At 49.1% G+C, this 72,089-nt stretch overlaps 1 long non-coding RNA gene across 2 annotated transcripts; it reads left to right on the forward strand.

The window, feature by feature from the left end:
* The first annotated feature begins 28,605 nt into the window (after positions 1–28,605).
* On the forward strand, positions 28,606–33,311 carry LOC140455088 (uncharacterized). Of its 2 annotated transcripts, none has more exons than XR_011952768.1 (3): positions 28,606–28,657; positions 30,038–31,011; positions 31,296–33,311. It is a non-coding gene; the product is annotated as an uncharacterized lncRNA (long non-coding RNA). The 2 variants fall into 2 exon arrangements; XR_011952767.1 differs by lacking the exon at positions 28,606–28,657 and adding an exon at positions 29,482–29,809.
* The last annotated feature ends 38,778 nt before the right edge of the window (positions 33,312–72,089 follow it).

Consider the following 72,089-nt stretch of genomic DNA (forward strand, 5'->3'; position numbering starts at 1 on the left):
AGGCATTTTAAATGAAAGTAGGTTTGAGGGCTGAATGGTCTCCTTTCTGTTCACCCATTCCTGTGTAAATGATTATTGGAGGGTTTGTGTAGGGTTGCATTTGGGGCCGCTTTGTACTCAGGGTTCATGCTACCACAGGTACAGACTTGGCTGTCAACACTGTACATTCTGTCTCACATTCTCACGTTCCGATCACTGAATCTGCACTAGCAGCACCTTTTTACCCACCAACATGGCAGCACAGTGGTTAGCACTGCTACCTCACAGCAGAGACCCAGGTTCGATTCCGCCCTTGGGTGACTGTCTGTGTGAAGTTTGCACATTCTCCCCGTGTCTGTGTGGGCTTCCTCTGGGTGCTCCGGTTACCTCCCACAGTGTAAGGTCGTGCAGGTTAAGTGGATTGGCCGTGGGAAATGCGGGGTGATGGCTCTGGTGGGGGTGCTCTTCAGGGTAGCGACGCGTTGGGCCAAAAGGCCTGTCTCCACACTGTGGGGATTCGATTCACCCAGCCCCCCCAACTATTGCACAAATGCTATCCCCTCCACCCTTCACGTCAGCCCTGATGAAGAGCCATCTAGACTCGAAATGTTAGCATGCTGTCTGTCCATCGATGCTGTCTGTCCATCGATGCTGCCTGTCCGTGGATATTGCCTGCCTGTGGATGCTGCCTGTCCATCGATGCTGCCTGTCCGTGGATGCTGCCTGTCCGTGGATGCTGCCTGTCCATCGATGCTGACTGTCCGTGGATGCTGCCTGTCCGTGGATACTGCCTGTCCATCGATGCTGCCTGTCCATCGATGCTGCCTGTCCATCGATGCTGCCTGTCCTTGGATGCTGCCTGTCCGTGGATGCTGCCTGTCCGTGGATGCTGCCTGTCCATCAATGCTGCCTGTCCATCGATGCTGCCTGTCCATCGATGCTGCCTGTCCATGGATGTTGCCTGTCCGTGGATGTTGCCTGTCTGTGGATGCTGTCTGTCCATCGATGCTGACTGTCCGTGGATGCTGCCTGTCCATCGATGCTGCCTGTCCATCGATGCTGCCTGTCCGTGGATACTGCCTGTCTGTGGATACTGCCTGTCCGTGGATACTGCCTGTCCGTGGATACTGCCTGTCCGTGGATGCTGCCTGTCCGTGGATACTGCCTGTCCGTGGATGCTGCCTGTCCGTGGATGCTGCCTGTCCATCGATGCCGCCTGTCCGTGGATACTGCCTGTCCATCGATGCTGCCAGTCCGTGGGTACTGCCTGTCCGTGGATGCTGCCTGTCCGTGGGTACTGCCTGTCCGTGGATGCTGCCTGTCTGTGGATGCTGCCTGTTCATCGATGCTGCCTGTCCATCGATGCCGCCTGTCCATCGATGCTGCCTGTCCATCGATGCCGCCTGTTCATCGATGCTGCCTGTCCATCGATGCCGCCTGTCCATCGATGCTGCCTGTCTGTGGATACTGCCTGTCCGTGGATACTGCCTGTCCGTGGATACTGCCTGTCTGTGGATACTGCCTGTCTGTGGATACTGCCTGTCTGTGGATGCTTCCTGATGCAGCATGTTTTCGATTTCAGTCCAGATTCCAGCATCTGCAGCAGTTTGCTCCAATCAGGCTGAATCTAGATTTAGTGTCCAACGCTGGGTCAGTTGGAATGACACGTCTGCAACAGCGACCTGGCCAAGACTTCCAGTGAAAACTCGGCAGCTGTTTTTCTGACTCATTTCCTCAACAGCACTTGGAACCACTGCACAATGATGAACAAGGAAGAGTCTTTACTCACTGTACTGGGTCTCCAATCTGAACTGTGCTAGTCATAGTTGGAGTCAGTGTGTGGGATGGCCTTGCTGCTTACTGGAGCTTTGTATGCAGCACATCCCCACATATACAATATCGGGCCTGATGGAGAGTTCACACACTGTACACTACAGAAGGAAGACACTCAACTCTTTCTGCCTGTGCTGCTCCTTTGAGGGAACCAGTCAATTTATTTGACTCTATGCAGGGACAGGGACAGAAATAAAAACCAAAACTGCTGGAAAAGTTCCACAGATCTGGCAGCATCTGTCCAGAGAAATCAGTGTTAATGTTTTGGATCCAGGCACCCTTCCTCAGAACGTCACCGAACACAGGCTCCAGCCCTGCTTCTGCCTAAAGCCCTAAACCTCTGCCCATAGCCCCTGCCTCGGAGCTGAGCAAGGCAGACCCTGTGGGCCACAGTGTGCAGTCATTGAGCCTTGGTGTGTTTCCCCCATTGACCCCACTCCTCACCCCACTTTCTCCCTTCCCATAACTCTGTGAGTTTCACTTCTCACATAGTCATCCAGTTCCCTTCCCTTAAATGTACAACTCAATCTGCTCGCATCACCGTTTCAGGGTGCATTCGAGATGACACAACTTTTTAATCTCTCCCCCTCAAATACACACAGACATACAGAGAGGCACACACACACAGACACAGACACACTCACACAGACATACTCACACACAGACACACTCACACAGACACACACATACAGACACACACATACAGACACACACACACACACACACACAAAGACACACACACACAGACACAGACCAACAGAATCACACGCACAGACAGATACACAGGCACACACAGACACAGAGACAGACAGACAGACACACACACACATAAAGACATACCCACAGCGACAGACAGATACACATACAGAGACAGACAGACACACACTTACACACAGGCACACACTCACAGACACACATACACACAGACAGATACACATACACTCATACACAGACAAACACAAACACAGATACACGCAGTCACACACACACAAGCACACATGCACACGCACTCACAGACACACATACACATACAGACACACTGACAGACACACACACATACACACACTCACACACTCACACAGACACGCACGTGCACACACACACACACACACACACACACCCCCCCCCCCCATGTATTGTTGATTTCTGTATCTCTGTGACTCCATCGGTTACCTTCCTCCATCAATGGTAATTGCTCCTCTGTCTTCGCTCAGTATAAGCTCCTGGAGCAATCTCTCCTTCAGGATGTCTGTTCAAAGGTGGATGACTCCAACCTCTCCAGTCCCTGCACATAACTGATGTCCCTCACCTCTGACACTATTGCAAGTCCAACACTTGTCCCATCTCCAAGGACCCAAGCTGGAGAACCACCCCTGGAGACAGAGCATTCTAGAAGCATTTGCCCCCACTCTATCTGCCTCATGTCTTTACCCTCAGTCCACACCTTCTGGGGCTCACTTCCCACTCATTCTCATTCACACACCGGACCTACATTTCTATAGCACTTTCCAAAGCCGTGAGACATCACAGAGCTCTCTGCAGCCAATGAAGTGTAACCACGCTGGAAACGCACGGTCAAACATGTGGGCAGTAAGATCCCACAAAAAGCAATGCAGAAACTAACAAACTATTCTGCGTCAGCGGTGTTGGTTGGTGGGTAAGTACTGGCAAGGATGCTAAGAGAACTCCCTGTGGATAGATGACCCTGGGGTGCCTGCCGTTCCCCAACAAGGGCAGACAGAGCCTTGGGTTAACATATCACCTGAAAGGCAGCACTAGCTCCCTGCAATTGCCCGTGAGTCTGAAGCTGTCCAGTGGGGCCCGAAGCTGTGACCCTCTGAAACCAGGCAGCTAACCACTGAGCCACAGCTGGTGAGAGCTGGCATTATCCTGGCTTCCTCACAGCGCCAGGGATCTGGGTTCAATTCCAGCCTCGGGCAACTGTCTGTGTGGAGTTTCCACATTCTCCCTGTGTCTGCGTGGGTTTCCTCCGGGTGCTCCAGTTTCCTCCCACAGTCCAAAGATGTGCAGGTCAGGTGAATTGGCCATGCTAAATTGCCCATAGTCAGGGCTAAATATAGGGTAGGGGAATGGATCTGGGTGGATTACTCTTCGGAGGGTCGGTGTGGACTTGTTGGGCCGAAGGGCCTGTTTCCATACTGTAGGAAATCTAATCTAATCTAATCTAATCTTTAGCCCTCAGTGACAAGAGTGTTTCTTTATTTCAGAGAAAGGTTGGTATCTCACTTGACAACCGCTTCCTTTCCCTAAGCTAAGTGTGCATTCATTTTGATATGTGCAGTAATACGAAGGCTGAAAGGTATTAACATCAGAGAGGTGATAGCCTAGTCCAATTATCACTGGATTGTTAATCCTGGGGGCCCAGGTTCAAATCCTGCCATGGCAACTGTTGGAATTTGAATTCAATCAAAATCTGGAATGAAGAGCCACATGGTGACCAGGAAACCACTGTCGATTGTTGGAAAAACCCATCTGGTTCACTAATGCCCTTTAGGGAAGAAAGGTGTTGTGCTCACCTGGTCTGGTCTCCATGTGACTCCAGACCCACTAGGATGGGCGATGCCCTCATCCTGTGAGTGAATAATTAATTTAAGAGTATCCCCCACTTTGGGATACAGGTAGACACCATCTCAGGAGTATGTGGATCCCATCATGGTGAGAAAGGCATTTATTTTAGTAAGAGGTTTCTTCCCAGTGACCAGGCCAGTATGGATCCCTCAACCACAATCTCAAAATCAGATTGCCAATTTACCCTTGCGTTGACTTTTTGTGGGGGCTCACTGTGTGCGAATTGGCTTCTGCGTTTCCTGTATTACAAGCCCATTGGGAGGTACCTTGGAAAACTTCTGAGCACGTAAAAGGCACCAGAGAAATGGGAGTGTTTATTGTCTACTTTCAGCTGAGTCACTGAACGCGCAACACAACGCCAGATCAATAAAACAAACAGAGCAAGAGATTACTGAGCTCAGGTTTCCATGGCTACAGCACTCTCCCAACACTCCCAGCTCAACAATAAATGTGTATGCAGCCAACTCTTGCTCTGATACTAGAATGGAATCTATTCCCCAACACCCAGCTTAGAACAACCATGTTTTGTCACAGCCAATTGACACCATGGATGCTGGAAATCGGGAGCACAAGCAGAAAATCCTGGAAACATGCAGCACCTGTGGGAAGAGAAATACAGCTAGCTTACCAGGTCAAGGAGTTTTCATGAGCACTGGCTGTTACAGATCTACCAATCTGTACAGGGGCACAGAGAGGTCACAGGAGAAAAGACCTAAAGAGAAAGTCCAGGATGGTTAGAAAGATTGGAGAGATTAAAGCGCCCACAAAATATAGATGATGTTAATAGAGGCTGGCACAGTGACAAGGAAAGGAACAGGACATGGGATCAAATGTACAGAAGGCCATTCCACCCATCAAGCTTGTTCCAATTTTCAATCAGATCATTGTTAAAGATCTGTGTCTTTACTCCAGAAAGGGAGATATCGGAGGAATGTTTATGGATAGGATATCCAAGAGGGGCTATTGGAGAGATGGATATAGGAGGAGGATATTGAAGAAGATATTTAAAGACGCTTTAACAGTGAGACTATAGACAGGCTATCAGAGAATGTATTATAGGTAAGATTGAAGTGGATATATCAGAGGAAGATGTTGGAGGAGATTATTGGAGGGGAGATATTATTGGGGGAATATTAGAGGGGAGATATTGGGCAGGGATATCAGAGGCAGATATCACAGTGGAGATATTGGAATGGGATGGCAGAAGGGAAGCTTGGATAACAGTTTTTGGAGGGATATTGACTGGGTTTATTGTTGGGTACTTTGAAGGGATTATTAGAAGAATGATATTAGAGGGACGGTTTTGGAAAAGGCTATTAGAGGGGAAGCACTGGAGGGAAAATCAGAAAGGGGTAGGGAATTTCAAAAGAGTATCAGAAGTGTATATGGAAGGATGGTTATAGGCTGGATATAGGGGAGGGATATCAGAGGGGAGATATTAGAGGGGGATATGGGAGCTTTGAGAAAATCCTGTGTGCTTTTGAAATCTGACGCCTGTAAAATTCTGGGCATAATGTGGGTTATGTTTGATTCTGCCTAGGAATAATGACTGGGATTTTTGTAGATTTTTTTCATAGATTATTCAGATAAGTTCAAAGATTAGTGGACAGTAGTCCATAGGGTTAGTCAGTAAGTTAGTCAAGAACATGGGCAGGGTCTCCCTGCAGTTAAATACGCCTAATAACTGTGTCTCATTGAGGAAGGCCTGGCACACGTTGTAGTTCAGTGGAGTTGTTGGGAAGTTGGTCAGAGAGAAAGCCAAAGAAGATGGCACCATCAGCTAAAGCGCTGTCATTAGGAACTGGTGGGTCAGTGAAGGAGTTAATTGGTAGCTAAGGGTTGGCTTCAAACACACTTAGGGAGGATATTTGCTTGAAGAAATTGAGAAAGATTGAACAAACAGGAATGTAGGTGTGACGCAGTAGCTGTTTGGTAAAAAACTGAAATCGTGCCTGTCTTTAGGTAAATGTGAACAGTCTCAGGAACGCTGGGAACTGAATCTCGGAAAAAGAGATTGAACTGACAGGATGCCAGTGCTTCCCCTCTAAGTCCACATCAGAACAGCTGTAACTGAGTCTCTTTGGGAATGAAGAGTTGAAATCCCTTGTGAAGGGAACAAACTTTTAACTAGATTTGGTGATGTCACTAATGCCTGAGTGAGTCGATGAAAATCTGGGTTCAGTCTTGACTGTTTTATCTGCTGTTTAATGTGCTCTGAAGAGTGTTTGACTATAGTTCGTCTACTAATATATATCCTAACCTCATCCTTCTACGTATAGTGAGTATTTCTTACATTTGTACAGTCGATTGTCCTACTTCTCTAACTTTATATAATAAAGCTTATTTTATTTGTTCAAAATCATGGAACCCTGTGGTTTTATTCCCTTAAGAAGGAGCTGGGATCCTAAATTTGTCTCCTTCAAAATGAAACAAATTACTAGTCCCAAACCAGAATGTATCTTAAATTGGAGATGGAGTTAAATGTTGTGACATTTGTCAAGTTCCACATTCTGATATGTTCATGGAATGATTGATCTGCTCCCCGCACAGCACCCCACCCCACCCCAATTTTGGTCTGTCTACCCCCTACATTGTATCAGTATCTTTTCAGTCCCATTCTTGATATTGGGGTGTTGGGTTTGAAGGCAGGCTATGGATGGGTGAATCTTTGGAGGATATTGGAGATGGCATGTGGATATTGGCAGAATATTGTAGTTGGGTTATAGGAGGGTGGATATTGGGTGATATCGGAGATGGGGTGCAGGTATGGGAGAATATTGTAGATGGGCTATGGGAGGGTGGATATTGGGTGATATTGGAGATGGGGTGTGGATATGGGAGAATATTGTAGATGGGCTATGGGAGGGTGGATATTGGGTGATATCTGAGATGGGGTGTAGATATTGGAATATTGTGGATGGGCTATAGGAGGGTGGATATTGGGTGATATCTGAGATGGGGGTGTAGGTATTGGGGGAATATTGTGGATGGGCTATGGGAGGGTGGATATTGGGTGATATCTGAGATGGGGGTGTAGGTATTGGGGGAATATTGTGGATGGGCTATGGGAGGGTGGATATTGGGTGATATCTGAGATGGGGGTGTAGATACTGGGGGAATATTGTGCATGGGCTATGGAAGGGTGGACATTGGCGGTCATTTTGAAGGTATGCTTTGAAGTTGTGTATTGGAGGGATATGTTTGGATGTGGGAAGGTGGATATTGGCGGGAATAAGGTGGGATGTGGGAGGGTGGATATCTGAGGGGACGAGTCGGGTATTGGAGGGTGAATATTGTGGGGATATAGTTGGGTGTGGGAGGATAGATATTGGGGGATATTGAAGGTGAGTGGATACTGGAGGGGGCATCACAATGGTGACCATACTAGGGGCATGCAGGAGCAGCTGGGTGACATTTACTGGATGATAGGCAGCCTGGGAATACTCCGTATGTATCAGCCTATGTTGTGTGCTCATGCCTCTGCCCCACTCAAAGTGATGAGAAAGGGCAGAAGAAGGAAAGAGAGGGATATGGAAAGAAAGAACGAGAGATAGCAAGTAGATTATTGCGTTCATTTATCATCTTTCACAACTGGATGTGAGCTATAATGCCTGCCAGGCAATGAAGTGCTTTGTTTCAAAGTAGTGTCACTGTGTACTGTAGGAAATGTGGCAGCCAGTGTGACCACACATTAGACAATAGACAGTAGGTGCAGGAGAAGGCCATTCGGCCCTTCAAGCCAGCACCACCATTCATTATGATCATGGCTGATCATCCTCAATCAGTATCCTGTTCCTGCCTTATCCCCATAACCCTTGATTCCACTATCTTTAAGAGCTCTATCCATCTCTTTCTTGAAAGTATCCAGAGACTTGGCATCCACTGCCTTCTGGGGCAGAGCATTCCATATGTCTATCGTTCTCTGGGTGAAGAAGTTTCACAGTAAGATCCCACAAACAGTAATGGATATACGTACTTGTTTCTCAGTGTTGATTGTAGGAATAAGGGACCGATGGACCCCAGGAATAGCTCAATTTGCATTGGAAAATCCAGATGGATCTTTTACACAGAGCTTGGTGGGTAAAGTGGGTGGTGGAACGGAGGGGGATTGGGGGGGGGGGTGGTGGTGTGTGGTGAGGGGTTCTGGAGGGGCACCATCCTGGTGAATTGGCACTATTTGCTCTCTGAGGCTCTAATGTCCCTTTGTAACAGAGGAGCCCAGGACTGTGCAACTGCCTAAACACTGTGATGGAAAATCGTCCCTGTCTGTCTTTGTTTTACTGAGCAGTTATGACTTTTCTGTATCACAATTCCAAAACCTTTCTTTCTGGCTTTGGAAAATCAGCAAGCATCTTTCAACAGCAGTTTCCAAACCCACAACCACTTCTATCTAGAAGGAAGTAACAAAGAGGATTGAGGGCAGAGTGGTAGATGTGATCTATATGGACTTCAGTAAGGCGTTCGACAAGGTTCCCCATGGGAGACTGATTAGCAAGGTTAGATCTCACGGAATACAGGGAGAACTAGCCATTTGGATACAGAACTGGCTCAAAGGTAGAAGACAGAGGGTGGTGGTGGAGGGTTGTTTTACAGACTGGAGGCCTGTGACCAGTGGAGAACCACAAGGATTGGTGCTGGGTCCTCTACTTTTCGTCATTTATATAAATGATTTGGAAATAAACTTACGAGGTATGGTTCATAAGTTTGTAGATGACACCAAAATTGGAGGTGTAGTGGACAGCGAAGAGGGTTACCTCAGATTACAACAGGATCTGGACCAGATGGGCCAATGGGCTGAGAAGTGGCAGATGGAGTTTAATTCAGATAAATGCGAGCTGCTGCATTTCGGGAAAGCAAATCTGAGCAGGACTTATATACTTAATGGTAAGGTCCTAGGGAGTGTTGCTGAACAAAAAGACCTTGGAGTGCAGGTTCATAGCTCCTTGAAAGTGGACTTGCAGGTAGATAGGATAGTGAACGTGGTGTTTGGTATGCTTTCCTTTATTGGTCAGAGTATTGAGTACAGGAGTTGGGAGGTCATGTTGCGGCTGTACAGGACATTGGTTAGGCCACTGTTGGAATATTGTGTGCAATTCTGGTGTCCTACCTATTGGAAAGATGTTGTGAAACTTGAAAGGGTTCAGTAAAGATTTAGAAGGATGTTGCCAGGTTTGGAGGATTTGAGCTACAGGGAGAGGCTGAACAGACTGGGGCTGTTTTCCCTGGAGCGTCGGAGGCTGAGGGGAGACCTTATAGAGGTTTATAAAATTATGAGAGGCTTGGATAGGATAAATAGGTAAAGTCTTTTCCCTGGGTGGGGGAGTCCATAACTAGAGGGCATAGGTTTAGGGTGAGAGGGGAAAGATATAAAAGAGACCTAAGGGGCAAATCTTTCACGCAGAGGGTGGTACGTATATGGAATGAGCTGCCAGAGGAAGTGGTGGAGGCTGGTGCAATTGCAACATTTAAGAGGCATTTGGACGGGTATATGAATAGGAAGAGTTTGTAGGGATATGGGCCGGGTGCTGGCAGGTGGGACTAGATTGGGTTGGGATATCTGGTTGGCATGGATGGGTTGGACTGAAGAGTCTGTTTCCATGCTGTACATCTCTATGACTCTATATGACAATGGCATCAGGTTCATGGGAACATGTAAGTTCCCCTCCAAGCCACTCACCATCCTTACCTGGAAATACATTGCCATTCCATCAATGTCACTGGGTCAAGTTCCTCGAATTCCCCCCAGAACGGCTTTGTGGGTCTACCCACCACATGTGGGCAGCAGTGGTTCAAGAAGGCAGCTCACCACCACCCTCTCAAGGGCAGCTAGGGATGGGCAATACATTTTGGCCCAGCCAGCGATGCCCACATCCCATGAGCAAATAAGAGAAAAGGATTTTGCCCCGTCCAGTTTGCACCCACATCGCCCCATGTATTCACCAATCCAGCTCCATTGTGCAACCTGAAGTCACAGACTGAGATTTCACCTCCATAAACTGCCTTCAATTTCCATGAATTTATTTACAACAAAGTCTATTTTCTCTCAATTCCATTCAATATTTCTCTGGAGTGTTCATGCACCCCATCACCATGGTAACACCTATTCAGAGAAGAATAACTGCATCTAGTCAAACAGAACAACGTGAACGCTGGGGAGAAACAGCAGGGATGCAGCCAAGAAAGACCGAGCCCTGGAAAGAGGGGCAGCTATGTTGTGAATGCGAGTCTCACACCAGCAGAATTCTTCAGAGATAACTGAGATTAGCAGATCTCAAAAAGTGCAACCTTGTAGGTGGGACAAATAAACCGTTGCAAATAGTGGGGGTGAAAACTCCATTCAAGTCTTTGTTTAATCTAGATTCGACCAGGCCAACGATCACCCACTCTAAACTTGAACTGCCCCCACGTTCTAATTCACAACAAGTTCTATTCCCCCCCCCAAACCCACTTGCTCACTGCCCTATATTGGGTCTGAATCCCCAATGGCCTCATCTATGCCTATTTCCATAACCTCCAGCAGCTCCATGGCCCTCTGGGATATCTGTGCTCTTCCAGTTTCCATCCCTTACACATCCCCATTTTAATCACTCCATCACCAGTGGCAGTGCCTTCAGCTGCTTAGGCCCTAGCTCTGGAATTCCCTCCTTACCCTTCTCAGCCCTTCTATCTCTCTTTCAAACTTTAAGACACTCCTTAAGGCCCCCCTTTTGGAACAACCCTTGTTCATATGACCCAACATACGCAGTTCAGGGTCAGATTTTGTCCAATAAACTCCAATGAAGAACCTCGGAACATTATGGGTACTATATAAACACCATTGTTGCCATGGACACCACAGAGATGGGTTTAATTGTTGAGATGATTGAAATCCATGACTTGAATCTGATGGTATTTTTTGGCTAAGTGTAAGCCACAGGTGTCTGATGGAGTGATCCTCCCCAACCACCAGTTTTCCAAACAAATCTTGCCAAAATCAATATCTGACCGGCTGCCACTGCTGGTGACTCTGAAGTGAGGCAGGAACCTCACCCGTGGTCAAGTCAGGATGGGTAAATTGCCAGGCTCAGTCAGCCATGGATCAGCTGACCAACACAAACCAGTTGACAGTGGAACCTGTTGGCTGGTAATGGAGTGTAAAGGGTTAACTCTATCTGCCCTCTGAACGCAACCTCAGAGCATGTGCACAAGGAGGTGTATCATGGTGATGGATCTGGGAGATGGGTGTGCAGGGTTCCAGAGATATTATCCCCATCATCTCCAGCACACAGTATCATCTCCTTTTTATAAAGGCCAGTCACACTCACTGACATGACCTGCTGACCACGTTCCACTAACGTTCTTACTTCAGTCTTCCCTCTAGCACAGCTACCTCATGGACACCTCAGCATTGCGGATATTGGAGAACATCAGAGATCTAGCCCAGCAGGTCTTTGGGATGAGGTGAGATACTGCAGCATTGAGACGATTTTAAAAGCTGTAAGCAGAGACGTCTTCAGTGGACAGTGAAGAAGGTTATCTAAGATTGCAAAGAGATCTTGATCAATTGGGTCAATGGGCTGAGGAGTGGCAGGTAGAGTTTAATTTGGATGAATGTATGGCATTGTATTTTGGTAAAACAAATAAAGGCAGGACTTACACAGTTAATAGTCAGGCCCTGGGTAGTGTTGTAGAACAGAGACCTAGGGGTTCGGGTACATAATTCTTTGAAGTATGTATCACATGTAGACAGGGTGGTTAACAAGGTGTTTAGCAAGCTTGCCTTCATTGTTCTGCATAGGAGTTGGGAAGTTATGTTGACATTGTACAGGGTGTAAGTGAGGCCTCTTCTGGAGTACTATGTCTGGTCGCCCTGTTATAGCAAGGATATTATTAAACTGGAAAGGGCTCAGAAAACATTGACCAGGCTGTTGCTGGGAATGGAAGATTTGAGTCATAAGGAGAGGCCGGATAGACTGAGAGTTAGGAGGCCGAGGGATGACTTTATCGAGGTTTATAAAATCATGAGGAGTGTAGATAAGGAGAATGGCAAATGTATATTCCCTAGGGTGGGAGGGCCTCAAAATTAGGGGACATATTTTTAAAGTGAAAGGAGAAAGATTCAAAAAAGACATGGGAGCAACTGTTTTACACAGAGCGGTTCGTGTATGGTGTGAACTTCCAGAGGAAGTGGTGGATGCAGGTACGGTTACAGCATTTAAAAGACATTTGGATAAGTATAGGAATAGGGAAGGTTTGGAGGGATATGGGCCAAACGCAGGCAGGTGGCACTAGTTTAGTTTGGGAACGTGGTCGGCATGGTTAGACTGAAGGTCTGTTTCTGTGCTGTATGACTGCATGACTATGAAACAAAGGGAGCCAGAGAGAATTAGGGAGGGAATGGCAAAGTTCAGTGCAGGAGGCAAGGCCACCAGTGGTGACGAGAACAAATCCAGGAAAGTGCAGGAGACTGGAACCGGAAAAAGACACAGATTTCAGAGAAATATTGGGAGCAGTGAGGCCTTCAAGGGGTTTGAAAACATGGACGAGAATTTTAAAATCAAGGCATTGCTTAATGGGAATGAATTATGTCAGCGATTAGAGAGGTGATGGGGTTTGAAGTGAGTTAGAATCTGGCATGTTTGTGGGATAGGTGAGAGACCAGCAAGGTGTGCATTGGAATACTTAATGCATGAGGAAATGAAGGCTGAATGAAGCTTTTGGCAATAGACACGGGTGTTACTGATTGATTCGGTAAAAACAATGACTGCAGATGCTGGAAACCAGGTTCTGGATTAGTGGTACTGGAAGAGCACAGCAGTTCAGGCAGCATCCAAGTAGCTTCGAAATCGACGTTTCGGGCAAAAGCCCTTCATCAGTTACTGATTGATGTTACAGAGGTAGAAAGGAATGTTCTTCGTGGTGACATGATTGTGAGATTGACAGCCATCTCAGCAGCACATGGTGCTTACATTCAGAGGGATCCACTCCTCTCAGTCCTGGCCTCACTGAGGAGAGGGCAGAGGGAAGAGGGGGGTGGGGGGGTGGGGGGGTGGGGGGGAGGTGGATGCACGTGTTTCTGCACCCAGGACGGGGTGAATAAGAGCCGGGGTTTCACACAAATCGACCAAAAAATATGAAGGTGGCAGATGTCAGATGGTTCGTTGGACATGTATAACCAGGGATGAAGTGGAAAAACAAGGAAGGTAATGTCAGTGTAGAGCCCTGGTTAAACCTCAGTTGGAGTATGTGTCCATCTCTGTGTACATCCACACTCTCAAAACAAGGCCTTGTAATAGGAGTTGCAGTTATTTACTCCAATCCTCGCAGGAATGAGGGGCTGTAGTCACATGGATAGAACCACATAACAGCAATAACATAAGCATCAAGAACAGGCAACTCAGCCTTCAAGGGTGCCCCACCATTCATTATGATCATGGTTTATCTACCTCAGCCCCACTTATCTGTCCTATCCTCATATTCCTCCATTTCCTAGCACCCAAAATTCTGTCGACCTCAATAACTGAGATACCACAGCCTGCTGGGCTGGAGAATTCCAAAGATACACAACTCTCTGAGTGAAGAAATTCCTCCTTTTCTCAGGCCTACGTGGTCTTATTTTAGAACTATGACTCTAAGGGAAGAGTCCTGAGCTGAGGGAAGCATGTTCTCAGAACCAGGCCTGTCATACTGGAAGGAGTTCATGTGTTTTAGTAAGATCACCTCTCGAGTACTATGGGTTTGCCGCATACTTACCTGGCAGGGGAGATACCATGATCACCAAGGTGGTTCTCCCAGGATGAGGCTAGGATCAAGTGTCTGTTCTTATCAGGACAGGTGTCGAGTTGCGAGTCATCAGAGCTAGTGCGGAGATCATCACTGGATCGTGATTGGACGTTGGAGGATCATTTGGTAGTGCTGACCTGCTCTTGGTGGATCTTCATGCTGGCTTCGGCCTAACGCCAATTCAGGGACCAGCCAATCTCGGAGCTATGGCCTCAACAGCTGCCCGCAGCCCTGGGCAGGGGGTTCGGAACACAGTCAGGGTGAAGAAGATTGAGGATCATACACCACTCGACCGCACCCTATTTATTAAGAAGGTCCTGTTGGGATGCTGTGGGTTTGCTGCAGCGGACGTGTACTGCCTGCAGGATTTCCCTGGGGCAGGCTACTTTGATGTGACCTTCAGAAGCGTGAAGAGGAGTGGATACCTGTTAAAAACAGGAAGAGGAAATCCTGCCAGGCTCCCAAAGCCTCCCAGCAAAGGGGGAAAAGACAGCTGCACGAGGGAGGGACGGCCAGCTCTTCGGAGGGGGAAGATGGACGCACAGAAAGTCATCACCACCAGAAGAAGAGACAGAGCGCCGTCGGTAAAGAGGAGGGCATTTCCTCCCAACCAGGAAACAACGGACCCCCCGAAGTCCACCCTCCACCCAGTGAGAACCAGGGGGTACCCACTGCCCCACAACTACAGGCAACCGAGAGCTGTGATCCTCTGACAGTCCCATTGTCAGACACAGAACTGGACAGGGAGGACCCTTGCCTTGGCTCAATGACACCAGAGCGGGCAAATGACCCCAGTGAGGAGCTGGATAGCTACCTCAGCCCAGCGAAGGTCCAGCAGTTTGTGCTTACCATGGGGATGTAGACAAGCTACCCCAGAGACAGGACAGTCAAATGGACAACGGTAACCCCATAAACTGGGGGTTAAAGAAGGTTCCTTTGCTTTCATATAACAGGGCACCCACTCAGTAGGTGGGTTCCGCTGAAGCCACAGCCAAATACCAAGAGACTGGACGGTTAATAAAGGTAACTGTTAATAGGATAACTGTGAATTCGGTTAATTCAATTTGTTCTTTGTAATGTTAAGACATGCAATGTATATAACTATGAACGACATGGAAAATTGTACAAGTACCAAAGATTTATTTACATGAATAAAGTATATTTTGAAATAAAAAAAACCCTCTCCTTCTAAACCCCAAGGATGTAGACCTAATGTCCTGAATTGTAAGTCATTGGACAAGTCCCTTATGTCTGAAATAAGTCCTACTGAAGCTTTGTTGCATATATGTTCTAAGGAGAGCAAAATTGCACACAGTAGTCCAGGTGTGACCTGTATAATGATAGTAAAACATCTGTATTCTTCCATTCAAACCCCTTTGTAACAAAAGCCTTCCTAGTTGCTTGCTGAACCTGCATTTGAACTTCCTATTTTGTTTATTCATTCACAGGATAAAGGCTACACCAACCCATCCCTCAGAGCCCAGGGGCCAGTTCGGAATCAGCACACTGCTATCGGTCTGCCTGGCCGGGTAAAGATTGCGGTGTGTCCTTCCTTAAAGGATGTTACTGAGTTAAAAAGGATTTTCCTGACAATGGATTCATGGATATCATTAGACTCTTAATTCCAGATTTTTAATTGAACTCCAATGCCACTATCTATCTGCCACGGTGAGATTCTAACCCAGGTCTGGAGAATATTGGCTGGGTCCCTGGAATCATGGATCTCCTGAAGGGCTTTTGCCCGAAATGTCGATTTTCCTGCTTCTCCAATGCTGCCTGACCTGCTGTGCTTTTCCAGCACCGTTTTAATCTTGTCCCTGGAATAACAGTCTCGTGACAATGCCATGAGGCCTTCAGCTCATCACACAAGGGCAGCCAGCTGTTTCTGAATGTATAACATTGCCCAATCTCTCACCATTCGAACCAGATCTGGTCTATTTTTATTTTTTATCACTCCGCCAAAAGATGGATCTCCACACCTCACCACTCTGCCACCTTTCACAGCCGCCATGTCCTTGGCCCCACTGAGTTCCCAGACAAAAGAAGTAATCAGTTAAACCGCGGAGTGAGACGGACAGGTCCAGCACATTGTGTACATCTCAACCAGAGCTTCACTGTCACCAGTCCATTCGTTTTGAAGCCTTACTGTTTTCTTTCCTGTCTTTTCCTTTCCCTCTGGAATTATTCTGGCCTGGGAAACAATACCCGAAAGAGGCACCGGAAGAAGATTGAATAGGAACTTCGGAAAGGGAATGGGAGAAAGGGACGATTTGTGGGGAAAGAGGGGAGGTCAACCGTGCGTTTAATTGAGCAGCTCTTTCAAAAGGTAGCGCAGGATTGAGGGGCGGAATGGCCTCTTCCTGGGCAAGCATAAGGTAGAGAAACTTGTTTTTATTTGGGTGGGGAAAATCTGGCGCAGGGTCTCTTATTGGAGTCAGAGAGGTCTCTTTGTGCACGGGCTGTGCTATGGACACCAGCAGCTCTCTGAGACAGAAGGCAGTCTGTCATACAGAGCCTTCCCTCAGCAAGGTCCGTCTCTGTCAATCACTCTCTAACACGGCTGCCACATGACTGCTCGCCCCTTTTCTGCTGCTGCAGCTGAATTGAAGCTGTGTACAGGCCCCTCTTTGCACAAAGGCCATGTTGTTGGAAATCGACAGGTGGAACAAAATCTCCAGGGTCAAGTTCCCTCTGTGTGCCAGCTATGGAATGGAAGTGAGCAGCAATGAGCTGTTTGAGTGAAGTCAATGAATCCCTCTCTTCTACTTACAGCCAGCCCATCACTATTTATGAAGCATCAAATAGCCAGTGAAGCAATCCATTTTGATCTGCCATGTTATGTTGTGAGGGGGGGGGTGGGGGTGGAGAGAGAGAGAGAGAGAGAGAGAGAGAGAGAGAAAGGGAGAGAGAGTGAGAGGGGAGGAGAGAGAGAGGGAGCAACAGAGAAAGAGAGGGAGGAGGGGAAAGAGAGAGAGGGAGCAACAGAGAGAGAGAGGGAGGAGGGGAAAGAGAGAGAAGGAGCAACGGAGAGAGGGAGGAGGGGAAAGAGAGAGAGCAACAGAGAAAGAGAGGGAGGAGGGGAAAGAGAGAGAGGGAGCAACAAAGAGAGAGAGGGAGGAGGGGAAAGAGAGAGAGGGAGCAACAGAGAGAGGGAGGAGGGGAAAGAGAGAGAGGGAGCAACAGAGAGAGAGAGGGAGGAGGGGAAAGAGAGAGAGGGAGCAACAGAGAGAGAGAGGGAGGAGGGGAAAGAGAGAGAGGGAGCAACAGAGAGAGAGAGGGAGGAGGGGAAAGAGAGAGAGGGAGGAGGGGAAAGAGAGAGAGGGAGCAACAGAGAGAGAGAGGGAGGAGGGGAAAGAGAGAGAGGGAGCAACAGAGAGAGAGAGGGAGGAGGGGAAAGAGAGAGGGAGCAACAGAGAGAGAGATGGGAGGAGGGGAAAGAGAGAGAGGGAGCAACAGAGAGAGAGAGGGAGGAGGGGAAAGAGAGAGAGGGAGCAACAGAGAGAGGGAGGGAGGAGGGGAAAGAGAGAGAGGGAGCAACAGAGAGAGAGAGGGAGGAGGGGAAAGAGAGAGAGGGAGCAACAGAGAGAGAGGGAGGAGGGGAAAGAGAGAGGGAGCAACAGAGAGAGAGGGGGTGGAGGGGAAAGAGAGAGAGGGAGCAACAGGGAGAGAGAGGGTGGAGGGGAAAGAGAGAGGGAGCAACAGAGAGAGAGAGGGAGGAGGGGAAAGAGAGAGAGGGAGCAACAGAGAGAGAGAGGGAGGAGGGGAAAGAGAGAGAGGGAGCAACAGGGAGAGAGAGGGTGGAGGGGAAAGAGAGAGAGGGAGCAACAGAGAGAGAGAGGGAGGAGGGGAAAGAGAGAGAGGGAGAGAGAAATAAATGGGTCATTTTCTAAATTCACTGGCAGTGTACCACATATACCACCCGAGTCCATGCCTGGCAATCGAAGCAGGGTACTCATCAAATTTTCACAATCACCCCTTCGCTCTCATCCTTGTTGCACACTGTACAGATTAAACTGACTTACTCAAAGGAGGAAATCTTACCAATTTCTCCCCCATTCTTTGTGCTTTGCCTTTTAAGATGGTGGACACTGAATGTAGCTCAAGCGATTGCCGAAACCACTCAAAGTCTCAAACAACGAATAGCTCCTTCAGTGGGCCTGAAGGAAGTGACGTCCCCCCACTCTTTGTGTCAGTGTCTTTCACATCCTCATCACTCTCTGGATCAAACTGACCTTCTCACTGGATTCTCACCTGCCGAGTGGAAACACCTCCTACAATCTCAAACCCTTGCATAATCTCAAACACCTCCATCAAGTCGCCCAACACCCAGCACTTTTTTTGGAAGAGAAAAGCACAGCCCATTTCACTTCTGATATTCCGGTTCCCCTTCAACAGTTCACAGCCCAGAGCAGATATTTACTCCATACGGAAATTGCCACCTCTGAAAAGAACTTGCCGCGTTGCATCTGATCTCTCCACTTCCTAACTCTGATACCCAAGCTGAAGGGAGAGTTGGGTAGTGCCAGCCGCGCCCATGATACCCAGCGTGGTAACCAAATTCATTTTTAAGCTGCTTTGTATCTATCACTATAGCATGGTGTTAGTAGGAGTTGGGGGGTCAGAGGGGAAGGGGGGAATGCCATCTCAGCTCCATTGCGCATTGAGGAAAGACTGCAGCCCATTTCGATGGAGCTGGGTGAGTTCCTGTCTCTCCTTTCTGTCACTGAGCCCAATTCCCACTCCAGAGATTTCAAAACAAAAGTTGAGTTGACACTCCAGTGCAAATGAGATATTAGAGTGAGGCCCATCTGCCTTCTCGGAAGGATGTGAGAAAAGCCCGTGGCACGATTTTTGTGGGGAGTATCTCTGGCCTCCTGACCAAATGCATCCCTCAACAAGCACCTAAAAGTGACAGATTAGTTGTCATCTATCCCATTGCTGATTGTGGGATCGCGCTGTGTAATTTTGACAGCTCTGTTCCCTACGACACAGCAACGATTACATTTTTTTTGTGCTGGTTGTAAGATCTCTGGGTAGTCCTGAGGACCATCAAGGCTGATTCTCTTCATCGGCGGTTTGATCCCTAATAAATTGAGACTGTTCGAAAGAAAAGGTTTATGTGAAACCACCAGCCTGGCAGATTAAAAATAAGGCCTACATCAGTGTGTCGAAGGAGATTAGCCTTGTCAGAAGATGGGCGCTCAGGAGATTGAACTGATGCAATGCTGGTCTCTAAGGGTTAGTACAGTGGACTGTGAATGACTTAAATGAATGAAATGCCATCTCCATTTAGGTTGAGTGAGTTAAATCGTAAAAGGGTCAATGTCGAGCAGACTGACTGGAAACCTCCAGCCCGTTCCCATTGCCTCTCAATCCCTGACACTGTAATGTCAACAGCCAGTTAATTCATGTTTACACATGAATGTTGGGGTCTGTGCACAAAATTAATGGCTGCCTTTAACTAATCTGGGATACCGACCTGTGTTACTAACTTGGGATTCCAACCTCGATATTAAACTTAAAAACTAATCCATAATACGAAGTAATCAAACAACACACTAACCTGCTATGTTAACCCCTGGGTTGTGAGCTTGGGAAACTAATCCTAATTACTCAATTGAGTTAAAAACTTCAGATTCTAACCTGGGAAAATTTTACAACACTCGGGCAGTAACCTGGATGACTAAAGTACTGGTCTAGGCCAAATATCAGCATACTAACTCCGAATGTTGAACTTTGTGCTGAAATAACATATTAGCACCACCCCCCCCCCCCCCCCCCCCAACCCCGAAGTATTAATCTCAGTAGCTTGATCTTAACATCAGGGCCCCATCAAAGCTGAGTGTAATATCAGGGAACCCAAGCCAAGCTGCAATCAACAGGAACCAGGGGAAATCTCTCCACTGTTTGGAGTCATGCCTGGCACAAAGGAAAATGCCTGTGATTGTTGGAGGCCATGCTATAAGGTGTAAGCTATATGCATGTTACTACAATTTATTTTCAACTTTGGATTTTGAATAAGTGGCATGTGGGTTTGGATCTGTGTATATGAGGGGTTTTGATAAGCAACTTCTCAGTATTTCTGGAAACCATGATTTTTAAAGCAGTAGACATTATAGGAAAGCTCATGGGATTTTTTTTTTGTATTGTGAGAGTTTGTGGGCGGCACGGTGGCACAGTGGTTAGCACTGCTGCCTCACAGCGCCAGAGATCCGGGTTCAATTCCCGCCTCAGGCGACTAACTGTGTGGAGTTTGCACATTCTCCCCGTGTCTGCGTGGGTTTCCTCCGGGTGCTCCGGTTTCCTCCCACAGTCCAAAAAGATGTGCAGGTCAGGTGAATTGGCCATGCTAAATTGCCCGTAGTGTTAGGTAAAGGGTAAATGTAGTGGTATGGGTGGGTTGCGCTTCGGCGGGGCGGTGTGGACTTGTTGGGCCGAAGGGCCTGTTTCCACACTGTAAGTAATCTAATCTAAAAAGTTCTGAATAAAGGTCACAAGACTTTGCTTTCTCTCCACAGACCTGCTGAGTTTTTCCAGCAATTTTTATTTTTGTTTCAGATTTCCAGTATCTGCAGGCTTTTATTTTGCTTTTTTGTATTGAAAGACATTAGCTTGCTTTTTGTTTTAAATATCCAGGAATGATTTTCTTTTTTGCTTCGAGGAAAAACCCATAGATTGGAAAGTTTTTAGATTCAGTTCACGGAAAAACTGGCTGTTTAGATGTTTGAACAGTTTTTCCTAGAAAAAAATAGTTAATTCAGAACAGTTAGGAAATAGGTTATCCTACAGTAACAATTTTAGTTTGAAAGTTCCAGACCATAAATATTTGGTTAGAGCCATGAATAAGTTTTTTGAAGCTAAGAAAGTTTAAGCTCAATTGTGTGATTTTTTTTTGAAAAGCTATCAATCTCACAAGACTGGGAATCAAAATAAACAGTAAGTCAGAAAGAAAAAGGGAATTCTTTCTGTTATTTGAATACTGTAACATGATGGTGTTGGAAATAAATCAGATTGTACTTTGTTGCATGGTTTAAAACCTTTAAAATAATGTTTTACATTCCACACTTGGTTTGTTTACTTTATCTTCATTTATGTTGAATAATAAATGTTTGTTTTATTTTGCAATTTGCAGCATATTGTATTTGTGTTTCAGTGAAAGACCATCTCATTAAATGAACAAAAATCACAAAATAAGATTTATCGAGTCAGATTTGACTCTGGTACCTGACATGTCCAGTAATAATATCAACTGGTTTCATAACAGCGGCAGTCAGCTCAGCTCCAGGACACCTCTGCAGGAGTTCCTCAGGGTAGTGTCCTCAGTCCCACCATCTTCAGCTGCTTCTTCAGTGGCCTTCCCTCCACAAAGGTCAGAACTGGGCATGTTTGCTGATGATGGCACAATGTTCAGCACCATTCCTGACTCCTCAGATACGGAAGCAGTTCATGTCCAAATGCAGCAAAACCAATATCTTGGTTTGGGCTGATTCGTGAAAAGTTCCATTCACACCCCGCAGTGAAAGCCACTGAGCATCTCTACTATGAGATAATCTAGCCATGACCCTTGATGTTCAAAGCATTACCCACCACCAAATCCCCACTATCAACAGATTGGGAGCATACCAATGACCAGCTCCCACAGCAACATCCAGGACAAAGCAGCCCCCACATCCCTGACAGCCCAACGCCAACCTTAAATAATAACTCTCTTCGCTACCGATATCCAGTGGCATCACCTACAAGATGCAAAGCAGTAACTCTTCAAGGTTCCTTCCAAAACCTACAATGTCCTCAAAGGGAGCAGATACACGGGACCATCACCACCCGCAAATTCCCCTCCAAGCCGCTCATCATCTTCACTTGTCAATATATCATCATTCCTTCAATGTCACTGGGTCAAAATCCTGGAATTCCCTCCCTCAGGGCTTTGCACATATGCCTTTACCACGAGAATGCACTATTTCATGAAGACTGGGAGAATTGGGAATGGACAATAAATGTTGGTCTTTTGTGTGGCACACCAATTCCAAGAACAAACTTGGTTAAAAAAAAAATCCAGATTGCTAACCACAGGTAACAATCTGGGAGTGAAAATCCAAGGATATTGATAAGGAGGAGATAAAGGAAAGGCTTAAAATGGCTGAGACACCGGAACTGGATGAAATGCATTCACGAAACTGAAGGAAGTGAGAAGGGAAATTGTGGAGACACTGGACATGATTTCCCGGTCTTCCTGAGACTGAAAGTTCCAGAGGATTGGAGAACTGTAAATGCTGCACCCTTATTCAAAAATGATAACGATAAATCCAGCAACTACAGGCCAGTCAGTTTTACCTCAGGGGTGTAGAAGGTTCGAGAAATAATAATTCAGAACCCAATTAATAGTCACTTGGATAAATGCAAATTAACTGAGGAAAACCATTATGGATTTTCTAGGGACAAATCATGTTTCAAATAACTTGCTCAAATTCTTTGAAGAAGGAACGGAGTGAGTTAATGAGTGTGATGTTTCTGCTTTGGTGTTACATGGTCTTCCAAAAGGAATTTGATACAGTACCACACAACAGAACAGGTTGGAACCATAGAATAAAAGGGACAATAACAATACGGGGACAACATTGACTACCTGCAAACAAGAAACGTTGCTATTGGATATTGTATCGATTGGAGGAGGGTTTGTAGAGGAACTGCCCAGAGTCAGGGTTAGCATCCTTCCTGATACATGTTAATGATGTTAACTTTGGTGTAAATGGCACAATTTCAAACTTTACAGATGAAAGTAAACCAGTGGGCAGTGGGAGGAGGGAGGGGGGGTGGGGGGGGGAGGGGCGAGTGTGAAGCTCAAACAGATGTAGAGAGGCTGGTGGAATTGGTGGATGGTGGCAGGTCAAAATTAATGCAGAGATGTGGGCGGCACGGTGGCACAGTGGTTAGCACTGCTGCCTCACAGCGCCAGAGATCCGGGTTCAATTCCCGCCTCAGGCGACTGACCGTGTGGAGTTTGCACGTTCTCCCAGTGTCTGCGTGGGTTTCCTCCGGGTGCTCCGGTTTCCTCCCACAGTCCAAAAATGTGCAGGTTAGGTGAATTGGCCATGCTAAATTGCCCATAGTGTTAGGTAAAAAGGGGTAAATGTAGGGGTATGGATGAGTTGCGCTTCGGCGGGTCGGTGTGGACTTGTTGGGCCGAAGGGCCTGTTTCCACACTGTAAGTAATCTAATCTAATCTAATCACATGTACGTATGAAGAGATTCATTTCAGCAGGAAGAATATAAAGTGACAATATAAAAGCAAGGGCACAATTTCAAACAAGGTGCACAAATCATGAGAGCAGGGACAAGTTGAGTGAATAAAGCATACAGTATCACAGGCTTTTATGAATAGGGACATGGTAGACAAGAGCAAGGAGGGTATGTTAAAACTCCTGTAAAACACTAGTCATCCTCAACCAGAACTTTATGCCTAAGTCTGGGCACCACACGTTTGGAAGGAATTGGAGAGGATGCAGAAAAAAATCACATGAGTGATTATAGCAATGAGACCCTTCAGCCATGTAGAAAGATTGGAGAATTTAGGCAGTTGGAATTGTTTTACTTTAAGAAGAGAACGTTGAAAGATATTTGCAATAAGTGTTTGAAATTATGAGGGGTCTGGACAGAGTAGTTAGAAAAAGGCTGCTTCCACAGTGATGAACAAGAAGAATAATGACACACCATTGTCTGTAAAATGATGATTGCTCTTACCTCCAACTGTTGATCCAGTGGACTCAGGACTTATTACAATTTTTTCTTTTATGCCTTCTTGATTTTCTTGATGGAAGGAGAGACAGAGAGAGAGAGAGTGAGGGAGAGAGCACTGTTTTCAGTTGACAGGTTCTGGATGTCTCTGGCTGCCTTTCCAATTACTGTACAGCTTTGTAACAATCAGAGAGCTGTTGTCAGGTACAAATTCCTTAACTCACAGACTCTTGACGTCACTAAGTTTCCCATTACCTCAAAAAGCACCATTGGCCTTTACATCTAAAAATGTGCAGTACCTGATTTTTCCAAGTTGCAAGTCTCTCCCGGTATGTCAGCGATATAGCAGTCCGGCATCCATTCCAGTTTATAGTCCAAACAGGCAATGGTGTGGTCCCCTACAATGGGGCCTCTTGCGCTTGACGCAGCCCATCTTCGGTGCTGTTGGGATTGTTAGAGCTGCTGTCCAATCAGATTGGCCGGCAGTTCTCAAAGGTGGGATACCCCTCCTGTCAGGGAGGGGGGTTCTCAGCCTCACTTTGAAAAGGCTGCCCAGAGCACATCCTGACTGCAGCATGTCCATCCAGTTAGGACTGACATCTTGTCCAGGGTGGGGGAGGGGGGCAGCCTGCACACCAACAACATTCAGCTGAAGGAAATAATTGGCCAGGTCATTATAATCTTACTCAAAGGACAAGGTTGGAGCATGTTAAAGTGAGACTGCAAGGTTTAAGGAGGAAATACCAGTGTATCTCGTAGCATTTCAGAGGGATCAACTAGCTCAGCACCAAAGTGAAGGATTGGTGGCAGTGAATGTACTCAAGGAATCTCAGATGGTTTGATAACACCTTGGTGTGGATGATGACCATGGTAAGGATTGTGTCCATCACACCACACAGCATAAGATTTCCATAAGGGCTGGCCATTCAGCCCATCAAATCTGTTCCACAAATCAATGAGAGCATGGCTCCCCTGATAATCCTCAACTCCAATTCCTTGCCTTTTCCCCATAACCTTTGATTCCCTGCCTGATTAAAAATCTGTCTACCTCAGCCTTCGATATGCTCAATGGCCCAACATCACAGCTCTCTGAGGTAAAAAAGATTCACTACCTGCAAAGAGAAAACAATTCCTCCTCATCTCTGTTTTCATTGGGTGACCCCTTATTCTGGACGACACTCTCTGTTCCTCGACTCTCCCACTCTCCCCACACCTGACCAGTTAAGTTCCCGAGGAATCTTGCATGTTTCACTAAGGTAACCTCTCATTCTGCTAAACTCTAAGAAGTACAGGCCTAACCTCCTTAACCTCACCTCATTAGACAGTCCCTCCATAGCTGGTCCTCAGGCTGGTGAACTTTCTCTGGCCTGCCTCCATTGTCAATACATCTTTCTTACAAGAAGGAGCCTGAAACTGTTTACAGTATTCCAGCTGTATTCTGACTCAGTCCCTTGTAAAGTTTTAGTGAAACTCCCTACTCTTAGACTCCATTCCCTTTGAAATAAAGGCCAACATTCCATTTGCCTTCTCTATTACCAGCTGAACTTGCACACCAGCACTTTTGTTTTGATTTATGGATGAGGACTCCCAAATCCCTCACGTCCACTGTGGAGTTTTGTTGATCCTCCTAAATCTGTGTGCTCAGTTTTTTTTTACCCCTGCAGCCATTGGGAGCTGCTGTTCTTTAATTACTCCTTGTGCCTTTGAACAATTCAACGGAATCCACTCTCAAACTTCCTGGGTGTAAAGGAAAGGCGGTTCCAAACCTTTAATAAGGGTTTGCTCAGCAGGTCGAAAGCACGAGTGGAGGTGGTCCTGAAGCAAACAGACTAAAAGTTCGACTTCAGTGAAACATGACGCATTTTTAAAAAATAATGATGACAATGAAAATCTATTTTTTCAGCAGAACACAGTGTTTAACCTTCCTGCTTTTCTGAATGTATTCTTCTATCATTCCTGGTCCTTTGTCAGCTGCAGATGTGTTAATTGCTTGAAGGTACAATCCCACTACATCCCTTCATCACGTAATCCAGGCTGACTGGTGTAATACTGGAGGAATGCTGGGCTCCCAAAGGGAGTAGGCCAAAGGGGAAACGCCATCCCAAAGGTCTGTCAATGCTGCAACCTTCTGCTCATGGGGGTGTGGGCAAGGGGTTCAGTTAGACAGGCTGGCATCACCCCACCATCTTCTCACCGCCAAGGAGAAAGTGAGGCCTGCAGATGTTGGAGATCACAGAGTCGAGAGTGCAGTGCTGGAAAAGCACAGCAGGTCAGGCAGCATCCGAGGAGCAGGAGAATCGACATTTCAGGCATAAGCCCTTCATCAGGAATCCTGATGCCTGACCTGGAACCCATATTCTATGAGGCTTTTCCAGCACCACACTCTTGCCATCTTCTTACCTCCGTTATGATTACATTCTGGTCAGCAAGGTCTGACTGAGGCCTAGTTTGGTGATGCTCTGTGCAACTCAGAGTCATAGAGATGTACAGCATGGAAATATACCCTTCGGTCCGACCCGTCCATGCCGACCAGATATCCCAACCCAATCTAGTCCCACCTGCCAGTACCCGGCCCATATCCCTCCAAACCCTTCCTATTCATATACCCATCCAAATGCCTCTTAAATGTTGCAATTGTACCAGCTTCCACCACTTCCTCTGGCAGCTCATTCCACACATGTACCAAATAGTTGCCCCTCAGGTCTCTTTTATATCTTTCCCCTCTCACCCTAAAACTACGCCCTCTAGTTCTGGACTCCCCGACCCGAGGGAAAGGACTTTGTCTATTTACCCTATCCATGCCCTTTATAATTTTGTAAACCTCTATAAGGTCACCCCTCTTGTAGCTCAGGATTCTGTTCTGCATGTCAGCAAGGAGGCTATCCTTGACTCTGCTGGGAGGGTGAGGGTATAGTGGTTCCCCCTTTGAGGGACTGCTGCCTAACTCAAGGTGAGACTCCCAGGGTACAGAATCCTGTCCTTAGTCCATGTCTCCCTCTGTCCATTACAGACTATTCCAACCTTTCCTCACAGTCACTTGGACATGACGGCTGATGTTACTGCTACATCATGGTATGTTCCACCATCGCAAAATCATGTCTTTTCTCAATACACCACAGTGTCCATCACCAACTGAGGCCCTTCTTTGGTCAATTAAGGCCTGGTTACTGCTTCAGCCCACACTGCTGGGATTAACCCAGCCACTGATGAGCCTATTGTCCAGGCACATCTCTGACAGATACCACCCGGTGGGCAGGTTGGCATCTCATGGCACCCAAGGATCCTCAATCGAAGCTGGTCAGTTCCCAATCGAGGGACTACACGTCAGGCAGGGAGTGCCTGCAGCGAGTTACTTCCCTGCACTTGCTTCCTGACCCCCTGTTCTCTTCAGCCCACGATCCCAACACAAGGAACCCCACCCCACACCAATGACCTTTGTCCTGCTGCTCTGGGAGTGCACTTCCAATAGCAACCATGGCCTTCTCTGTGGCGCTGCTGAGAACACAAGCTGCTGCTCTCCTATTGGCTGCTGACTCACTAGAGGGAGGGAGGGAAGGGTGATTTGGGGTCCTCATTCCAGGGTTGAACCTGCTGGTGGCCTTGTCACTGCCTGACTGGTGTGTGGCCCAGGGGCCTTCCCATAGAAGAGGCAGTCTGAGACTCTCATTGGCTCTCTCATGAGCAAGTGAGACCCCGACATCTCAAGAGATTCATCACGTATTTCCACACAAGGCTAGGCCATTCGGCCCTCTAATTCTTTTCTAACATTTAGTAATATCATGGCTATCAACTCCACTAACATACTGAAAGTCCTTGCTGACCTGCAATGTATAGTGGTGACCTGGTGACACTGTCTGAAAGCTAGGCAGTATTCCTGAGATATAGCTCTCCTTTGCCAATCAATTGTGACAGAAACGTATTTACCCGTCTCAATGCAGCACTGGTATCCTAAAACCCTAAAAAATTTGCCCAATATAAAAATGCAAAGTTCCATCACTCACAATCCGGAAAAGTCTGGAATACACCAACAGATTGTCACCAGCACCCCGCCCCCTCCATTTCCCTTTCCCAGCTTCCACGGTCCATGAAGGAGCAAGCTTCAAATACCTACAATCCTTTATGAGAAAGAAAATCTCCTTAATTTCCCTCCTAAAAAGCCATTTTAAGGTTATTGTATGTTGTTAGTAATTCCCTCTTACTTCAGCATTCACTGTTACTCAGTCCTGCTACTTATACAATGCCATAATGGTCTGAAGTACCTCAGGCTGTGGGCCTTGACTTATCTACTGCCCTTAAGGCTACTTGCTCCTTATCTTGAAGTAAAGCTTTTCAACTCCTTATATACTGTAACAATGCTCGGCTTACATCTGTCCACAATAAGTTCTCAAGTACAGTGTCTATGACCTCTCTCTTCACATGCTCACGATAGATTGGTATTTCCTCTCATCCTAATGTCACAGTCATGTGATCAGTTATATTGTTCTGGTTTATATAAATTTCATTATATCACAGCTCTGACAGTGGATGCAATTTTGTGTACCCAGACCATACTGTATCTTTTATACATTATCAACACTGTAATGTGATCAGCTAGGTGAGCCTCATAAAATATGAGTTCCCTGATTGGGGTAGTTCATCTCGTCCGTTCAGGGACCCCTGGCTGAGAGATAACCAGGAGTGTCAGACATCATTTTAACTCTGAGAGCTGACTCTGAGGGAGCTGGACCACTGGTGAGGCCTCTCCCTGTCTAAATAAAGGGTGAGTTACTTCAAGCCCCTTGATCAATCTTCTAACTTCAGGCGTGTGTGTATGTGAGAGAGACTCCGTGTGGGTGTACATGGCAGTGTGTGTGATGAGAGTGGATGAATGCGTATGAACGTGTGTGTTTATATATGTGTGTCTGTGTGTGTGCGTGTATGTGGGGGTGTGTCTGTGTGTGTCTATGCATGTGAGTGTGTGTATGAATGTGTGTCTGTGTGTCTGTGTGTGTCTATGTGAGTGTGTGTGTCTGTGTGTATCTATGTGTGTGAGTGTGTATGTGTATGAATGTGTGTATGTGTGTGTCTGTGTATGTGTGAGTGCGTGTGTGTGTCTGTGTGTGTGAGTGTGGGTTTGTGTGTGCGAGTGTGTGGGTTTGTGTGTGCGAGTGTGTGTGTATGGGTGTGTCTGTGTGTATGTGTGGGTGTGTGTGTGGGTGTGTCTGTGTATGTGGGTGTGTGTGTGAGTGTGTGTGTCTGTGTGTGTGAGTGTGGGTTGGTGTGTGCGAGTGTGTGTGTATGTGTGGGTGTGTCTGTGTATGTCGGTGTGTCTGTGTGTGTGTGTGTCTGTGTGTGTGTGAGTGTGTGTCTGTGTGTGTGTGAGTGTGGGTTTGTGTGGGTGTGTGTGGGTGTGTCTGTGTGTGTGAGTGTGGGTGGGTGTGTGTGTGTGTCTGTGTGTGTGTGAGTGTGGGTTTGTGTGTGTGTGTGTGGGTGTGTGTGTGTGGGTGTGTGTGTGGGTGTGTCTGTGTGTGTGTGAGTGTCTGTGTGTGTGTCTGTGTGTGTGTGAGTGAGTGTGTGTCTGTGTGTGTGTGAGTGTGGGTTTGTGTGTGTGTGTGAGTGTGTGTGGGTGTGTCTGTGTGTGTGTGAGAGTGTCTGTGTGTGTGTGTCTGTGTGTATGTCTGTGTGTGTGTCTGTGTGTGTATGTGTGTGTGAGTGTGTGTGTGTGTAGCATGAAAACATTGACCTGCTGTGTGTCTGGGAAATATGAATCTTTGTAAATCATGTTCTCAAAGATCAACCTTCTGTACACAAGTGAGATTCCTTGAAGGAGGTTCCTTAACCATCCACCGTCCATCTGATGGTCAGACCAGAAAGGCCTACTTGAGGAGGCCTGAGGGAACTCATTGCAGGAACAGAATGTCAAAGCCTCTGTGTGAGTCTCTGTGTAGTGTGGAGAGTATAGAGAGAGCTGTGATGTGTCTCATAAATAGGAGCAGGATGTGGTTTATGAGCAGCTGAATGCAGAGGGGAGGCGTTTGCAGCATTGAAAAACAAGCTGAATGTGTGGCACAGACTGTAATACCGAGAACAAAAAGGGAGTCACCAAGTGTGGACGGCGTGTGTTTATAAATCATTTACTTTCATTTCTTTTCTCTGACAGTGCTTTCTCTGGCTTGTGGTCAGAGCACACAGTAACGTCTTACAGAGGCCTCAGAAAATTGGAGAAGGTGATTTCCTGTTAGAAATGGCTCTGTTTCAGGGTGATCTTTAGGGCTTTAGACGATATCCAATTTCAGAATAACACACAATCAGTGTTGTACTGAGCTCTCTCACTGTAATCTCAGAGTTCAAAGGGTCCGGGTGGGATATGGGGTTGGGCCTGGTCAATATTTATCTTAATTATGGCCGTTATTTGTGGGTGCTCGCAGTATGCCATCCTTCTCACCTCACAACAATGAGTACACTTCAAACAAAATACCTTATTGACTGGAAAATAATTTGGGATCTCTTGAACCACACCCCTATTCTCCCAAACCCCAGGGCTTTGAGTTAAAAACTTGAAAATGGAGAAGGCTCACTCAACGGCGAACCAGACCATGTCTTGGAGCTGGTTAGGGCCGCGAATGCTCGCTGGGCATCTGTTGGCATCAGCGGTATTTCCAGATCTAAACCCCATGGGCAGGTGATGGGGATGGGCAGTGAACCAGAGAGATTGGGGAAAGAGGGGCAGCAAGGAGGCAATGGTGAGGGAGAGTGCCTCGGGTCGGCTTCACCACACGGGAAGAGTCAGGCCCGATGTCAGGGAAACCGTCACACACATCAGAGGCAGTCTGGGCACAGGAATGGAACTTTCACTCCTTAAAGCATGGGCTCTGGGAGAGAGACAGAGACAGAGAGAGACAGAGACAGAGAGAGACAGAGACAGAGAGAGACAGAGAGAGACAGAGAGAGACAGAGACAGAGACAGAGAGAGACAGAGACAGCCTGGGCCAAAGAGGAGCCAGGGACAGGAAAAGTTGATGAAGGCCGGACCTCCCCACTCGAAGAATCAAGGAGTTATCTCTGCAGTAAGGCAGTAGTGAGAATGTGGAGCACACTACCACAGAGCATCATTAAAGAAGACGTTAGTTGAAGGTAATGTGAAATATTCTGTAGGTCGCTTCATCAACTGTAACTGAAATGTCCAATTGCGGGTGGGTCTTCGATAAAGCGATGGTGGCATCCTTGTGCAACCCCGCATTATAGAAAACAATCACCCTCTAGAAACAATGCTTAAAGTGTTGGCGATGTAATTGCTTTACAGCCAATACACATTTTAAAAGTTTGTGTTTTGGAAACAGTTTGTCAATTGTGCTACAGCTCGTTTGCGTTGACGAAACGTGCGTTATAGCGGAATGACTTGTATCTGTCATTTTCAGGAGCAAAGCAAAAAGAAAAGCTGCAGGAGATATCAAAAGATGGAGGAGGAGTGCCCACAGAGAAACTAAGACATGGGCATAACGGTGACGTACTGAAATTCTGGAACTGAAAGGTGCTGGCTGCAGGCCTGTCATTTACCAACCCACACAAAAAGCATCAGTAAAAGTTGGGAATGAGCACACTGGCTGAATTGGAGTTCCATTTTTGAAAACCACAAGATGAGACAGGCGTGTGTATGAGTGTGTGTCTGTGTGTGAGTCAGAGTGTCTGTGTATGTGTGTGTGTGTGTGAGAGAGTGTCTGAGTGTGTGTCTGTGTGTGTGTGTGTGTGAGAGAGTGTCTGAGTGTGTGTCTGTGTGTGTGTGTCGATGTGTATGTCTGTGTGTGAATGTGTGTCTGTGTGTGTGTGTGTGTGTGTGAGTGAGAGTGTGTGTGTCTGTGTGTATGAGTGTGTGTGTCTGTGTGTGAGTGAGTGTGTGTGTGTCTGTGTGTGTGTGTCTGTGTGTGTGTGTCTGTGTGTGAGTGAGTGTGTGTGTGTCTGTGTGTGAGTGAGTGTGTGGGAGAGTGTGTGTCTGTGTGTGTGAGTGTGTGTGTGTGAGTGACAGTGTCTGTGTGTGAGTGTGTGTGTGTGAGTGACAGTGTCTGTGTGTGAGTGTGTGTGTGTCTGTGTGTGTGGGAGAGTGTGTGTCTGTGTGTGTGAGTGTGTGTGTGAGTAAGAGTGTGTGTGTGCGCGCATGCGTGTATGTGGGTGGGTGTGTGTGTGTTTGAGAGAGTGTGCGAGTATGTGTGTGTGTCTGTGTGTGTAAGTATGTGTGTGTCTGTGTGTGTGTGAGTATGTGTGTGTCTGTCTGTGTGTGGGTGTGTGTGTGTATGGGTTTGTGCGTGTGAGTGTGTGTCAGTGAGAGTGTGCGTGTGAGTATGTGTATGTGCTTGGGTGTGTGTGGGGGTGTGTATCTGTGTGTGTGTCTGTGTGTGTGGGTGTGTGTCTGTGCATGTGTGTGTCTGTGTGTCTGTGTGTGTGAGTATGTGTGTGTGTCTGTATGTGTGTGGATGTGTGTGTCTGTGGAGTGCATGTCTGTGTGTCTGTCTGTATGTGTGTGGGTATGTATGTGTGCGTGTCTGTGTGTGTGATTATGTGTGTGTGTGTGGGTGTGTGTGTATGTGTGTGTGTGAGAATGTGTGCGTGTGTGTGGATGTGTGTCTGTGTGTATGCGCATGTATATATGTGTGTGGGTGTGTGTGTGTACGTGTGTATGTGGGTGTGTGTGTGAGTATGTGTGTGTGTGTCTGTGTGGGTGTATGCATGTGTATATATGTGTGTGTCTGTGTTTGTGTCTGTATGTGTATGCGTGTGTATATATGTGTGTGTCTGTGTGGGTGTATGCATGTGTATATATGTGTGTGTCTGTGTGTATGTCTGTGTGTGGGTGTGTGTGTCTGTGTGTGGGTGTGTGTGTGCGTGAGTGAGAGTGTGTGTGTGTCTGTGTGTATGAGTGTGTGTGTCTGTGTGTGTGTGTGTCTGTGTGTGTGAGTGTGTGTCTGTGTGTGAGTGAGTGTGTGGGAGAGTGTGTGTCTGCGTATGTGTGAGTGACAGTGTCTATGTGTGAGTGTGTGTGTGTGTGTCTGTGTATGAGTGAGTGTGTGTGTGTGTCTGTGTTTGGGAGAGTGTGTGTCTGTGTGTGAGTAAGAGTGTGTGTGTGCGCGCGTGCGTGTGTGTGGGTGGGTGTGTGTGTGAGTGAGAGAGTGTGTGTCTGTGTGGATGCAAGTGTGTCTGTGTGTGTGTCTGTGTGTGTGAGTAAGAGTGTGTGTGTGTGTGCGCGCGTGCGTGTGTGTGAGTGACAGAGTGTGTGTATGTGTGTCTGGGTGTGGATCCATAATGTTGCAGCAATTGGCAGCACACATCTGAGCAGTGACCTGTACGTTCCTGTTAGTTTGTGTACTCGTGCCAGCCTGGAGTACGAGGAATAAAAACCAAAATACTGTGAATGCTAGAAATCTGAAATAAAAACAGAACGTGCTGGAGAAACCCGGCGGGCATGGCAATATCTGTGGAGAGAAAAACAGAGTTAATGTTTCGAGGCCAGTATTAACTCTTCTACAGCACTCTCTGAATCAAACTGGAATTGGAAAACTCAATCTGCGTCTGTCTCCACAGGGTACATAAACAATCTTGAGCATAGCTACGGTGTATGTTTTCATTGTAAAAACCCATCTGGTTCACTAACCTCCCTTCGGGAAGGAGATTTGCTGTCCTTACCTAGTCTGGTCTACATGTGACTCCAGACCCACTGTGAAGCTGCTGACTCTCAACTGTTTTCTGAAACAAAAACCAGAGGAAGAAGAACAGAGAGAAATACAGCACAGGAGCAGGCCGTTCGGCCCTCCATCATACTCTAACTAACTAAAAAACAAACCTTCTGCCCTTATTCGGTCTGTCTCCCTCTATTCCCTCCCTGTTCATGTAACCATCCAGATGCCTCTTAAGTGTAAGCAACGTGCCTGCTTCCACCACCTCTTCTGGCTGTGCAGTCCAGGCCCTTACCACTCTCTGTGTGACAAATCTCCCCTCACACACCTCCCTTAAACATTCCCCCTCTCATGTTGAGCCAGTGCCCCCTCGTAACTGAAGCTTCAAACCTGGGAAAAATGCCTCTGACTATCCTCCCCTATCTATGCCTTTCACTACTTTGTATATTTCTATCAGGTCTCTGCTCGGCTGTTGTCATTCTCGTGAAAGCAATCCTGGTCTTTTTAACCTTTCCTCAGAGCTAATGCCCCTGAGCCCAGGTAACATTCTGGTGAACCTTCTCTGCTCTCTCTCTCTCTAAAGCTTCCACGTCCTTCTGGTCGTGGGACGACCAAAACTGCACACAATACTCCGATTGCGGCCGAATAAGGGTTTTATGTCTCTGCAACATGGTTTACCAACTCTTATACACCATGCCCTGTCCGATGAAGGCAAGCATGCCATCTGCCTTCTTAATCACCTTGGCTCCTGAGCTGCCACCTTTAGGGAACTGGGGATCTGAATGCCCAGATCCATCTGTCTGTTAATCTTCCTAAGGCTCCAGCCATTTACAGTGTAATTCACACCTAAATATGATCCTCCAAAATGGATCACGTCACACTTGTCTGGATTAAACTCCATCCTCCATTTCTGTGCCAAGTCACCAATCCATTGATATCCTGTTGTATCCTTTTACAATTGTCGGCACTATCAGCAACTCCACCAGTCTTCGTGTCATCTGCAAACTTACAAATCAGTCCACCCCACATTTTCCTCCAGATCATTTATATATACTGCAAACAGCAGAGGAGCTAAGACTGATCCCTGTGGGACACCACTAGTTCCAGGTCTCCACGCTGCAAAACATCTTTCCACCACTACCCTCTGTCGTCTATGACCAAGCCAGAGGTGATTGGTGGACAGAGAGCTCAGCATGCCACTCATTTCAAGGGCAAACAGGAATGGGTAACAATTGTGAGCATGGTCAGTGAACCCTCACATCACCCCACCCCCACTCACCCTCTCCCCCTGCCCCCACAACATCCCTTGGGAAAATAAAGGAGAAGTAGATATTCAGTGTCAGAGAACCACGCAGACTGGTGTGTATTGTCTAGTTCAGTAAACAAACATTGCAATCCCACAGCTCTATAGGAGAATTGGGCAGAAAGCAATACCCTTGAGTCCATCCGACAATAACCCTCTACTCCTTAGACAGCCCTTAACTCAGAGAGATGTCTCATAACTCAGAGTTATGGGTGGCACAGTGGTTAGCACTGCTGTCTCACAGCGCCAGAGACCCGGGTTCAATTCCTGCCTCAGGCAACTGACTGTGTGGAGTTTGCATATTGTCTCTATGTCTGCGTGGGTTTCCTCCGGGTGCTCCAGTTTCCTCCCACAGTCCAAAGATGTGCAGGTCAGGTGAATTGGCCATGCTAAATTGTCCGTAGTGTTAGGTAAGGGGTAAATGTAGGGGTCTGGGTGGGTTGCGCTTTGGCGGGTCAGTGTGGACGTGTTGGGCTGAAGGGCCTGTTTCTACACTGTAATCTAATCTAATCTAATGTCCTTCAGCAGCTCTACCAGAGCATAACCAGACAATATTTGTCACCAAGTTATGGGTGAGATGTCAGCCCAGGGGTCTATCCATATCATGCCTCTTGTGTCCCCAGGCATCTCACAGCTAATGACAGGCCTTTATCTGACACAGCAGTTACTGTTGTGAAGGAGGAGAGCTTGGCAAAGTCCACAAGCAGGTAATCGGTTTATTCTGAGAGCCTCCTTTTCACAATCCTGCCATGGGGTCTATTCCACTCACCTGAGAGGACAGTAATTTTTAAAAAAATTAATACATTGGACGTGTGTGTCACTGGCTGGGCCCAGCAGTTCTTGCCCCCGTCCCTAGTTGCCCCTTGAGAAGGTGGGGGTGAGCTGCCTTCCTGAACCGCTGCAGTGCATGTGCTGTGGGTTGACCCACAATGCCATTCGGGAGGGAATTCCAGGATTCTGACCCAGCGACAGTGAAGGAATGGCGATGTATTTCCCAATGACTTGGAGGGGAACCCGAAGGTGGGGGTGTCTCTGTCTCTGCTGCCCTTGTCTTTCTAGACGGAAGTGATTGTGGGTTAGAAAGGTGCTGTCTGAGGATTAGATTAGATTCTCCTACAGTGTGGAAACAGGCCCTTCGGCCCAACAAGTCCACACCGCCCCTCTGAAGAGTAACCCACCCAGACCCGTTTCCCACCTGACCTGCACATCTTTGGACTGTGGGAGGAAACCAGAGCACCCGGAGGAAACCCACGCAGACACGGGGAGAACGTGCAAACTCCACACAGTCAGTCACCCGAGGCTGGAATCGAACCTGGGACCTTGGTGCTGTGAGGCAGCAGTGCTAACCACTGAGCCACCATGCGATCTTTGGTAAATTTCTGCAGTGCATCTTGTAGATAGTACACACTGCTGCTACTCAGTGTTGGTGGTGGAGGGAGTGGATGTTTGTGGATGAGATGCCAAGATAGGCCGAATGGCCTTATTTCCACTCCTATGTCTTATGGTCTTATGGTCTTAAGCGGGCTGCTTTGTCCTGGATGGTGTCAAGCTTCTTGAGTGTTGTTGGAGTTGCACCCATCTGGGCAGGTGGAGAGTGTTCCTTCACACCCCTGACTCATGCCTTGTAGCTGGTGGACAGGCCTTGGGGTGTCAGGAAGTGAGTTACTCACTGTAGTATTCGTAGCCTCTGACCTGCTCTTGTAGCCACTGTGTTTATGTGGCCAGTCCAGTTGAGTTTCTGGTCAATGGTAACCCCAAGAATGTTGATAGTGGGGGCATTCAGCGATGGGAACCCCACTGAATGTCAAGGGGCTGTGGTTAGATTCTGTCTTATTGGAGATGGTGTGGTACAAATGGTCCTTGTCACTTCTCAGCTCAAGTCAGGATGTTGTGCCACACAAGCGATTTTTCTACGATTGTGTGTGTGGGGTGGGGGGGGTTTAGAGGGGCACGGTTTTTCACACAAATCTGTTTCCACAGTGAAGGGGGTGAACCAGCCAATTGTTGGTGGGGATGATGAGGACAATTGGTGGGAGTTGTTTTTCAGACTCGGTGTGTCTTTGGAGGGACTGATATACGGTGATGTGGATCTTTGGAAGGATTGCGTTTGCTTGGAGTGCGCTATATTATTTTCCCAGGGTGGGCTGTTAGAGCAAATGAGGAGATATTAATTCTAGCGACAGTGCCGCGAACGAAAATAATTGGTCAACGAAACTGGAGAAGGAAGTGTGCAGAATTTCATTACAGAAAAAAAAACTCGAGAACGTAATTAGAACTTTTGATTAAAGGTAGTGGCGTGAGGTTGGAGCAGGAGACTGGGATTAACAGCGGAGCTCTGACTGAGAGCTAGTCTCGGCAGCGTGGGCAGAACTGCTTACCTTCACTGTTGTTTGATTCTGTGAAAGGGAAGGGGTACATTTGGGGGCTGGAAGAGGCCTGAGCGAGAGGGAAAGGATCTAAAATGGGCAGATAAAGGTCTGAAGTGGGAGGGAGAGAGAGGTAGAGAGAGACAGAGAGACAGAGAGATAGAAAGAGTGAGATAGAGAGAGAGATAGGGAGACAGAGAGACAGAGACAGAGACAGAGAGAGAGGGAGAGGGAGAGATAGATAGATACAGGGATATATATATATAGAGAGAGAGAGAGAGGAGAGAGAGAGACAGAAACAGAGTTAGAGAGAGAGTGATAGAGAGAGAGAGATAGAGAGAGAGACAGAGAGATAGAAAGAGTGAGATAGAGAGAGAGATAGGGAGACAGAGAGACAGAGACAGAGACAGAGAGAGAGGGAGAGGGAGAGATAGATAGATACAGGGATATATATATATAGAGAGAGAGAGAGAGGAGAGAGAGAGACAGAAACAGAGTTAGAGAGAGAGTGATAGAGAGAGAGAGATAGAGAGAGAGACAGAGAGATAGAGAGAGTGAGATAGAGAGAGAGATAGATACAGAGATATATATATATAGAGAGAGAGAGAGAGAGAGAGGAGAGAGAGAGACAGAAAGACAGAAACAGAGTCAGAGAGAGAGAGTGATAGAGAGAGAGATAGAGAGAGAGACAGAGAGAGAGAGAGAGAGACAGAGAGAGAGAGAGGGAGACAGAGAGACAGCGTGTGCAAACTCCACTGTCTGTATGGAGTTTGCACATTCTCCCCAGTGTCTGTGTGGATTTGCTCCTGGTGCTCCGGTTTCCTCCCACAGTCCAAGGATGTCCAGGTCAGGGTGGATTGGCCGATGGGAGATGCAGGGTGAGAGCGCTTGGGGGGGGGGGGGGGGGGGGGGGGAGCGCTGGGTCTGGGTGTGATGCTCTTCAGAAGGGTCAGTGTGGACTTGATGGGCCAAATAGCAGTGTAGGGGTTCTGTGATACATTTCAGTGGTCTGCCTGGTGCTCTTTGGATGTTGAGAATAGAGTTCAGTTCCCTGTTCCCACTGATGTGCTTCTGGGAGCCATCTGCTCACCTGTGGTGTCATTCTGAGATGGAGCACTCACTGGGCAGGGAATTAAAGAGAATGTGAGTGCCCTCCTGAGTGGGGGGGGTCTGATTAGCAGTGCTACTTTATATGGCAGGCCCTGTGAGGGCCAGGTGAGGGTCTGTCTCCCCAGTCCAGTCCTAGAATGGCCACTCTCTTGGTGCCAGACATTGGCCAACTGAGGGTCCCATTGTGTATTTCCAGCAATTTCAGTTCCCATATGTCCAATTCCCTACATCTATCAGATTTGTTGTCCCTTGTAAAGTACACTGGAAGGGTGGTTGCTGTTTCGATGTAGAAGGTCAGCTTGGCACAACAAGATCCCAGGAGCAGGGAGGCAGCCAGGTAATCTGTTTCAAGTTGACAGAATCGCAGCGTGGAAGCAGGCCATTCGGCCCCTCGAGTCCACACCGACCCTCCGAAGAGCGTCCTGCCTCATCCCCGTGACCCTGTATTTTCCATCTTTGGACTGTGGGAGGAGGCCAGCGCTGTGAGGGAGGAGCGTGAATGACTGAGTCACTGTGTCACCCAGGAACCAATTCACCACAGGGGGCCGCAAGGTCAGACTGAGAGGCTGGGCGCGTCACCCGGAAGGAGAACAGCCCTGGGACAGCAGCTCTCCGTCTGTGCTGCACTAGTTTGTGTTCGATGCTCGGGGTGGGGGGGGGGAGGTGATGTGAGGGGCTGCCCTGGCGAAAGGGGGAGGCGGTGAGGCAGCACCAGCCCTCACCTCCTCAGTGGTTACAAATCCCACAGTCAGTCCTGGCCAAACCTGGAGTGTTCCCATCCGCACACGCCAGGGGACTGTATCCCATGCCTTAAGGCAGTTTAGCTCTCGGATCAGACTGTGCCTGGTGAGGTTCGGAATGGGGGAGGTCGGATGGTTTCTTTCAGTCAGATGACCTCTGGGAAACCAGGCCGGGACATGAGCCATCACTCATTCTATTATTGGCTGCATGATCACATGTGCTTTTCCAAGTGAAATTCCATTGAACTGTTTCCAAGCCAAACAATCTTGTGATCTTGACCTCAAAGCCTGTGCAGCTGGTTTTTTTTTTCTTGCAGTGAGTTTATTATTGCAACAAGTTCGATCTGAAGGCAGAGGAGAGTGTGTTGTCTGATTTTGAAGGGGGTGTGGGGGCTGGGAGAGAGTTGAACAAGACTCCTTCCACCATCCAGTCTACGTTGCAGCACTGTGTGTTGACCTGGAGGTCAGTACAGCCCCACGTGTGATGGGGGATTAGCAGTGCTACTTTATATGGCAGGCCCTGTGAGGACCAGGGTGAGGGTCTGTCTCCCCAGTCCAGTCCTAGAATGGCCACTCTCTTGGTGCCAGACATCGGCCAACTGAGGGTCCCATTGTGTATTTCCAGCGATTTCAGTTCCCATATGTCCAATTCCCTACATCTATCAGATTTGTTGTCCCTTGTAATGTACACTGGAAGGGTGGTTGCTGTTTCGATGTAGAAGGTCAGCTTGGCACAGCAAGATCCCACCAACAGGAGCGGGGAGGCAGCCAGGTAATCTGTTTCAGGTTGACAGAATCGCAGTGTGGAAGCAGGCCATTCGGCCCCTTGAGTCCACACTGGGCCAGCTCCGAGTACAGAAACAATCCGACAGGGTTTCTACCCCCCCCGGCATTGCGGTGTGGTCGGCGTCAAGTGTGAGGCAATGTGAAGGAGCGGCCGTTTCCCTCCCATCCATTGCCACATCCATCAACCGGCACAGCCATCCAGACCCTGAAACTCCCAGCGTTATCTGACATCATTATCCAGGCAGCGAGTGATCATCCTTGAGCATTCCTCATTCTAACAGAGAGCCAGACCAACATTCCTCATTCCTCAGAGCCTGACATTTGTGACTCTCACCAGGCATACCTCACTCCCACAGGGTCAGGAGTGACTGTCCGTATCCAAACATCCTTCATACCGAGCACCTGACATCAGTGTCCCTGTCCGAACATTCCTCATTCCCACAGTGTGCAGAGTGAGTGTCCCTGTCCCAATATCCCTAATCCCACAGTGTCCAGAGTGAGTGTCCCTGTCCGAACATTCCTCATTCCCACAGGGTCCAGAGCGAGTGTCTCTGTCCCAATATCCCTAACCCCATAGTGTCCAGAGTGAGTGTCCCTGTCCGAACATTCCTCATTCCCACAGTGTCCAGAGTGAGTGTCCCTGTCCCAATATCCCTAATCCCACAGTGTCCAGAGTGAGTGTCCCTGTCCCAATATCCCTAATCCCACAGTGTCCAGAGCGAGTGTCCCTGTCCCAATATCCCAATCCCACAGTGTCCAGACTGAGTGTCCCTGTCCCAATATCCCAATCCCACAGGGTCCAGAGTGAGTGTCCCTGTCCCAATATCCCCATTCCCACAGGGTCCAGAGTGAGTGTCCCTGTCCCAATATCCCAATCCCACAGCGTCCAGACTGAGTGTCCCTGTCCCAATATCCCTAATCCCACAGCGTCCAGACTGAGTGTCCCTGTCCCAATATCCCTAATCCCACAGTGTCCAGAGTCAGTGTCCCTGTCCCAATATCCCCATTCCCACAGGGTCCAGAGTGAGTGTCCCTGTCCCAATATCCCTAATGCCACAGTGTGCAGAGTGAGTGTCCCTGTCCGACATTTCACCTTGAGGTTTGTGGCCAAGGATAAAAGAGCATGATCAATAACATGAACATGGTATCCTGTGATCACAGGCCGGAAGCCACATTGACATAATAACACATGACTGTGGACACAGTGATTCCTGAAGATATAAACATGTGAATACAGAGGTAATGACACATGGACATATCAACACATAGGCATAATCACAACACATAAATATGTACACACACGCACGTGGACAATGACATACAAGCAGACAATCTGACGCACTCAAATAAACAAACATGTGATATGCAACATACAAACATGTAAACGTGCAAATATATGAACATACCGGCATGCTAAAACATGAAAATGATAATAGTTAGATACCAACCAATCTCCTCATGGTGTTTTATAATGTGTTTTAAATTCATGTGGAGACCTTTTTAAAATACAGCTCAGGTGCACAGCCAGAGTGCTCAGTTACGGTGAGGCCTGTGTTGCCGAGCAGCTGAAATGGGAGTTGAGGCCGGAGAATATGATATGTACCAGTCAGCAGCCAATTTCCTGGAGAGCTGGGTGAGGCTGAGGGCCGTGTGGGAAAGGGGCTGGAAGATGGGACAGAGAGAGGGTGGTACGTGTATGGAATGAGCTGCCAGAGGGAGTGGTGGGGGCTGGTGCAATTACAACATTTAAAAGGCATCTGGATGGGTATATGAACAGGAAGGGTTTAGAGGGATATGGGCCGGGTGCTGGCAGGTGGGACTAGATTAGGTTAGGATATCTGATCGGCATGGATGAGTTGGACCGAAGGGTCTGATTCTATGCTGAACAGCTCAATTGCTCGATGACCATTGGCCATTCCTTCTTCAGCTGTCAGAAACCAAGCTCAAGAATCTCTGCTGTAGCGTTCTCTGTCTGTGTATCTGTCTGTGTGCATCTCTCTGTGTATCTGTCTGTGTGTATCTGTCTGTGTGTATCTGTCTGTGTGTATCTGTCTGTGTGCATCTGTCTGTGTATCTGTCTGTGTGCATCTGTCTGTGTGTATCTGTCTGTGTGCATCTGTCTGTGTGTATCTGTCTGTGTGTATCTGTGTATATGGGTATCTGTGTCTGTATTTGTATGTGTGTGTATCCACGTGAGAATGTGTGCGTATGTGTGTGTGTGTAGCTGTCTGTGTGTGCACGTGTGTGTGTGTTTGAAGCTGTCTGTGTGTGTATGGTTGTGCGTGTTTGTGACTGTGTGTGTAGCTGTCTGTGTGTGCACATGTGTGCGTGTATCTGTGTGTGTGTGTGTGTGTCCTGTGTGGGTGTATCTGTATGTGTGAATCAGTGTGTGTCTGTGAATGTGTGTTTGTGTGTATGTATCTGTCTGTGTTTGTGTGCATGCGCACATGTGTATGTGTGCCTGTTCCTGTGAATTCATGTGCGTGTCTGTATGTGTGGTTGTGCTTCTATGTGTGTCACTGACCCTGTATGTATGTATGTGTGTGTGTCTGTATGTATCTGTCCATCTCTGTATCTGTGTTTGGGTGTCTGTATTTGTATATGTGTGTATGTATCTGTGTGAGTGTGTGTTTCTATGTGTGCGAGAGTGTGTGTATGTGTGAGAGTGAGTGTGCATGTGAGTATGTGTGTGTGTGAGTGTGTGTGTGTAGTTGTCTGTGTGTGCACATGTGTGTGTATCTGTGTGAGTGTGTGTTTCTGTGTGTGTGTGAGTGAGTATGTGTGAGAGTGAGTGTGGGTGTGTGAATGTGTGTGTGAGTGAGAGTGTGCATGTGTGTGTTTGTGCGTGTGAGAGTATATATGTGTGAGTGAGAGTGTGTGTGTGAGTGTGTGTGTGTATGTGTGTGTGAGTGAGAGTGTGTGTGTGAGTGTGTGTGTGTATGTGTGTGTGAGTGAGAGTGTGTGTGTGTTTGTGTGTGAGAGTATATGTGTGTGTGTGAGTGTGTATGTGTGTGAGTGTGCGTGTGTGAGTGAGAGTGTGTGTGTGTTTGTGTGTGAGAGTATATGTGTGTGTGTGAGTGTGAGTGTGTGTGAGTGTGTATGTGTGTGAGTGTGTGTGTGAGTGAGAGTGTGTGTGTGTGTTTGTGTGTGAGAGTATATGTGTGTGTGTGAGTGTGTATGTGTGTGAGTGTGTGTGTGTGAGTGAGAGTGTGTGTGTGTTTGTGTGTGAGAGTATATGTGTGTGTGTGAGTGTGAGTGTGTGTGAGTGTGCGTGTGTGAGTGAGAGTGTTCCTGTGTGTGTGTGTGTGTAACACCAGCTCCCTTACACACTGGGACAGGTGAAGTCCACAGGATGAAAGCCGGCCCCACCCACCCGAACCTTGTCATTGAACAGCTCTGAGATGATGTAACCCAGGGTTCCTGGCCCAGAGGGAAGGAGTGTGACCTCAGGATAGAGCCTTTGACGTGGCTGACAGGTGTGAAGATCCACCTTTTCCCTCCAGGGAGGGTGGTGAAAGTGCCTTACCTGCAGAAAAAAACAAGTGGCTGTGAGGATGTGTGTGTCATGCTTCCTGGCTGTTGTCAGGTCGATGATGTCCACACCCTGTACAGGAGCCAGCCGGCTGGCTCACAGCTGGGAGCAGTGCAATCGGCTGACTGTCTGAGATGTGACTCAGCCACCTATCAGCACAGCAGCACAGTCTGCCCAGGAGCCCTTTGTAGTTCAGCTCTTTGGCCATGCCAGGGAGGAGGAACGCTCATGTGTGCCCTTGCTCGAGGGTATAGTCACAGCTCCTCTTGCTGTTTTGTCAGCTATCAGATCTGACTCACACGACAGCTCCTCTCTTCTCTTTTTCAGAGTTTTGAGAGTTGCGTATGTGCTTGAAGAAACCCTCTCTGAGGAGCTGCCAGTTCACTCAGGGGGTGTGTGTGTGTATGTGAAGAGCCTGTTGCTGGTAACTATTTCAGGATCATGTGCTTTCTCAGCTATAGCAGTGTGAGTCTGTACCCTGGGAGCTGTGTTAACCATGACTCAAAAGCCAATTGCTAACTTGTAACTCGGTCTTGCTGTTACTGATTTACAAATCCAAAAATAAAGGCATGAAAGTCTTGCAGCTCTGCAGTGCCTTTCACATCCTCAGGGTGTTAGTCATTTTTTAAAAATTAATTTTGTGGGATGTGGGTGTCTCTGGCTGCCCCAGCATTTATTGTCCATCCCTAACTGCCCTTGACAAGGCGGTGGTGTTCCCATCTCACAACCTCCTTGAAGCCACTCACCATCCTGACGTGGATACATATTGCTGTTCCTTCACTATCACTGGGCCAAAATCCTGGAATTCCCAACAGCAACATGCTTTTCAGATTAGATGAGATTCCCGACAGTGTGGAAACAGGTCCTTTGGCCCAACGGGTCCACACCCACCCCTCCGAAGAGTAACCCACCCAGACCCATTCCCCGACCCTATATTTACCTTTGACTAATGAACCTAACACCACAGCCAATCCACCCTGACCTGCACATCTTTGTGACTGTGGGAGGAAACCCACACAGACACGGGGAGAATGTGCAAACTCCACAGTCAGTCGCCTGAGGCGGGAATTGAACCTGGGTCTCTGGCGCTGTGAGGCAGCAGTGCTAACCACTGAGTTACTCTGCTGCCCCAAGCATAGAAGAACAGGAGTAGGCCACTCAGCCCATCAAGCGTGCCCCACCATTCAGTACAATCACATCCGCTCAAACACTTCGCTACCTTGTACTCACCCATCCTCTGTGCGCTGTTTGAAATCAATGTATCTCTGCCTAAAACATACAGGAGGTGAGCCTCCCCATTTCTCTTCCAAATTCCAAAGGTTCATTACCCTCGGAGTCAAAAGATTTCTCCTCCTCTCCATCCTAACTGACATCCCCATTCTTTTTTAAAGTGTGCCCCTGTGTTCTGGGCCCTCCAGTCAGAGGAATCCATCTTGTGTACATCTCCCCTTTTGAGCCCTTGATGTATTTTGTTGGTTTCAATGAGATTACCCCCCATTCCTCAGAACTCTGGAGAGCATGGGCCCGATCTCTCTTCATGTTCAGTCCCACCATCCCAGGGAGAAGTCTGGGGAAGCTTTGTTCAATTCCCCTAATGGTAATCGTATCTTTCCTGTCGAGAGGAGACCAAAACTGCACACAGTACTCCAGGTGTTGTCTAACCCCAAGCTGCGATCCCACTGAAGCAAGATTTCAGTGTGATGGTAGAGATTATCATTCAGTAAGGCTTCCCAAGAGCTTGCTGCACTGTCAGGTTCGCCTTCGGTGACTCCTGCTGTAATACAGGCAAGTGCTGGGTGTCAATTGGCAAGATGCTGAAACAGTAATGCGATCAACAAATATCGGGGCTCCGGAGAAACTCTGGGACGGAGCACTGAGGAAGACGCATTTCCTCTTCTTCGGAACGGTGGGATGGGATCTTTCTCAGATCCGCCTCGGAAGGCAGGCATGCCCTTATCGGACTGTGGGCTGGAGGCAGTGTGTCATGCCCTCAGTACTGCCGACAGTTGTCAGGCTGGAGACAGGTCAAGGATGAAGGCCCAAGGCAGATGACTCTCAGCCTGAGAGGAGAGGGGCTGGCTCAGACTCAATCAATGGCTGGGGGTCCAGTGGCCTACTGCTAGGCCTCACTGTGGTATGTCCACATCATCCCCATCACAGATGGAAGTGAGCAGGAGCTGTAGTTTTCAAAGGGAGCAGGGGCTGGTGGTGAGAACAGGACAGAGCTCCCGTTATAGATCCCAACAACATAGCTAGGAAGAAAGGTGGGGATCTAAGGCAGAAATTCAGGGAACTAGGGTGGAAGCTTAGAGCTAGAACTAACAGAGTTGTTATCTCTGAGTTGTTGTCCATGCCACGTGCTAGTGAAGTGAGGAACAGGGAGAGAGTGGGCCTGAACACGTGGCTGCAGGGATGGTGCAGGAGGGAGGGTTTCGGATTCTTGGATAATTGGAGCTCTTTCTGGGGACCTCTACAAGCAGGATGGTATTCACCTGAACCAGAGGGGGTACCAATATCCTCGGGTGAGATTTGCTAATGCTCCTCGGGGTGGGGTGGCAGCAGGGGGATGGGAACGGGAATTGTAGTTCCAGTGTCCAGGAGGTTGAGGGTAGTGAGGTCAGGGATAGGTTACCAAGGCCGCGAGAGGGCACCAGCAATCAGGATGAATATTTGAAATGTGTGTACGTCAATGCCAGAAGCATCCGGAATAAGGCGGGTGAATTTGCAGCATGGGTTGGTACCTGGGATTTCGATGTTGTGGCCATTTCAGAGACATGGCTGGAGGAGGGATGGGAATGGTTGTTGCAAATTCCGGGTTTTAGATGTTTCAGCAGGAACAGAGATGATGGTAAAGGAGGTGGGGGGGGGGGGGGGAGGTGGGGGGAGCATTGTTAATCAAGGGTAGTATTGCAGCAGCTGAGATAACATTTGAGGACTCATCCACTGAGGTAGTTTGGACTGAGGTTAGAAACCGGAAAGGAGAGGGCACTCTGTTGGAGTTATCCATAAGCCTCCAAATTGTTCCAGGGATGGAGAGGTAAAGAGCAAAGATGATTCTCGATAGGAGCGAGAGTAACAGGATAGTTGTTATGGGGGACTTTAACTTCCCCAATATTGACTGGGAATGCTATAGTTCAAGTCGTTTAGATGGGTCAGTTTTTGTTCAAGGTGTGCAGGAGGGTTTTCTGACACAGTGTGTAGACAGGCCAACAAGGGGCGAGGCCATGTTGGATTTGATACTGGGGAATGAACCCGGCCAGGTGTTAGATTTGGAGGTAAGTGAGCACTTTGGCGATAGTGACCACAATTCAGTTATGTTTACAATAGCAATGGGCAGAGATAGGGATATACCGCATAGGGAAAGAGGTATAACTAGGGGGAAAGGCAATTATGATGCAATTAGGCAAGATTTAGGATGCATAGGATGGGGAAAGGAAACTTCAGGGGATGGACACAATTGAAATGTGGAGCTTATTCAAGGAACAGCTACTTATGGGTCGTTGGTAAGTATATACCTATCAGGCAGGGAGGTCGTTGTCATGGTTTACTAAAGAAGTTGAAGCTCTTGTCAAAAGGAAGAGAAAGGTTTGTGTGAGGGTAAGGCGTGAAGGCTCAGTTAAGGAGCTTTGGAGCTATAAGTTGGCCAGAAAAGATCTAAAGAGAGGGCTAAGAAGGGGCAGGAGGGGACGTGAGAGATCATTGGCTGATAGGATCAAGGAAAACCCTAAGGCTTTCTATAGGTATATCAGGATTAAAGAATGACCAGAGTAAGATTAGGGCCCATCAAAGACAGTTGTGAAAAGTTGTGTGTGGAATCTGAGGACAGAGGGGAACATTGAATGAATCCTTTACTTCAGTATTCACCTTGGGAAAGGGCAATGTTAGTGAGAATACGAAGATACAGGTTACAAGATTAGATGGGATTGAGGTTGACAAAGAGGAGGTTTTAGCAATTTTGGAAGATCTGAAAATAGATAAGACCCCTGGGCCAGATGGGATTTATCCTCGGATTCTCTGGGAAGCTGGGGAGGAGATTGCAGAGCCTTGGCTTTGATCTTTATCATAATTGTTGATAGGAATAGTGCCAGAAGACTGGAGGACAGCAAATGTTCCCTTATTTAAGAAGGGGAGTCAGGACAACCCTGGTAATTATAGGCCAGTCAGCATTACTTCAGTTGTGGTAAGGTGTTGGAAAAGGTTATAGGAGATAGGATTTATAATCATCTGGAATGGAATAATTTGATTAGGGATCATCAGCATGGTTTTGTGAAGGGTAGGTCATGCCTCACTAACCTTATTGAGTTCGATAAAGTGACAAAACAGGTGGATGAGGGTAAAGCGGTTGATGTGGTGTATATGGACTTCAGTAAGGCGTTTGGTAAGGTTCCCCACGGTAGGCTATTGCACAAACAATGGAGCTTTGGGATTGAGGGTGAATCAGCAGTTTGGATCAGAAATTGGCTAGGTGAAAGAAGACAGAAAGTGATGGTTGATGGGAAATGTTCATCCGGAGCTCGGTTACCAGTGGTGTGCCGCAAGGACCTGTTTTTGGGCCATTGTGGTTTGTCATTTTTGTAAATGATCTGGATGTGAGCATAGAAGGATGGGTTAGTAAATTTGCAGATGACACTAAGGTCGGCAGAGTTGTGGATAGTGCCGAAGGATGTTGTAGGTTACAGAGGGACATAGATAAGATGCAGAGCACCAAAAACGTTTATGTACTTACCCCCACACTCTGGGTTCCTCAACTGTTCCAGAATCTTCCATCGGCCTCCGAAATCACTCTGGTGCCATTAACCACGCAGCCGCTACAGCGCCCGCGGCAGCAACCGCCGCCATGAACCATGATGTCACTTCCACCCCCACCGACCTAGCAGCCTCTGCGATCGCCACCCAGACAACCGCCTCCACGATCGACAGATTCGCAGCCTCCGCGGGGTCCACGGCTATCGGGAACAACACCGTTTCTGCCATCGCCACAGCCACTTCCGCCCTCAGTGACATCACTCACCTGCACAACGACCGCGCCGCATGTGTCTCCGCCCCCACGCCGATCTCCGTCCCCGCGCCTAACCCCGCCCCCATGCCGATCTCCGTCCCCACGCCTAACCCCGCCCCACGTCGATCTCCGTCCCCACGCCTAACCCCGCCCCCATGCCGATCTCCGTCCCCACGTCTAACCCCGCCCCCACGCCGATTTCCATCCCCACGCCGAAGCCCACCCCCGCCCCGATCTCCGTCCCTGCCCCAATTCCTGCCCCCACGCCTAACCCCGCCCCCACTCCCAGCTCCAGCCCCACACCATGTCCTAGCTCCCAGCCCTGCCGTGTTTTCACCATCCCTCCAGACCTCCCCCTCTCTGAGGATGAAAGATCAGTCCTCAGCAGAGGCCTCACCTTCATTCCCCTATGCTCCCGGATTAACGAGTTCAACATGCGGCGGGACATCGAACAATTCTTCCGCCGCCTTCCCCTCCGCGCCTACGACTTCAACCAGGATTCTCGTCCACCCTCTGACGACCCCTTCTCCCACCTCCAACACACCCCATCAACCTGGACACCCCATGCTGGCCTCTTACCCGCCCTCGATGTCTTCATAGCCAACTGCCGCCACGACATTAACCGCCTCAACCTCTCCACCCCTCTTACCCACTCCAACCTCTTACCCTTGGTACGTGCAGCCATCCACTCCCTCCGTTCCAACCCCAACCTCACTATCAAACCGGCAGACAAGGGAGGCACTGTGGTAGTTTGGCGCACCGATCTTTACATTGCTGAGGCTAAACGCCAGCTCACGGACACCTCCTCCTGCTGCCCCCTTGACCATGACCCTACCTCCCACCACCAAACCGTCATCTCCCAGACCATCCATAACCTCATCACCTCAGGGGATCTCCCATCCACTGCCTCCAACCTCATAGTCCAACAACCCCGCACCGCCCGTTTCTACCTCCTGCCCAAAATCCACAAACCAGACTGCCCCGGCCGACCCATTGTCTCAGCCTGCTCCTGACCCACCGAACTCATCTCTGCATACTTCGACACGGTCCTGTCCCCCTTAGTCCAAGAACTCCCCACCTACATTCGGGACACCACTCACGCCCTCTACCTCCCCTATGATTTTCGCTTCCCCGGCCCCCAACCCCTTATCTTCACCATGGACATCCAGTCCCTATACACCTCCATCCCCCATCACAAAGGCCTCAAAGCCCTCCGCTTCTTCCTTTCCCGCCGCACCAACCAGTACCCTTCCACTGACACCCTCCTTCGACTGACTGAACTGGTCCTCACTCTGAACAACTCCTCTTTCCAATCCTCCCACTTCCTCCAAACCGAAGGAGTAGCCATGGGCACCCTCATGGGCCCCAGCTATGCCTGCCTCTTCGTAGGGTATGTGGAACAATCCATCTTCCTCAGCTACACTGGCCCCACCCCCCACCTTTTCCTCTGCTACATCGATGACTGTATCGGCGCTGCCTCGTGCTCCCACGAGGAGGTTGAACATTTCATCCACTTTATCAACACCTTCCACCCACACCTCAAATTCACCTGGACCATCTCAGACTCCTCCCTCCCCTTCCGAGACCTTTCCATTTCCATCTCGGGTGACCGAATCGACACGGACATTTACTATAAACTTACCGACTCCCACAGCTATCGAGACTACACCTCCTCCCACCCTGCCCCCTGTAAAAACGCCATCCCATATTCCCAATTCCTTCGTCTTCGCCGCATCTGCTCCCAGGAGGACCAATTCCAAGACTGAACAACCCAGATGGCCTCCTTCTTCAAGGACCGCAATTTCCTCCCAGACGTTGACGATGCCCTCCACCGCATCTCCTCCACTTCCTGTTCCTCCACCCTTGAGCCCCGCCCCTCCAACCGCCACCAGGACAGAACCCCACTGGTCCTCACCTGCAACCCCACCAACCTCCAAATACATCATATCATCCTTCGTCATTTCCGCCACCTCCAAACGGACCCCACCACCAGGGATATATTTCCCTCCCCTCCCCTATCAGCATTCTGAAAAGACCACTCCCTCCGTGACTCCCTCGTCAAGTCCACATCCCCCACCAACCCAACCACCACTCCCGGCACCTTCCCCTGCAACCGCAAGAAATGCAAAACCTCCACCCACACCTCCCCCCTTACTTCCCTCCAAGGCCCCAAGGGATCCTTCCATATCCGCCACAAATTCACCTGCACCACCACACACATCATTTACTGCATCCGCTGCACCTGATGTGGCCTCCTCTATATTGGGGAGACAGGCCGCCTACTTGCAGAACGTTTCAGAGAACACCTCTGGGACACCCGGACCAACCAACCCAACCACCCCATAGCCCATCACTTCAACTCTCCCTCCCACTCCACCAAGGACATGCAGGTCCTTTGACTCCTCCATTGCCAGACCATAGCAACACGACGGTTGGAGGAAGAGCGCCTCATCTTCCGCCTAGGAACCCTCCAACCACAAGGGACGAACTCGGATTTCTCCAGTTTCCTCATTTCCCCTCCCCCCACCTTGTCTCAGTCCCAACCCTCGAACTCAGCACCACCTTCCTAACCTGCAATCTTCTTCTTGACCTCTCTGCCCCCACCCCCACTCCAGCCTATCACCCTCACCTTAACCTCCTTCCACCTATCATATTCCCAACGCCCCCTCCCCCAAGTCCCTCTTCCCTACCTTTTATCTTAGCCTGCTGGACACACTTTCCTCATTCCTGAAGAAGGGTTCATGCCCGAAACATCGATTCTCCTGCTCCTTGGATGCTGCCTGACCTGCTGCGTTTTCCAGCAACACATTTTCAGCTCTGATCTCCAGCATCTGCAGTCCTCACTTTCTCCTAGAAGATGCAGAGCTGGGCTGAGAAGTGGCAAATGGAGTTTAATGTGGGAAAGTGTGAGGTAGTTCACTTCGGAAGAGGTAACAGGAATGCAGAGTTCTGAGCTAATGGTAAAATTCTTGGCAGTGCAGATGAACAAAGAGATCTGTGTATCCAGGTGCATAAACATCTGAAAGTTGCCAGCCAGGTTGATAGGGTTGTTAAGAAGGCATATGGTGTGTTGGTATTTATCGGAAGGGGGATTGAGCTTTGGAGCCAAGAGGTCTTGCTTCAGCTGTACAAGACACTGCTAAGGCCGCACCTGGAGTATTGCACACAGTTCTGGTCACCGCGTTACAGGAAGGATGTGGAAGCTTTGGAAAGGGTTTAGAGGAGATTTACAAGGATGTTGCCTGGTATGGAAGGAAGGTCTTACAAGGAAGGGCTGAGGGAACTGAGGCTCCTCTCATTGGAGAGAAGAAGGTTGAGAGGTGACTTAATCGAGATGTATAAGATAATCAGAGGGTTAGATCGGGTGGACAGTGAGAGCTTTTCTCAGCGGATGGTGAAGGCTAACACAAGGGGACATAGATTTTAATTGGGGGGTGATAGATTTAGGACAGATATCAGGGGTAGTTTCTTTACTCAGAGAGTAGAAGGGGCATGGGACGGCCTGCCTGCAACAGTAGTAGACTCGCTGATGTTAGGGGCATTTAAATGGGCATTGGACATACATCTGGATAATAATGGAATGATGTAGGTTAGATGGGCGTCAGATTGGTTTCACAGGTTGGTGCAACATCGAGGGCCAAAGGGCCTGTACTGCGCTGTCACATTGTAAGTTCTGTCACATTGTGTGTTCTGTCACGTTGTATATTCTGTCACGTTGTATGTTCTGTCACGTTGTATGTTCTATCACGTTGTGTGTTCTGTCACGTTGTGTGTTCTGTCACATTGTATGTTCTGTCACGTTGTGTGTTCTGTCACGTTGTATATTCTGTCACGTTGTGTGTTCTGTCACGTTGTATGTTCTGTCACGTTGTGTGTTCTGTCACATTGTAAGTTCTGTCACATTGTATGTTCTGTCACGTTGTGTGTTCTGTCACGTTGTGTGTTCTGTCACATTGTATGTTCTGTCACGTTGTGTGTTCTGTCACGTTGTGTGTTCTGTCACATTGTATGTTCTGTCACGTTGTGTGTTCTGTCACGTTGTGTGTTCTGTCACGTTGTATGTTCTGTCACGTTGTGTGTTCTGTCACATTGTATGTTCTGTCACGTTGTATATTCTGTCACGTTGTATGTTCTGTCACGTTGTGTGTTCTGTCACGTTGTGTTTTCTGTCACGTTGTATGTTCTGTCACGTTGTGTGTTCTGTCACATTGTGTGTTCTGTCACGTTGTGTGTTCTGTCATGTTGTGTGTTCTGTCACGTTGTGTGTTCTGTCACGTTGTGTGTTCTATGTTCTTTTTTAGCAGTGGGTGAAGTGGCCCTGCTGAGTGACCCCTGACCTGCTCCTGCTAGTTTAAAATGGTGTTTGCAAGTGCTGCTGTGAGGATGCTCCCCTCCTTCACTTCCTGAGAAAGGATGAGAGTGTTTCCACAGTGTGAATGCTGATCTTCCCCAGGGTTAACCGGAGCTCAGAGCCACCTCCACAGCTCAGTTCTTTCCCACCTTAGTCAGTTTCAAACAATTTCCACAATAGAAACCACAAACCTTTTGATATCAAAAATGCATTTTTGTTTATCCTCAGATGGTGAATTGAGTCATTTATCACGCCCCCCCCCTCCCCGACTAAATCTTCAAAAGCTGCCATTTTTTTTCCCAAAAGGGAGGGATCATTTAAAACCCGGTGTTTGTGAGGAGGGCTTTGGGAATGGGAGGGGATCAGGATATTAAAATCACCCTTTTGTTACCTTGTAATTCCACCCCCCACAACTGGAAAAGCCTTCCCCTCACTGCTGGTCATATTAACCCCCCCCCCCGCCATCACCAGAGAGAGAGCAGGAAAGAGGGGGGCATCCCAAACCAGGATTATTCTGGTCTTCCTTCATCAACATGTCCTGTCACGTCCTGATGGGATCCTGCAATGTTGACCCTGGGCCTTACCCCAGACCCAGGGTGAATCTTTGCGCTGTCTTACAGTGGGCCAGGAGAGTTCCTTTAACCATTCTCTATCTCCTCCCTTGACATAGTTCTTGCTCTGAATTGCCAATGTGATGCCAGTGCCCTGTTCCAACAGTTGCCGTAGCAACTGAAATTGAGAGCCTTCGTGCTGAGGAAAAGCAGTGCTGATCTTCCTCTTCCAACTTCTGTAACCCTTCAGCTCATCCAAACCTCTGCCTCCCCACCCCTCACGATCCCAGCTTGTACCGAGTCCCACTCACTCCTGTGCTCACTGACCTCACGGGCTGCATGAAAACACATCCACATTCGTGTTCCCACCTTCATGCTCAAATCTCCAGCGTCGCCTCCTCTTCAAAATGGCCCCCTGGATCTTCGACATGGACTGCTAACAGGGCCCCAAGTCAATGTCTCAAGATAGGCCCTTTGACAGTGCAACACTCCCTCAGCACTGCATTCGAGCATCAGCCTAGGCTCTGAGCTGTGACTGGGCCCCATGATTGTTGAACTGTGAGGTAAGAGTAGCAGCCAGTGAGCCGCTGATACCCAGCACCACCCTGTAAAGGTCACAGACCATCGGGATCGCTCCCTGAACCTGTCTCCAGACCCTCGGTCCAGCTCACTGTGAATGTGGTTAATTCTGTTGGCGTTCTGCTCCCTATTCCCATACCGTGATCCAATGGATTGTCCTCTCAGGCCATGTCTGGCTGACATTACATTATGAAAAGAGGAGACAGTTATACTAAGACGAGGTAAAAACAATGACTGCAGATGCTGGAAACCAGATTCTGGATTAGTGGTGCTGGAAGAGCACAGCAGTTCAGGCAGCATCCGAGGAGCTTCGAAATCGACGTTTCGGGCAAAAGCCCTTCATCAGGAATAAAGGCAGTGAGCCTGAAGCATGGAGAGATAAGCTAGAGGAGGGTGGGGGTGGGGAGAGAGTAGCATAGAGTACAATGGGTGAGTGGGGGAGGGGATGAAGGTGATAGGTCAAGGAGGAGGGTGGAGTGGATAGGTGGAAAAGAAGATAGGCAGGTAGGACAAGTCAAGGAGACAGTTATTGAGCTGGAAGTTTGGAACTAGGGTGAGGTGGGGGAAGGGGAAATGAGGAAACTGTTGAAGTCCACATTGATGCCCTGGGGTTGAAGTGTTCCGAGGTGGAAGATGAGGCGTTCTTCCTCCAGGCGTCTGGTGGTGAGGGAGCGGCGGTGAAGGAGGCCCAGGACCTCCATGTCCTCGGCAGAATGGGAGGGGGAGTTGAAATGTTGGGCCACGGGGCGGTGTGGTTGATTGATGCGGGTGTCCCGGAGATGTTCCCTAAAGTGCTCTGCTAGGAGGCGCCCAGTCTCCTCAATGTAGAGGAGACCGCATCGGGACCAACGGACACAATAAATGATATTAGTGGATGTGCAAGTAAAACTTTGATGGATGTGGAAGGCTCCTTTAGGGCCTTGGATAGAGGTGAGGGAGGAGGTGTGGGCACAGGTTTTACAGTTCCTGCGGTGGCAGGGGAAAGTGCCAGGATTGGAAGGTGGGTTGTTTGGGGGCGTGGACCTGACCAGGTAGTCGCGGAGGGAACGGTCTTTGCGGAAGGAGGAAAGGGGTGGGGAGGGAAATATATCCCTGGTGGTGGGGTCTTTCTGGAGGTGGCGGAAATGTCGGCGGATGATTTGGTTGATGCGAAGGTTGGTAGGGTGGAAGGTGAGCACCAGGGGCGTTCTGTCCTTGTTACGGTTGGAGGGGTGGGGTCTGAGGGCGGAGGTGCGGGATGTGGACGAGATGCGTTGGAGAGCATCTTTAACCACGTGGGAAGGGAAATTGCGGTCTCTAAAGAAGGAGGCCATCTGGTGTGTTCTGTGGTGGAACTGGTCCTCCTGGGAGCAGATCCGGCGGAGGTGGAGAAATTGGGAATACGGGATGGCATTTTTGCAAGAGGTAGGGTGGGAAGAGGTGTAATCCAGGTAGCTGTGGGAGTCGGTGGGTTTGTAAAAAATGTCAGTGTCAAGTCGGTCGTCATTAATGGAGATGGAGAGGTCCAGGAAGGGGAGGGAGGTGTCAGAGATGGTCCAGGTAAATTTAAGGTCAGGGTGGAATGTGTTGGTGAAATTGATGAATTGCTCAACCTCCTCGCGGGAGCACGAGGTGGCGCCAATGCAGTCACCAATGTAGCGGAGGAAGAGGTGGGGAGTGGTGCCGGTGTAATTACGGAAGATCAACTGCTCTACGTAGCCAACAAAGAGACAGGCATAGCTGGGGCCCATACGATAGCCCATGGCTACCCCTTTGGTCTGGAGGAAGTGGGAGGATTCAAAGGAGAAATTGTTAAGGGTGAGGACCAGTTCGGCCAAACGAATGAGAGTGTCGGTGGAAGGGTACTGTTGGGGACGTCGGGAGAGGAAAAAACGGAGGGCTTGGAGGCCCTGGTCATGGCGGATGGAGGTGTAGAGGGATTGGATATTCATGGTGAAGGTGAGGCGTTGGGGACCGGGGAAGCGGAAGTCTTGGAGGAGGTGGAGGGCATGGGTGGTGTCTCGAATGTACGTGGGGAGTTCCTGGACTGGGGGGATAGGACAGTGTCGAGGTAGGTAGAGATGAGTTCAGTGGGGCAGGAGCATGCTGAGACAATGGGTCGGCCAGGGTGGTCAGGCTTGTGGATCTTTGGAAGGAGGTAGAACCGGGCAGTGCGGGCTTCCCGTACTATGAGATTGGAAGCTGTGGGTGGGAGATCTCCTGAGGTGATGAGGTTCTGAATGGTCTGGGAGATGATGGTTTGGTGATGGGGGTGGGGTCATGGTCGAGGGGGCAGTAGGAAGAGGTGTCCTCGAGTTGACGTTTGGCTTCAGCGGTGTAGAGGTCAGTGCGCCAGACTACCACTGCGCCCCCTTTTATCCACTGGCTTGATGGTGAGGTTGGGATTGGAGCAGAGGGATTGGAGGGCTGCACGTTGTGAGGGTGAGGGGTTGGAGTGGGGGAGGGGGGGTAGACAGGTTGAGGCGGTTAATGTCTCGGCGGCAGTTGGAAATGAAGAGGTCGAGGGCAGGTAATAGGCCAGCATGGGGTGTCCAGGTGGATGCAGTGTGTTGGAGGTGGGCGATGGGGTCCTCGGAAGGTGGGCGGGAGTCCTGATTGTGAAAGTAAGCTCGGAGGCCGAGGCGATGGAAGAATTGTTCGACGTCACGGCGTGTATTAAATTCATTGATGCATGGATGGAGGGGGATGAAGGTGAGTCCTTTGCTGAGGACTGATCGTTCGTCCTCGGTGAGGGGGAGGTCTGGGGGGATGGTGAAAACTCGGCAGGGCTGGGAGCTGGGATCTGGTGTGGGTGTGGAGCTGGGAGTGGGGGCGGAACCTGTAACTGGAGTGGGTGTGATGGTGGGGGGAATGAGGGTGGAGTCATGAGCAGGGGTAGTGTTCCCCTTGGGGTTCTGGGGGATGGGGATAGTGACAGTGGGGTCTGTGGGGGGCATGTCAGCAGAATGCAGGTGAGTGGCGCTGGTGGGGGCGGAAGTGGTGGTGACCATGGCAGTAGGGGTGGCGGGAATCACTGAGCATGTGGCATCAGCGATGATGTGAGGGCCGGAAGTGATGTCAGGTGTGATGCAAGACGCTGTGGTGTGAGCTCACCAACAAGGCAGCTTTCCTCATACTGTCTTCAGGGTGTAGTTGGAGGTGGTGAGGCCTGTGGGGAAGGAAGGGAAATTCTGAGAACATCCTGAGCCACCAGCCCTGACAACCCCCATGGATGACATCAGCCTTCATCAGTCATTCTTTAGCAACACAAAGCAGCCTGTGATGACAGCTTAGGTTTCACAAGCTGCAGTGAAACCCCCCCAACTCCTCTCTAGTCTAATGTCACTTCTCAGCTTCCCCATCAAGGCAAACGTGACAGCTACAATCCAATCCACAGCTACAAAACTCAGCATTACGGGCAGTAGGTGAGGGATGAGTGTACACTGAGGGTGTGTGTGAGTGTACACCGGGGATGTGTATGAGTGTACACTGAGGGTGTGTGTGAGTGTACACCGGGGATGTGTATGAGTGTACACTGAGGGTGTGTGTGACTGTACACTGAGGGTGTGTGTGAGTGTACACTGAGGGTGGGTGTGTGTGTACACTGAGGGTGTGTGTGAGTGTACACTGAGGGTGTGTGTGAGTGTACAATGAGGGTGTGTGTGTGTACACTGAGGGTGTGTGTGAGTGTACACTGAGGGTGTGTGTGTGAGTGTACACTGAGGGTGTGTGAGTGTACACTGAGGGTGTGTGTGAGTGTACAATGAGGGTGTGTGTGTGTACACTGAGGGTGTGTGTGTGTGTACACTGAGGGTGTGTGTGAGTGTACACCGAGGGTGTGTGTGAGTGTACACCGAGGGTGTGTGTGAGTGAACACTGAGGGTGTGTGTGAGTGTACACTGAGGGTGTGTGTAAGTGTACACTGAGGGGTGTGTGAGTGTACACTGAGGGTGTGTGTGTGTACACTGAGGGTGTGTGTGAGTGAACACTGAGGGTGTGTGTGAGTGTGCACTGAGGGTGTGTGTGTGTACATTGAGGGTGTGTGTGAGTGTACACTGAGGGTGTGTGTGAGTGAACACTGAGGGTGTGTGTGTGTACACTGAGGGTGTGTGTGTACACTGAGGGTGTGTGTGAGTGAACACTGAGGGTGTGTGTGTGTACACTGAGGGTGTGTGTGAGTGTACACTGAGGGTGTGTGTGAGTGTACACTGAGGGTGTGTGTGTGTGTACACTGAGGGTGTGTGTGAGTGTACACTGAGGGTGTGTGTGAGTGAACACTGAGGGTGTGTGTGTACACTGAGGGTGTGTGTGAGTGTACACTGAGGGTGTGTGTGAGTGTACACTGAGAGTGTGTGTGTACACTGAGGGTGTGTGTGAGTGTACACTGAGGGTGTGTGTGAGTGTACACTGAGGGTGTGTGTGTGTGTACACTGAGGGTGTGTGTGTACACTGAGGGTGTGTGTGAGTGAACACTGAGGGTGTGTGTGAGTGTACACTGAGGGTGTGTGTGAGTGAACACTGAGGGTGTGTGTGAGTGAACACTGACGGTGTGTGTGAGTGAACACTGAGGGTGTGTGTGAGTGTACACTGAGGGTGTGTGTGAGTGTACACTGAGGGTGTGTGTGTGTGTACACTGAGGGTGTGTGTAAGTGAACACTGAGGGTGTGTGTGAGTGTACACTGAGGGTGTGTGTGAGTGAACACTGAGGGTGTGTGTGAGTGTACGCTGAGGGTGTGTGTGTGTGTACACTGACGGTGTGTGTGTGTGTACGCTGAGTGTGTGTGTGAGTGTACACTGAGGGTGTGTGTGAGTGTACACTGACGGTGTGTGTGAGTGTACACTGACGGTGTGTGTGTGTGTACACTGAGTGTGTGTGTGAGTGAACACTGAGGGTGTGTGTGAGTGTACACCGAGGGTGTGTGTGTGTGAACACTGAGGGGTGTGTGTGAGTGTACACTGAGTGTGTGTGTGAATATACAATGAGGGTGTGTGTGAGTGAACACTGACGGTGTGTGTGAGTGTACACTGAGGGTGTGTGTGAGTGTACGCTGAGGGTGTGTGTGTGTGTACACTGACAGTGTGCGTGAGTGAACACTGAGAGTGTATGTGAATATACAATGAGGGTGTGTGTGAGTGTACACTGAGGGTGTGTGTGTGTGTACACTGACGGTGTGTGTGAGTGAACACTGAGGGTGTGTGTGAGTGTACACTGAGGGTGGGTGTGTGTGTACACTGAGTGTGTGTGTGAGTGTACACTGAGGGGTGTGTGTGAGTGAACACTGACGGTGTGTGTGATTGTACACTGAGGGTGTGTGTGTACACTGACGGTGTGTGTGAGTGTACACTGAGGGTGTGTGTGAGTGTACACTGAGGGTGTGTGTGAGTGAACACTGAGGGTGTGTGTGAGTGTACACTGAGGGTGTGTGTGAGTGAACACTGAGGGTGTGTGTGAGTGTACACTGAGGGTGTGTGTGAGTGTACACTGACGGTGTGTGTGAGTGAACACTGAGGGTGTGTGTGAGTGAACACTGAGGGTGTGTGTGAGTGAACACTGAGGGTGTGTGTGAGTGTACACTGAGGGTGTGTGTGAGTGAACACTGAGGGTGTGTGTGAGTGTACGCTGAGGGTGTGTGTGTGTGTACACTGACGGTGTGTGTGTGTGTACGCTGAGTGTGTGTGTGAGTGTACACTGAGGGTGTGTGTGAGTGTACACTGACGGTGTGTGTGAGTGTACACTGAGGGTGTGTGTGTGTGTACACTGAGTGTGTGTGTGAGTGTACACTGAGGGGTGTGTGTGAGTGAACACTGAGGGTGTGTGTGTGTGAACACTGAGGGGTGTGTGTGAGTGTACACTGAGTGTGTGTGTGAATATACAATGAGGGTGTGTGTGAGTGAACACTGACGGTGTGTGTGAGTGTACACTGAGGGTGTGTGTGAGTGTACGCTGAGGGTGTGTGTGTGTGTACACTGACAGTGTGCGTGAGTGAACACTGAGAGTGTATGTGAATATACAATGAGGGTGTGTGTGAGTGAACACTGAGGGTGTGTGTGTGTGTACACTGACGGTGTGTGTGAGTGAACACTGAGGGTGTGTGTGAGTGTACACTGAGGGTGGGTGTGTGTGTACACTGAGTGTGTGTGTGAGTGTACACTGAGGGGTGTGTGTGAGTGAACACTGACGGTGTGTGTGATTGTACACTGAGGGTGTGTGTGTACACTGAGGGTGTGTGTGAGTGTACACTGAGGGTGTGTGTGAGTGTACACTGAGGGTGTGTGTGAGTGAACACTGAGGGTGTGTGTGAGTGTACACTGAGGGTGTGTGTGAGTGAACACTGAGGGTGTGTGTGTGTGTACACTGAGGGTGTGTGTGAGTGTACACTGAGGGTGTGTGTGAGTGAACACTGAGGGTGTGTGTGAGTGAACACTGACGGTGTGTGTGAGTGAACACTGAGGGTGTGTGTGAATGTACACTGACGGTGTGTGTGAGTGAACACTGAGGGTGTGTGTGAGTGAACACTGAGGGTGTGTGTGAGTGAACACTGAGGGTGTGTGTGAGTGTACACTGAGGGTGTGTGTGAGTGAACACTGAGGGTGTGTGTGAGTGTACACTGAGGGTGTGTGTGAGTGAACACTGAGGGTGTGTGTGTGTGTACACTGAGGGTGTGTGTGATGTGCACTGAGGGTGTGTGTGAGTGTACACTGAGGGTGTGTGTGAGTGAACACTGAGGGTGTGTGTGAGTGAACACTGAGGGTGTGTGTGAGTGTACAATGAGGGTGTGTGTGTGTACACTGAGGGTGTGTGTGAGTGTACACTGAGGATGTGTGTGAGTGAACACTGAGGGTGTGTGTGAGTGTACACTGAGGGTGTGTGTGAGTGAACACTGAGGGTGTGTGTGAGTGAACACTGAGGGTGTGTGTGAGTGAACACTGAGGATGTGTGTGAGTGAACACTGAGGGTGTGTGTGAGTGTACACTGAGGGTGTGTGTGAGTGAACACTGAGGGTGTGTGTGAGTGAACACTGAGGGTGTGTGTGTGTGTACACTGAGGGTGTGTGTGATGTGCACTGAGGGTGTGTGTGAGTGTACACTGAGGATGTGTGTGAGTGAACACTGAGGGTGTGTGTGAGTGTACACTGAGGGTGTGTGTGAGTGTACACTGAGGGTGTGTGTGATGTGCACTGAGGATGTGTGTGAGTGTATGCTGAGGGTGTGTGTGATGTGCACTGAGGATGTGTGTGAGTGTACACTGAGGGTGTGTCAGTGGGTGTGAGTCCGCAGTCAGCACGGGTGCACGCATGTATGCAATTAATGTGTGAGTGCAGTATGTGTAAGTGTGCAGTGAGTGTGTGTAAATGTGCAATGAGTGTGACTGAGTGTGTGCAGTGTGTTTGTGTGTGCAACGAGTGTGTGAGTGTGCAGTGTGTTTGTGTGTGTGCAGTATGTGTGAGTGTGTAGTGAGTGTGCAGTGTGTGTGCATGTACTGTGTGTGTGAGTGTGCAGTGAGTGTGTGAGTGTGCAGTATGTGTGAGTGTGCAGTGAGTGTGAGTGTGCAGTATGTGTGAGTATGCAGTGAGTGTGTGAGTGTGCAGTATGTGTGAGTGTGTAGTGAGTGTGCAGTGTGTGTGCATGTGTGCATGTACTGTGTGTGTGAGTGTGCAGTGAGTGTGTGAGTGTGCAGTATGTGTGAGTGTGCAGCATGTGTGAGTGTGCAGTGAGTGTGTGAGTGTGCAGTATGTGTGAGTGTGCAGTGCGTGTGTGAGTGTGCAGTATGTGTGAGTGTGTAGTGAGTGTGCAGTGTGTGTGCATGTGTGCGTGTACTGTGTGTGAGTGCGCAGTGAGTGTGTGAGTGTGCAGTATGTGTGAGTGTGCAGTGAGTGTGTGAGTGTGCTGTATGTGTGTGTGCAATGTGTGTGTGTGCAATGTGTGTGAGTGTGCAGTGTGTGTGCAGTGACTGTGACTGTGCAGTGTAAGTGTGCAATAGCGTGAATGTGTATGTAAGCTTGGATAGTGTAAGTGATTTTTTTTAATTTCAAAAATATACTTTATTCATAAAATATCTTGATGGTTTGTACAGTTGGTCATGCCATACATGCGTAAACATTCCATTGCTTTGCAAACAGAGATCTGAATTTATCATTTGTATATATAGGTCTGTACATTTATCAATCCTATATCCATATATTTAGCTGAGGTGTCAGCAGAGTCCAAATGACTGGTTGGCCCCCCTGTTCTTCTTAGGCAGGCTGATGTTACACGGTGGTCTTTCCCCACCGCGCCTTGGCGGCAGCTGCCCCAAACTTCAGCGTGTCCCTCAACACATAGTCCTGGACCTTCGAATGTGCCAGTCTGCAACACTCAGTCAGGGTCAACTCCTTCAGCTGGAAGATCAACAGGTTTCAGGCAGACCAAAGGCGCCTTTCACCAAGTTGATGATCCTCCAGGCACAAGTTGATGTTCGTCTCGGTGTGCATCCCGGGGAACAGACTGTAGAGCACGGAGTCCCGCGTCACAGATGAACCTCGACAAACACCATGGCATTCCTCTCCAGACTTCTTCAACATAGGCACATTCCAGAAGGAGGTATGTGACAGTCTCGCCCCCACACCCCCTACCCCCACCCCCTCCCCCCCCCCTCCCCCACCGCAGCCACTTCGAGGGCAGCGTGCGGTGCAGCTGAGAGTCCAGGCCTGCATAAAGGATCTCACAGGCAGAGCCCTTCTCACCACCAGCCAAGCCACGTCTTGGTGCTTGTTGGAAAGTTCTGGCGATGAGGCATTCTGCCAAATGACTTTGACAGTCTGCTCAGGGAACCGCTCGACAGGATCCGCCCTCTCCTTTTCCCGAAGGGTCTCAAGGACACTACGTGCTGACCACTTCCTGATGGACTTGTGGTCGAAGGTGTTTTTCTTCATAAACTTCTCCACGAAGGACAGGTGATACGGAACGGTCCAACTACTCGGAGCGTTCCGCGGCAGCAAGGCCAGGCCCATCCTTCGCAACACCGGGGACAGGTAGAACCTCAGTATGTAGTGACACTTGGTGTTTGCGTACCGGGGATCCACGGGAGTCCCTTCGGACCCGGTCCATCTTTGACCTCCATATAAACTGGAGATGGCCCGGGTGACTGCAGCGGCACAGGTTCTGGGAATAGGCCAGACCTGTGCCACGTATAATAGCAATGGCAGTGCCTCACACCTGATGACCAGGTTTTTTCCCGTGATGGAGAGCGACCGTAGCTTCCATCTGCCCAGTTTCTGCCTCACTTTGCTGATACACTCCTCCCAAGACTTGGTGCACGCCCCAGCCCCCCCAGTACCAAATACCCAGCACCTTCAGGTGGTCAGACCTGACGGTGAAGGAGATCGAGGATCGGTCGGCCCAGTTCCCGAAGAGCATGGCCTCGCTCTTGCCTCGGTTTACCTTGGCCCCCGAGGCCCGTTCGAACTGGTCACATATGCACATGAGTCTGTGCATGGACAGCGGATCTGAGCAGAAAACGGCAACGTCATCCATGTTCAGGGAGGCCTGAACTTGTGGGCCCCCACTGCCAGGTATAGTCACCCGTCTCAGGCTCACATCCTTCCTGATGGACTCGGCAAATGGCTCTATGCAGCACACAAACAAGGCAGGAGAGAGAGGGCAGCCCTGCCTGACTCCAGATCTGACTGGGAAGCTATCTGATTCCCACCCATTGATTGAGACTGCAATGACAATGTTGGTGTAGAGCAGTCTGATCCAATTGCAGATTCCCTCCCCAAAACCCATTTTGGAGAGAACATCTCTCATGTACGTGTGTGATATCCTGTCAAAGGCTTTCTCCTGGTCCAGGCTGATGAGGCAGGTGTCCAACCCTCAATCCTGCACGTAGGCGATCATATCCCTGAGGAGCGCGAGACTCTCAGCGATCTTCCTGCCCGGTACAGCACAGGTTTGGTCAGGGTGAATCACCGACACCAAAGCAGACCTGACCCGGTTGGCGACAACCTTTGACAAAATGTTGTCACATTCAATAGGGAGATTGGTTTCCAATTTCTGATTGCCTCCCTCTCCCCCTTCCGCTTGTAGATGAGGGTGATGATGCCTTTCCTCATGGATTCGCTCATGGTACCTGCCAGAAGCATACTGACTTACACCTCCAGCAGGTCCTGGCCGATCAAGTCCCACAGAGCAGAATAGAGCTCGATCGGTAAGCTGTCGCTTCCAGGAGTTTTATTCTTTTCAAAGGACTGGAGAGCCTTGGTCAGTGCGTCCAGAGATAGCGGCTGGTCCAGCCTCTCCCGTGTTCTATTGTCCAAGACCTCCGTGATAGAGGACAAGAACGACTGGGAGGCCGCGCTGTCGGTTGGCTTTAAGTCATACAGACTGGCATAGAAGGATTTACTGATCCTCATGATGTCAGCCTGAGATGACGTTATCCAGCCATCTTCTTCCTTCAGGCTGCTGAGCACGGAGCTCTCTTTGTGCACCTTCTGGAAGAAGAAACGTGAGCAAGTCTCGTCCTGCTCAGCGGAGCAGACCCTGAACTTGAAGATTATCTTGGAGGACTCCGAGGCAGAGAGCGAGACTTGCTGGCCCTTCACCTCCTTGATGTCCTCCGTGACATCGACCCCCATCGTCTGCAGCAGGAGCAGGTCCTGCATACTTTCCTGGAGTTGGGACAGTTTTCCCCGCCTCTCTCTCGCCTCCTGAACACCTTTGAGGATGAAGACCCTCTTGATGTTCCCTTTTACTGTTTCCCACCAGTCTGCTGGGGACTCATGGTTCTTCAATCTACGTAGTCCCTGTTGAGCTCCTCAATGTTTCCCAGGGTCAACAGCTTTGTGTTCATCTTCCACGTTCCCTTACCAGTCCGCTGCTCGTCCTGTAGGTGACAGTCGGCCAGCAGGAGGCAGTGGTCAGAGAAGAACACCGGCTGGACGTTGGTGGATCTGACCAAGAACGTTCGGGTAAGTAATGTGTGAATGTGTGGATGTGTGTGTAGTGTAAGTGCTTGTCTAAGTGTGTGTAGTGACTGGATGGAGTGAATGTGAATGCACGCTTAAGTGTGTGTTAGAGAGCATGTGTAAGTGTAAGCAAGTGAGTCCCAGTGCATGTCAGTATGTGTCACTGTTGTGAGTGTGAGTGCATATGTGTGAGAGGCAGAGACAGAACATCTAGAATCCCTGATGCTATCTCTCAGGTGGTTTGTCTGCTGCTCAGTATGAAGTGGGAGAGCTGTTACTGATCCTCCAGCCCTGATCCATTGGCAGCTCCTGGGAAACAAGTCGTCAGGACAGAACCCAGTGAGTGAGGACCTTGAAGCTGGTGGTCGTGGGGAAGTGGTGGGTGTCACTGACCTGGTATTCTAAAAGCCCAGGATAATGCTCGAGGGACAGGGTTCAAAACCCACCATGCTACTTGGGGCAATTTCAATTCAATCAAAGAGGCCGTAGTAATGGCACCATAATGTTGCCTGCCATTGATTGCCCCTTAGCCGATCTGGCCTAGACGTGACTCCAGGCCGACAACAATGTGGGTGACTCTTAGCCACCCTCAGAAATGATCTAACAAGCTCCTCAGTATTAGGATGAATTAGAGATGGGTGACGAAGATGGTCCTGCCAGTGATGCTCACATCCCAGAAAAAATAACACCCCTCAGAGAGAGGCTGGTCACGTCCAGTACTTTAGGTGGAGGTAGGTACTGCCGATGCTGGAGATTAGAGTCAGGATTAGAGTGGTACTGGAAAGGCACAACGGGTCAGGCAGCATCCGAGGAGCAGGAGAGTCAACATTTCAGGCAAAGGCCCTGATCCAGTACTTTGCTCAAAGGTGTCAGGTGTTTTTTATTTAAATGAAAGAGTGCATCAGATTGCCTTGTTTCGTGAGGGCACCTCTGCATCTTACCTCCAGTACTGTGCTGTTTCATAAATCCATAGTGACATTGGGAAGATGGTGAGTGTCAGTAGAATGGGCCTCTGTTTCCTGTTCCTCCCTCAGGATCTCTCATGGTGAATTGGAGAATAATTTGGGGACAGTGTTTACAGCAAATCAAAACCTCGCACTTACCTGATTAGCCATTGTCTGAATTAGACAATTCAACAAATCCAAAATAGTCCAGAGTGTTGTGTAAATTTTTTGTTACTCTTTGATTAAGAATGCTCCAAGTTATCATTATAAGAAGCAGTGTTACTAGGCTAACACCAAACAAGCCATCAAATTACTCATGGGATGTGGGTGTCACTGGCTGGGCCCGGCCTTTATAGGCCGTCCCTAGTTGCCCCTTGAGAAGGTGGGGGTGAGCTGCATTCCTGAACCGCTGCAATCCACCTGCTGTGGGTTGACCCACAATGCCCTAAGGGATGGAATTCCAGGATTTTGACCCGGCGACAGTGAGGGAAAAGCGACATACTTCCAAATAAGGATGGTGAGTGGCTTGGAGTGGAGGTAGTGGTTTATCTTCTCCCCTTGTCCTTCTAGATGGTAGAGGTTGTGGGTTTGGAAGACGCTGACTGAGGAGCTTTATGAAGGTGCCACTAAAATGGAAGATCCAGTCACAGTCCCATTGCTGCTGGTGGGGACTTGGTGTGTGCACATTTGTTGCTGCATTTCCTACTTTATAATCCGACTCCAGTTCAACGTATCTGAACTGGCTGGAAAACCATGACCTAGAGACCTCGGCCTAAAAAAAAATGGGCCTTTCTAAATACAATTGGTTCGATCATGACCATCCAAAGGAATTTGACCCAACATCGAACACGCCTCACACTGTATCCATTCCAGTCCATGCATTCTTAGGAATGAGTATTTATTCCCATTGAATCACAGCATTATGGTGCAGACTGAGATCATTTAGCCCATTGGATCTACATTAATGAGTAAGTAATGACACCAGAGCCCTAGACAATTCAGTCAGGAGTAGTGCACTCATCAGAACTGATGCACATTTCAAAAGGGAGTAACAATTTATATTGTATGACAAAAGGGTGCTGATTGGTTGGCAAGTCAACTCTGATTGGTCAAAGTGTTGCCATGGTGAGTTTGCCAAGGAACTATTAGTTTGGTGACAAGTATTGACAGCAAATCCAAAACTCACGGTTACTTGATTGCCAGTTGTCACACACTATTGGGTTGAATTTAAATCATGTCCTTTAGTACTTCAGTCAGGTTCAATATCCCATGAGAGGCAAGGCCCTTCTGAGAGTGCAGCACGAACATCTGGAGTGTCAACCTCACCCATATGCTCAAGTCTTGCATGTGAGGCTTGAACCCCTGACCTTGTGATGCATTGAGTGAGCTAGGATATCTGGGTAAAAGGTAAAGTTGCCATAACCCTGCTCTCTCACTAAAGAGAGACAACTGGTGGTGGTCTAACCTGAGGACCACCATACCTCAGGTGAGGGGAGAGGTTCAGAGGGAGAGCTCTTCATGGTAACCTCACTCAGTGTGGCAATTGTTGGTGTTACTCTGTGCTGTCTAGCCAACTGAGCTAACCAGCCCCCAAGCTTGGTCACTACTTGGTGAATTGGATGATTATCCGGGAAGACCGGGAATGTGTGAGCTGCTGATCTTGGATGGTCATTCTAGAAAGGTTGGTAATGCTGGGAGGGAGGAGGAAGGGCACTGTGAGGGTGAGGCCATGTGAAGTTGGGCTGGACTCGAGACAGAATCCTTTATGTTTTCCAGTAGGAGACAAGTCGGGATTGTTGAGTTCAGGGCGGATCCACACTGTCGGAAAAATGTTGTTGTTGTAGCTTGGGTGTCCCAGCTGAGGTTACCCAGTTCCAGTTGGATTATTCAGCTCCCTGAGAGGCAGCATGGAGACGATGGCCTGAATGTCCTCCTAGTGTGCGTAATGACGTGGCATGGCACGGTGGCTCAGTGGTTAGCACTGCTGCCTCACAGCACCAGGGTCCCAGGTTCAACTCCAGCCTCAGGTAACTGTCTGTGTGGAGTTTGCACATCCTCCCTGTGTCTGTGTGGGTTTCCTCCAGGTGCTCTGGTTTCCTCCCACAGTCCAATGATGTGCAGCTCAGGTGGATTGACCCACAGTGTTCAGGGATGTGTAGGTTAGGCGCATTAGTCAGGGGTATATGTAGAGTAAGGGGGAATGGATTTGGTGGGAAACCCTTTGGAGGGCCACTACGGACATGTTGGCCTGAAAGGCCTGTATCCACACTGTAGGGATGCTATGCTCCAATGACTGAGGTGAGCTATTGTTACCAGCCAGCGTGTGTCTTTAGGTAGTGTCAGAGCGACTCCTCTGTGAAACAGCCCAGCCTCAGAGGAGTTTCAGGGTCGGTGGGGGGTGTGGTTAGGGAAAGAATGATGAGGAATTCTATCTGTTATCAATCTCTCTGAAAGAGTGTATTTGGCTAAAATTAGAGAGCTCGCTGTCTCAGAAACACAGGGTGATGTATTGCTCGTTCATTGCTCTTGGGTGTACAGTTTGAAATAACGTCACTGAAATGCAATGGGATCAGGATGGAACCACAATAAGCACAGGGTTAAAGAGCTGGGAGAGTCTGGCACACAAAGAGCAGACAGTCTGACTCATACAAATACGTTGCAGATTGAGGTGAACAAGTAAGCAGTATGTATCTTTCTGACTTCCTAATCATTAATGAGCCAGGACAATATTCCAGCTCCTGGTGCTCCATTACGGATATGGTTCATGGAATTCCTCCCAACATTGTAACCCCCTGGGAGCAGAATGGTAGTGCTGTAACCCTTTCAATGCTGTTGTCAGGAATTGTCAGGAAACTGTATGGGAAGATACAGTGCCCTCATGGGATTGCTTCAAAGTTGATCACGTTAATGACTGAAGGTCTCTCAAAGTGACTTCAAAACAGCAGCAGAGAGCCAGTCCGTTCGGTCTGCTAAAGGTTAGGCCCCAGACTAACCTCTTCCCGCAGGGGCAGGGGGGGCAAGTGGACTAACGGTCATGTCGCTGGATCAGTAACTCTGAACCCCAGACTAATGTTCTGGGGATCTGTGTGCGGATCCTCCCAGGGCAGATTGTGAAATTCAAATCCAATAAAAATCTGGAATGACAAAGGCAGCTAATCTAATGGCTACCCATTGATTGCTGTTAGAAACCCATCTGACCGACGTTAGGGATGGAAATCTGCCATTCTTACTTGGTCCAGCCACATGTGACTCCAGACCCACAGCGAAGTGATTCACTCTAAACTACCCTCTGGGTGAGAAATGTGACACCTGCATTTCCTGAATTAAAAATGACAGGCCCTGGGGCTGTTCTGGACCCAGAGCCCAGCCCACACTGAGCACCAGCCACCCTCAGGCCTACATACACTCCACTTATTCCCAGACCCCGCCTCCCACTTCACCTCATTGAACTCAGTTAAAAATCACACAACACCAGATTATAGTCCAACAGGTTTATTTGGAAGCATTAGCTTTTGGAGGCTGCTCCTTCATCAGGTGGTTGTGAAGGAACAGTGCTCCAAAAGCTAGTGCTTCCAAATAAACCTGTTGGACTATAACCTGGTGTTGTGTGATTTTTAACTTTGTCCACCCCAGTCCAACACGGGCATCATTGAACTCATGTTAACATTTCCTCTCAACTTTTTCTCCCTCACCTCGTTATCCAGTTTCCCATGAAATGTATCCACGCTTGAGGACCCCTCACGGCAGTGACTTACACCCTCCCACTCCCCTCTGGGTGAAGCCTCGATAGGGGGTTGGGCGTAGCAGCTGCTGGAGCTCAGCAGTCCACTCGTGGAGTGTACCTGTGGCCAGAAAGGTCGGCATTAGGTCCCCACCTCAGCTGCAGTCCACAGGGTGAAGGTGCCAGTCAGCTCTCTGAGGGTCCCCTCTCCCCAGGACCAGGGGGAGGCAGGGCTGAAGGTGGCTGCAGGGAACCAGTTGGGATGCTGGGTGTGAGGGAAGGGGCCGATGTGCTGGGTGACCCACATCTGCAAACTGGCACTGAGGCCTCAGGCTCTCTCACACTCCACTGGGTACACGAGATCTCAAGGCCCTGACAACCATGTGGGATACTCCAAGGCTCATGGGGGAGGTCTCATCAACATTGCTGGGGGAGAAGGGGCTGGTCCTCACAACTGGGTCACTCCCCATACCCACCCTGGCAGTGCCCTGCCCACACACCCATTGGCAGACAGAGGAAATCTGTCATTGGAACATGGCATAAATCAGTCAGCCTTTTGGATTGGTCTTCTTCCCCCATCTGTTTACAAAGCCTATGGAAGGGATCTTTCAGTGCAGTGGCAGTGTCCCAATCTCTGAGCCAGGAGGCCTAGTTTTCCAAGTCCGTAGGTGTGCAATAATATCTCGGAACTGGTGGATTAGAAGAAGTGGCTGGTAGCAGGATAGGCTGCCTCCAGAACCATCCCCAGTCAGGCTGGGGTATGGCTCGGCCTGAGAGATTAGGCCTACCAAGGGGGGAGACTGGAGAAACATGCCCTGTCAAGGGAGTGGTGAGGGAGACATGTCTGCTCTGTCCAACCCCTCCTCTCCCTTTGCTCCCTTCCCTTCCTCTCCCCTCCCTCCCCTCACCTCACCTCTCCTCCCTCCCCTTACTCGCCTCCCTTCCTCTGCCCTCTTTCCCCTCACCTCACTTTTCCTCCCTCCCCTCCCATCCCACCCCTACTATCTTCTCCCTCCCCATCCTATCCCTCCCCTCCTCTCCCCTCCCCTCCCCTCCTGTCCCCTCCCATCCCACCCCTCTCCTCTTATGCTCTCCCTCCCCTGATATCCTCTCCGTCCCCTCCTCTCCCATCCCTCCCCTGCTATCCTCTCCCTCCTCTCCCTCCCCTCCTCACGCCCCCTCCTCTCTCTTCCCGGCCCATCCCTCCCCTCCCGTCCCCTTCTCTCCCCTCCCTCCTCTCCTCTCCTCTCCTCTCCCCTCACCTCCTATTCCCTCTCCTCCCCTCCCCCTACCCCCATCAACACTTTTTTCTGAGGAAGGTGGGACCTGTACAAGAAGGAAGGGTTGCACCTGAACTGGAGCATGCTGGGGGGAGGTTTGCTCGAGCTCTTCAGAACTTTGGCAGGGGGTTGGGAACCAGAGCTAAAAACCTGAGGATGGGGTCGCTGGTGAGCAGGCAGATCCAGCGTGCAGAGAGTTTGTGAGCATGGATAGACAATTGACAGGGCAAAGTTGCAGTCAGATTGATGGGTTGAAGTATGTCTATTTTAACACAAGAAGTGTCACCAATAAGGTTGATGACCTTACAGCATGAATCAGTACTTGGAACTACAATATTGTGGCCAGTACTCCGACTTGGATATCACAGGGGCGGGGATGGTCATTGGATATTCTGGGGGTTTAGATGTTTGGGTGAAAGACAGAAACAGGAAAGGAGCAGTCACTTTATTGGGAGTTTTCTACAGACTCCCCAGTAGCAACAGAGACATGGAGGAGCAGACTGAGAGGCAGAGTTTAGAAAGGTTTTGGATTAGAGTGATGCTGGAAAAGCACAGCAGGTCAGGCAGCAACCGAGGAGCAGGAAAATCAATGTTTCAGGCAAACGCACTGCATCAGGATGCCCTTGCTGATGAAGGGCTTTTGCCCGAAATGTCGATTTTCCTGCTCTGCGGATGCTGCCTGACCTGCTGTGCTTTTCCAGCACCACTCTGATCTAAACTCTGTTTCCAGCAGCTACAGTCCTCACTTTTGCCTAGTAGATTTTGGAAAGGTGCAGAGTAATAGGGTTGTTGGCATAGGTGACTTCAACTTCCCTAATATTGATTGGAATCCCCTTAGTGCAAAATTTGGATGAAGCAGATTTTGTCAGGTGCGTCCCAAAAGGATTCCTGACTCAATATGTAGATGGGCCGACGAGAGGGGACGCCATATTGGATTTGGTGCTTGGAAACAAATCAAGTCAGGTGTCAGATTTCTTGCTGGGAGAGCATTTCGGTGATAGTGATCACAACTCCCTGACCTTTACTGTAGTCATGGAGAGGAATCGAAGCAGACGGTATGGGAAAGTATTTAATTGGGGGAGGAGCATTACAATGCTATTAGCCAGGAGCTGGGGCACCTAAATTGGGAACAGATGTTCTCTGGGAAATGCACAACAGAAATGTTTAGGTTGTCTAGGAAGCACCTGCTGATAATGCTGGACAGGTTTGTTCCACTGAGGCAAGGGAGGGATGGTAGGGTGAAAGAATCTTGGATGACAAGGGATGTGGCACATCGAGTCAAGAGGAAGAAGGAAGCTTACTTAAGGTTGAGGAGGCAAGGATCAGACAGGACTCTAGAGGGTTACAAGGTAGCCAGGAAGGA

Source organism: Chiloscyllium punctatum, chromosome 3 (genome assembly GCF_047496795.1).
Source record: "Chiloscyllium punctatum isolate Juve2018m chromosome 3, sChiPun1.3, whole genome shotgun sequence".
Lineage (NCBI taxonomy): Eukaryota > Metazoa > Chordata > Chondrichthyes > Orectolobiformes > Hemiscylliidae > Chiloscyllium > Chiloscyllium punctatum.